This window comes from Camelus dromedarius, chromosome 5 (genome assembly GCF_036321535.1).
Source record: "Camelus dromedarius isolate mCamDro1 chromosome 5, mCamDro1.pat, whole genome shotgun sequence".
NCBI classification, from domain to species: Eukaryota; Metazoa; Chordata; class Mammalia; order Artiodactyla; family Camelidae; genus Camelus; species Camelus dromedarius.
This window is the reverse complement of record NC_087440.1, coordinates 35,652,652-35,724,740: the sequence shown is the minus strand read 5'-3', so window position 1 is coordinate 35,724,740 and position 72,089 is coordinate 35,652,652. Positions and strand designations below refer to the sequence as shown.

General features: G+C 38.7%; 1 protein-coding gene, 1 long non-coding RNA gene, 1 other non-coding gene and 1 pseudogene across 5 annotated transcripts; 1 reads left to right on the top strand and 3 right to left on the bottom strand.

The window, feature by feature from the left end:
• The first annotated feature begins 14,809 nt into the window (after nucleotides 1-14,809).
• Nucleotides 14,810-15,406, top strand: LOC105094206 (ubiquitin-conjugating enzyme E2 E3-like; annotated as a pseudogene).
• Nucleotides 15,407-31,657: 16,251 nt separating this feature from the next.
• LOC105094194 (uncharacterized) lies at nucleotides 31,658-49,778 on the bottom strand. 3 transcript variants are annotated; one of them, XR_010381135.1, is made up of 5 exons: nucleotides 49,571-49,778; nucleotides 49,004-49,075; nucleotides 41,329-41,475; nucleotides 36,250-36,312; nucleotides 31,658-31,988 (listed from the first exon to the last, which is right to left on the bottom strand). It is a non-coding gene; the product is annotated as an uncharacterized LOC105094194 (long non-coding RNA). The 3 variants fall into 3 exon arrangements; XR_010381134.1 differs by lacking the exon at nucleotides 36,250-36,312; XR_837630.3 differs by lacking the exons at nucleotides 31,658-31,988; nucleotides 36,250-36,312 and adding an exon at nucleotides 39,993-40,111.
• Nucleotides 32,530-32,602, bottom strand: TRNAV-CAC (transfer RNA valine (anticodon CAC)). Its single transcript has one exon. It is a non-coding gene; the product is annotated as a tRNA-Val (tRNA).
• A 3,018-nt stretch (nucleotides 49,779-52,796) lies between the features above and the next one.
• FOXG1 (forkhead box G1) lies at nucleotides 52,797-55,215 on the bottom strand. The gene has a single exon (XM_010986177.3). It carries the CDS (start codon nucleotides 55,187-55,189, stop codon nucleotides 53,729-53,731), a length of 1,461 nt encoding a protein of 486 aa, XP_010984479.3. The 5' UTR covers nucleotides 55,190-55,215; the 3' UTR covers nucleotides 52,797-53,728.
• Nucleotides 55,216-72,089: the final 16,874 nt, after the last annotated feature.

The window sequence follows — 72,089 nt, the reverse complement described above, 5'->3', positions numbered from 1 at the left end:
GCATCAGGGAAGTATGGTATTTAGAATTTCCCCTTTTCCAATAGATTTGAGCATCTATTATCCTCATAATGTAAAATGTAGAAACAGGTTCGGTCTGCTTCTCTGCAGAGAACTAGGCTGAAGGGAGTTGGAGGAGGGGGATGATGGGGCTGGCAGAAGGTCAGGATGGGAGGTGGGCAGCAGAGAAGATGGAAGAGGAAAAAGTGAAGGAGGAGGGGAAAGAGCAGGAAGAAAAAGCAAATAGGAAGAGGAGGAGGAGAGCAACAACAAGGAACAAGAAAAGTGAAAACGTAAAAGAAGAATGGACAGAAGAGGAGATAAGAAGTCGAAGATACGAACATTGCCTGCATATGCCCTAGGAAAAGCAGTACCTCATCACGTAAATGGCAACACAAAAAATGGCTTCAACGTAACTTGGTTAACCAAAAGGACAAAATAATTTATAGTACTTGCCCTAGAGTTTTGGAAGAAGAAAACAAAAAATTCATGAGGTGAGAGGGAAGGAAAGAAGGGATATTCTTAGAATAGATTTTGCCTAATTACATTTTTATATATCAACTATCGATATCTACTAAAATGACTTCTTTCTTTGGAAAAAAATTGAAGGGAACAGAAAATTATATGACCATATTTTCTAAGAGCGCTAAATAAAAGCACACCAAAGAAGAGAGAAAGAGAGAAAGAAAAAGAAAAATTACCTCAGTTGTTTTTGTTCAGCTCAGCACTTTCCTCTCGTGCTTCTTTTAGAGATTTTGGAAAGCTGATGGTTAGAGCATTTTTAAATAAAATTGAGTTGGGGAAGTAGGACATCAATTGCCAGCCTTGAGAAGGTGATGATCCAAGCAGGCAACAACTGTTCTGAATTGTCTTCAGCTAGTCAAGAACTTATACAAGCTTCCTTTGGAAAAGTTGTAAAAATGTTTATCGCTTTAAAAAGACAAAAAAAAGAGAAGGAGTAGTGTTGAGATTTTAGAATTGCACATGGTATGTACAATTAAGGTTTTTTTTGTGTTAAAAGATAACATTGTCCTGACTTTTGTGAACATATCATTGTACCAACAGACTGCGGCATCAGTTTTTTTTTTACTGCAAAAAAAAGGTACGATATGGAGTTATTCCTTCTCATTTTGAAGAAGTTGTGAGCAAAAGGCAAAGTGGTTAATGTGATGAATACCTACAAAATAATTAAGTGAATAGTTTAATTCTGAGTACTCATCAGGTGGACACATGCTCAGTGAATTGAATTTCCTTTTCTTTTTTCATATACTGTTGTTTAATTCATTCACCAGCATGATCAGTGTTCAAATTTCAACTTCTGCTGAAGTGAATGACATTGTATTTTTCTTGACTTTGTTCATCCCATACACTCATATTCTGAGTGCTATATATTATTACCCAATGAAAATTCATACATAACAGTTTCCACTCGTTCCTGAATCTAATACTGATAAGGCTGTAGACTTTTGACCCATAAAATAATATTACATTAATTTTATCAATGCTTTCTATATTAAGCCAAAAAATTTTTATTCCCCTAATTCAAGTTCCAAACTAGAAATCTGAAGCTTTCACAGCAACAGCCCCTATCAGAATTATTATTAAATAATAAATACTTATAATACCAAATATTATTAAATAATTATTTTACTTATGCTATAAGTTTTTTCCTCTGCATTCCTGACTCTGACACTAAAAACATACCAGATAATTAATTTCCAGTTTATTAATTCTATTAAAGTTTATTAATTTCAGTACCCTATTCAAATTCTCCCAATCTTCCAATAAATACACTTAACAGTAACATATTGAACTTTTTTAAAGTTTTAAAATGAAATCATACATATATGTATACCATCTTATATGAATCTAAGTATTCAAAACTTTTTATATATATTATATGCTGTGATATTATAACACACATTATTCACTCTACCATGAAGTGTGATTATATCTATGGAAATTTATTTAGATTACTAAAGTTCTGTTGCTCAAAGTAGAATATTCCAAATATCAGGGTCAGTTATTTTTCCCTACATTTCCATCCATTGCTCAAAATCATAATATATTTTATTTTGCTGCATATTTAGAAAATTACTTCTTGCAGAATGTTTTTCTTTCCTGGAATTTCCTGGAGGTACCAATTCATTTTCTTTATTTTTTATTTTCAAAAGAAACATATGTCTTTACATTTATTACTAAAATCATCCATAGCTTTGTAGTCATATTTGGTATAGTGCATTTTTTGAAGATATTCCTTATATATCAATCTGACTTCCATCATAGTTTGGACTGATTGTTTTATAGGCTTAATGCATAGTTGTCAAACTATTATTTTTTTTCACTGCATTTCTTGGATAAGCCAACTATTTCTTTAATTTTTATCTTTCTTTTTCTTGCATTCTTTTTTGTTTGTTTGTTTTTCTGTAGTAAATCCTCAAGAAATCCCCTCAACCCAAAGCCTATATAACATTGAGTTTTCTCATTCATCACCTGTTGGAAAATATCTTTATTTTGACGTTTCATTAGTAGTTTGGCTTTACTTCTTTGTCATATTCTTAGCAAAGAGGAAAAATATGGAAGTTCTGGAAACCAATAAACAGTTACAAAATAAGCATTGTCTTAGAGGTAAACTTGTAAGCAACTAAACCCACGTGACAGGCCAAATAATGGCACCCCAAAGATATTGATGCCCTAATCTCTACAATCTATGAATATGTTAAATTACATGCAAAAGGATTTTTTAGGTGTCATTAAGGTTACAGATCTCGAAATAAGGATATTATCCTAGATTACTCAAATGAACGCAGTTTAATCACATGAGTCCTTAAAGGTAGTGAATTTCTCTGGCTGACATCAGAGGAGATATGGCAGAAGTCAAACCATAAAGACTAATTGTGTCCTTGTTGCTTTGAGGATAGAGAAGGCAATGTGATGAAAAATGTAGGTGGAGTTAAGGAGAGGCTCCCAGTTCACAGCAAGCAGGGGAGCAAAACCTCAACCGTACAACCACAAAGAACTGCATTCTGTCAACAACCTAAATGAGCTTGGAAGTGGAGTATTCTCCAGAGCCACCAGATAAAAGCCAAGACATGCTAAAACCTTGATTTTGACCTTGTGTGATCTGAAGCAAAGAAAATTGTTGAGCTCGAACAGACTTCTGACCTATACAACTGTGACATAATAAATGTATCTTATTGTTAACACACTAATGGTAATGTGGTGTTTATGGCAGCAATCTAAAACTAATTGTTTGGAAACTTCAAGAATCTAGAGTAGCAACAAAGTATTTACAACTAAAAAAGAGGATACAAAAGCCAGGAAAATGGAAAACAGTTCACAGGGAGATATGCTAACTCTTCTGTCTAAAGGCTTGTTGCAAGTTGTTTCCCTGGAAAGAAATGGAGATGAGTTTTCAGAAGATTTATTAAGAGAGCTCTTGGTATCCACACTGCAGAAGGAAGAGAAGGAAGGATTGAGCCTTGGGAGAAACTGAGCTCCGATGCAGTCTAAGCGAAGGCCTCAGGCAAGCCTGCAGGGGATTCCGAAGCTGCATGGCCCTTCAGAATTATTCCGAGAAGGATGAATGGTTCCGGTCTTTATACCCATACTTCACATAGTCACTGGGTGAGGCAGCTCTAGTACAGGTTTTGACCTTGAACAAGAATACTCACTGCGTATGAAATAAAACCTCCATTTCGGTAGCTGACAGCTGAGAGCCTGATGCTAGCAGCACTCATAGCAGCAGGAGTAAGGCCTTCATTCCACAAGAGGGATCTTGGCATCACATCACAGCACCCACTACATGCTCACAACTACCAAATCACCTGCAGTTTATGTTGAAACACAACGAACATACTGTGTCTTGTGGTTAAGTGGTTATTAACTTAACTGAGATCCGTGATCTATTCATGCATAAATTAACTCAGTTAACAGATTTTTAAGTACCAAAATGTCCTAGGTACTATGCTTACTGACATAGTTATTTTGATACTCTGTAAGATTTTGATCCTTTTCAGTTTACTGAAACTTCTTTTATATCCCAGCAGTTGCCCTAACTTGGTGAACATATTCTATGCAGTGGTAAGAATGTGCGTTGTACTCTTGTTGAATATCAGCTAGGTCAAGGCAGTTGATAATATTGTTCAGATATTTTTTTCTGATTGTTCCATGCATTGCTGAGAGAGGGTTGTTAGTATCTCTAACTATAATTATGGAATTGTCTCTTTCTCTTTTTAATTCTGTCAGCTTTTGCTTGGAGTCTGCCCTGTGCATGGATCAGCCAAAGATTTAGGTAAATTTTAAACACAAATATTAGAGATAACCTTTCTCTGGTTGTCTTCTTTCCAGGATATTCTCCTTATTTCCTGGAAATAAGTGGCTGTGGTTGCCCTGAACTCTGTCCTCCAGTTCTTCAAACATTGACGCACATGAGTTTTCCTAAAGAATGTCTTCTAAAGGAATGCTGCTGGTCTAGTTGGAAAAGGCTTGCAGGAAGAATTAGAGTTTTTGCGTCCAGCAATAGTGCAAAGTCTTTCCTCAAAGGCATCTGGCTTCCCTTTCAATCAAAGGCCTTGGGTCTATGAACTGACTTCAAACCAGGTAAGAGACTGGCGACTCAATTTAGGTTTTTGGGTACCAGACTTAGAGTATTCGCATTATTTAAGATCAATAATCTACTTCATTCCTAGAGACTCTGATCAATTAACAACCTACAAAGCTCTCTCTGAGAAAATGCATTCTTATTTCTGCCTTTTTGGTGTGTGTGTGTGTGTGTGTGTATATATATATATGTATATATATATATAATGTATATATATAATGTATATATTATATATATAATGTATATATTATATATATAAAATGTATATATAATATATATATATTTTATTGAAGTATAATGAGTTTACAATGTGTCAATTTCTGGTGTACAACATAATGCTTCAGTCATACATGAACACACGTATATTTGTTTTCATATTCTTTTTCACTGTAAGTTACTATAAGATATTGAATGTAGTTCCTTGTGCTATACACTATGAGCTTACTGTTTATCTATTTTATATTTATTTGTTAGTGTCTGCATGCCTCGAACTCCCAGTTTATCTCTTCCCACCTCTTCCCCTCCTAGTTTGTTTTCTATGTCTGCGTTCTTATTTCTGATATTTGCTGACCTTCACTAGTTGGCTTGATCACCTTGTCTTTGACAATTAAGTGTGGCCCTTAGCCTCTGCTATTTTGGGGTCACATTATCCCCATTGAAATTAAGGAGCCCATCTCAAATTTGGCATTGTCTACTGTCATATCTGTCCTAAAAGGAGACCAAGCATAGAGTTTTTCAGGGATACAGATATTCCTTTCACTAATAGTGAAGGAAGTATTCTCTGGGATTTCTCATGGAACCTTTTAGCAGGTGGGTATATACATTGCACATGGTAAATTCAGTCCAACTTTCCTGTCTCTGTAAACCTTTGGATTCCCTTCTACACATGTCAGAGAGACCCTGGAATCTCAATATTATCAAATATAGGCCACTGTTAAAACCAAGTTTCAATCAACCCAGGTAAGCTGTTAGCTCCAGCTACATGAGCTAACATATTAAAATTTGAATATCTTGAAAATAATATCAATAAATTTGGTGTTATATTCTGCCTTCTTTGGTCTAACACCTTAGAATCCATTCTCATACATGTTCCCTAGGTTTTTGCTAATATATATTAACAAAGTCTTCCAATTCCTTTGGTAAGCTATTTCATCCTAGCTGTAGTGTGTAACTGTTTGCCCTGGAGCAGTGATTCTCAGCTGATGGGGATTTCCACCCTCAGAGACATTCAGCAACTGCTAGAGACATTTTTGGTTATATAACTGAAGGAGAGTATTGAGCGTATAGAGACCAGGGTGCTGCTAACCATCCTGCAGTACACAGGATGGCCCCTCACAGGAGAGAATTATCCAGTTCAAAATGTCAGTAGTGCTGGGAGTGAGAAAATCCACCCTGGAGAATGCTGAGACTTGACACTGGGGAACCACAGTTATTGGCAACAGGGAGGTTGTGGTATATCTTTAGGACAATAAGCATCCTTTTCCAAAACATCTTTTCAAGTGTGGTTATCACCAGTTTTTCAAGCAGGAAAGTCTATCCTCTTACAATACTGAGGAGGAAGCTACTTTCCCTGATGAGGGAGGCTTAGAATGGCATGCGGGTTCAAGATTGTCAGTTTCGTTTAGGTCCAACCAGATATCCCCATTGTAAGTTTCAGAATTCCATTCTTTTCCACTTTCACATGAGAAACTTAGGAAGAGTGTGGATTTACCTGTCATTGTAATTCAGCAACTCACACAAGTACGTTTTCCACTTGACTTTCAGCAGTATCAGTCCTGTGACTACAAGAATTTATATATGTATGTGTATATATATATGTTAGCTTTTAAAACAAAGAATTAGTTTATTTTGAGGAATATCATAGAAACTCTCTGATTATAAAGTTATAAGTTAAGTTTAGAAATAATGGAGTTAAGATTATAATTTTCTCTTTATAAATGCTCAGGTGCACGCAAAAATATTTCATCCCACATTCCAGTCATTATAGAATTCATTACTTCCATCTGGTTAAGTGAAACAACCACTTGACTTCCCCAAAAATGTGCTTTAGTTGGCACTTCATTACAATTAACACAGTTGGTAGCTTAATTAACTGTGATGCCTCTACAAGCCATGGGTTACTAGCATCTATTTCCCAAAGACAAGAAACTCAACACTGTTGAAGCTCAAGGGCATGACCAAACGATCTCAGAATTCCATCTCTAAGAGTCTACCTCCTGAAGTCCATCCCCCTTCTTGTACCAAGTCTGAGTCATTCTGGGTCCAGTCAGGAGCTAGAAACAATATAGAGATTTCAATAGGCGTAGTTTAATATAAATAATTATTAAGCTATGAGAAAAGAGTAACTATAAAATGTAAGAAATTTCTGTAAATCTCCCAAGGACTGAGAGAGCACCCAAAGGAAAAAAATACTTGGAATGGAGGCCCTTTCCACAGACTTCACTGGAGAGGGTACAGTTGTAGAGCAGGTGTTGAAGGGTGAATATTTGGAGCTGAGAAGCATAAATTGATATCAGGTACATCGCCTATCCTCCTCCTATCCACTGTCTTCTCTTTCCAATCAATTTATTCAGTCTTTCATTGGACCAATATTATGGAGCAATTATCATGTCTCAGGTACTCTTTCCAGTTCTGGAAATAACACACTAGACAAGACAAAGCCTCTGCCCTCATCTCATTCTATTAAAGGGGATGATAAACCAACAAACAAATCAAATGATATATTCTCAGATTATGATATAAAGGAAACCAAGTAAATAAAATAATCATATTTCTCAATGTTTTTAAAGAAAAGAAAGCAGACTAAGAAGGTGAGTAAGGATTGGGTTTGTGGAAAGATGGGGGAGTGAGGGCTTCTGTTTTTCACTTTGTACCTTTCCCTGCTGTTTGAAATATTTTGGGTAAAGATGCACCCTTTTTGCATTTTTGAAACAATTTCCGAAGGATGAAAGTGGTGGAAGTAAATTTGTACTGAATATGTGGAAGATGCTTTCAAGGAGATATGTATCTTCAGAGTTATAAATCTGAGTATATGACAATTTAAAATAGTTCTCTAAGAACAAAGCAAGGGATAGCCATTATACGATGTATTATACTTCTAGACCCTACAGTCCTACAAAAGAACCCGCTCCATAAAACCTGAGCTTTCAATTTGATTGGAGCGTTAGATTCACACCACACTGTGGAAATACCTGGAAGCTAATCGAAAATAACATGCCCTCATTAATGAAAGTCCAGCCTTCCCATCAATAGTAAGCATTAAGTCCATATACCCAGTTGTAGGTAGAGGCTAAGCAAGAGCTGAGAATCGAATTATATCTTCTTAGACACTAGAATTTCTGTATGTAGCCTGTGAGTAGTTCCTGTTAACAGGCATATTTCAACGGAAAAGAAAAATATAAGTGAGTGGGGAGATATTTTTCCCAAATTCCAAGGTTCAGGTTGATTTCAGCTGAAGAACATTTGTCTTATGCTAAATTTATTTCATTGGAAATATTATACTGAATGCTGAGCCATGTTTTAAAGGGAAATTTTCTTTTAATGCCACTCAAAAGAAATGACCTGGAGCTTTACAGAAGTAATTCCATTGGCCTTTCTTTTTTAAGAAATCTACATTCCACCCCAAGCATCTGTAGGCTACAGAATATTATCAGACAACTAATACATCCCAATCAGACTGAATTTATTTATAGACAACGTTCTTTTTGCAATGTTAGATGCCTCATTAACTTGATTCAGCTTGTGCATAGCAAAAATATTCCCTCCCTCTTCAGATTTTTGATAGAGTGAATTATAATTTCTTGTCTCACTCATTATAAACCTTTAGTTTGGAGGACATTTCAGAAATGTGTAGTGCCACTTATGTAAATCCTGGATTACTTGTCCTGGATTAATTATGTGCTTTATTTATTTTTATTTGGGAGAAATATCAAGTGGTATAGTAACCATTCTTATTTTTTACTTTACGTGGAAAGTAAGTTAAAATTTAATTTTGCTCTAAACCTCTTCCTGGGGAAAATGAAATATGTATTTGTGTTTGAGTAGACTCTGTTATACACATCATTGTCAAGTTAGTTTGGTGTGAGTGGAATAGTTGGGATTTTAAAACTCCTGGAGCCTTAATAATTCAACGTACTTTTTAGATATGTTCATCTGAGAAGAGAAATAAGGAGCTACTGTGAAAAATCAGCACACATAACACCCATATTATGTTACACATATTCAAATTGTGAAATTTCCTTTTGAATATCACTATGCAACTTTGGGTTGTATGCTCTTTTAATTTGGCTTGCGTTTCTGTAGCGTGGGGGGAAAAAAGGATTTTTCGTTCCAAATATTCCACTACAACTGTTTCAGACTCATCATTTTAAAACCAGATTTAACTGGTTAAATTGAGCTAGAGAAAAAGATGATAATTAAAAAGCTAACTTCTATTTCTCTTAAATTTAACATACCATGCTTTCAATGAATTTTCACACAAATAAATAAGAATATTTAATATTTGATGTAAAGTGTCCACAAGTTATACTGGGAAATAGTTCCACATTTTGTTTTCAAGAAATGGTAGTTTTGTGAAGAAGAAAGAAACATTTTTTTCTTAAATTACAGCCTACGATGTTTTAAATTTACCCTGTGATTTATTAACCTGTTCTACATACCGGAATATAACAAGTATGAAGTATCCAATATATGCTGTTTTCACCATCTACCAGATGATAGAAAACACACTTATTATAGTTCTGATGCTATTACTATTAATTTAGCCAAAGCTGATCATGTAACAACTACAAAGGTGGTTTCATACACTTGAAAACATGTAGCAGAAATGTGAGTACCTTAAGTAAGTTTCAGGACTTCTGTTTTTAGTGAAGGAAAATGTAGAAATTCTTTCCATTCTGCAAAGCAGATTTTTTTTTATCCCTTCTTGTGTGTATTCTAAGCTTCTATTCAGAGGAAAGAAATCTCTAACTATGAAATCCTCCATGTGATTGGAAAAGAAAACAACACCAAAAAAAAAGTTTTTAAAAGCACCTCTACCCAGTGTTTTGTCATCAAGACCATAACATGAACTAGAAAGTATTTTGCCTTGTAGACCACCAATAGTCCTGGATCCACACTGCTTGATTTTCACAAGAGACTGGGAATAGTGTGACCTACATTCATCAGATGGATTGCTTTCCTTTGTGATGGGAATAGGAACGGAGAATTGAAAGGGCTTAAAACTAAGATGGGTTTCCTAAACTTGTAAAATCAGTCCAGTATGCTGAATGTATGCTGAATAATGTGGAGCAGGGCTTAAGCATTTATGACTGGCCTATTGATGAGCTGGGTTTTTCAGAATACATAAATGAAACGTTATTTGTAAGCCAATTTTTTGTTCTTAAAGAAATTCCAAGTTTACCTGATAATCAGGTTTTGAGGCGTCAGGGTACATATGGTAAGCCCAAACTCATGGCCGTCCTCTATTCTAATCACAGTTAAAGTCAGCTGTGGGAGGCTGCCACCCTTGAATGGTTTATAATCAGCTTGAGACATGAAACTGACTCATTTCTGGAAGTGTGGGGGCTGTTCTTTCACTCTCTTCAGTACATGAATGCCACCATAAAATAAGATTAAAAGCTCTGGGGTTTCCCCCGCTGCTTCCCTTCCCTGTTTGTTAACTTTTCGTGGTATGTGGGCTCATACTGTATTTATGTTTTCTCTGCTTCAAATTATCTCACTCACAAGTTTGCATTGGACAGCTTGCTATGCCATACTTCTAAAATAGGACATATTTTCCTATTATGTTATATTTTTATCATGTTATTTTAAAAAGATGAACACCTTATATATAAATAGATATAATACTTTAATTAGACTTATAGTGTCTTTCTGGGTGCCCCACTCCATTCAATGTCATCTCTTGGGAGAAGATTACTTGTGAGCTTCTTTCACACTGTCTAAAGGTAGCTGTAAACTTGTCCTCTAAAATACTATTATTAGGGAATCACACTGCAATTACAGACTTTCCTCCTGAAGCTTCTAAACCTTAAGCTATAGTGTTTTATTTCCTACTTTTAAAAGTGTCTTATTCTCCTAAATTATGGACACATATCTTCCAGGATCTTACAGACATTCACCCTACTTAAGATATTGCTCCTATGTAGTTTGAAAAATCTCACTCAAATTTTTAAGGAGAAAAAGGCTTAATATCTCAACCAACTTTCAAATGGGTTAGAAAAATAAACTACACACTTACATACACACATATAAACTAGAGAGAGACAGACAGAGACAGAAACAGAGAGGTAGAGAGAGAGGTAATAAAGAAAATGTGGTAAAGTGTTATAAATTTAAAAATCAGTAAATCTTGGAATCTAGGAGTTTTCTGTGCTATTCTTGCAACATTTCTGTAAGTTTGAAGTTATTTCAAAGCAAAAAATGAAAACAATATTAGTTCAATATGGCATGTACAAGTATGTAGCAAATAATATAACAATTAACGTAGCAAATAATACTATGGTGACAACAATACAATAAAATTTAACAAATTATTGTATAAACTTTTATATCAAGACATAAAATGATAAAAACTTTGGTGAGGTTGAGATGAGAACGATCAGAACAAAATATTCAAAATTGGTAGAAGGAGGTATTACTGGTGGAAGAAAGGAAATTTATTTATTTATATACTTGTGATAGCATCAGTTTATAACATTATGTAAGTTTCATGTGTACATTAAATCTCTACTTCTGTATATACTACGTAGTGCTCACCACCAAAAATTTAGTTTGCATTCGTCACCCTTTACTCTCCCCTACCCCTTTACCTCTGGTTACCACTACTGTATTCTCTGTATCTTTGTGTTTGTTGTTGTTTGGTTTGATTTGTACATTTATTTTGGCTTTTCAATTGTTTATTTGGTTTTTATTTTCCACGTATGAGTGAAATCATACAGTATTTGTCTTTCTCCATCTGACTTATATCAGCATGATATCCTCAAAGTTACCATTCACGTTGCCGCAAATGGTAAGATTTTGTCTTTTTATGGCTAAGTAGGACTCCATTGTGCATATATATCCTTTATCCACCCATCTGTTGTGGGCATCAACATTGTTCCCTTATCTTGGCAGTTGTAAAAAAAAAAAAAAGTGCTTTGCTAAACACAGGGGTACATGTATCTTTTCAAATTAGTATTTTTGTGTTCTCTGGATAAATGCCTAGAAGTGGAACAGCTGGATAAAATGATAGTTCTATTTTTATTTTTTTGAGAAACCTCCATACTGTTTTCTATAGTGAATACCCAACCTATATTCCCACCAACAGTGTATGAGGGTTCTCTTTTGAAGGAGACTTACTTTAAATAAGGCATTGGCAATACACACACACAAGCAATGTTACTTAAATAGAAAGGGTTTAATCATATGGTTCACTCAAGGTCTATTAGTAGTCACTATCAGAACTTTGATTCAGATAATAATACATGATCAATGACAAGACAGTAACAAGCAATGAAAAGTTATAAAGCAACCAAGGGAAAAGAACAGAAGAGACAGGACTGATACACAGCACCAGAAATTTCTAAAAAGAAAACCTGAAGCAATTGACTCTGTCAGCTTAAGGTGCTTTCACATTCCTCTTACCCTGGGTGAGAGTTGATTCTGACTAAGCCAGACCAGCAGACAGAGAAGGTTCAATAGAAATAAAAATTGGAAAACTCAGCCTGGCTTGGTAGAATGCAAGAATGGGATCCAGTAGAGTGTTTAGTAAGAGTTTGTCTAAATAAACTTTTTATTTTGGAATAGTTTTAGATTTACTCAAAAATTTCAGAGATAGTACTGAGAATGTCCATATATCACATACCATTTCTTCCATTATAAATAGCTTACATTTGTATGATACATTATCACAATTAATGAACAAATAGTGATACATTATTACTAACTAGCATCCACATTTTATTCAGATTTCCTTAGTGCTTACCAAAAGCTGTTTTCTGTTCCAGAGTTCCATTCAAGATATCACATTAATTTAGTTGTCAGTTTTCCTTAAGCTCCTCTTGGCTGTGACAGTTACTCAGACTGTCCTTGTTTTTGATGACCCTGATAGACTATAGTAGAACTGGCCAGGTACTTTTTTAATGTCCTTCTATTGAGATTTGTCTGTTTTCTCATGATTACACTGGTGTTAGGTGTTTTGGAGAGAAATATCACAGAGGAAAAGTGCTATTCTCATCACTTCTTACCAAAAATACTATTATCAACATGATTCTTCACTGTTGATATTAATCTTGGTTACCTGGTTGAGGTAGTGTTTCAGATTTCTCCACTGAAAGTTACTCTTCTTTCTTCCTTTCCATACTATACCCTTTCAAAGGAAATACCTGTGTATAGCCCATACTTAAGAAGTGAGAAGTTATGCTCCATCTTCTTGAGGATATAGTATCGACATAAATTATTTAAAATTCTACTGCACAGGAAATGTGTCTGTTCTCTCTCATTTATTTATTTGCTCATTTATTTATCAGTATGGACTCATGGATATGTATATATCTTGTACTTTGGGTTATAGTTCAATACTCTATTATTTGGTTACTTAAACCATTCCAGCTCTGGCTATTGAAAGTTCTTTTAGTGGGCTTCTGTATCCCTTTGACATATTCTCATCATTATGTGTATGTGTGTGTTTTGAGCACTTCCTTACTTTCTGACGCTACAAGGTTCTCCCAGCTCATCTTGTATACTTCCTGCCCCAGGCCTAGAATCAGCCATTTCTCCAAGGATCCTTAGTTCCTTTCATTGGAGAATGGTTCTAGAAACCAAGATCTGGATGCTAAGTGTTATTTGTTGCTACTAGGTGTCCTTGCTTCTGGGCTCTCATAGCTAACTGAATACGAAAATACGTGGATGTACGTTAACCTTTGTATATAAATATGCAGACATACTTTGAAGACATTGCAAATTCAGTTCCAGAGCACTGCAATAAAGCAAATATCACAATACAGAAAATCACACAAACTTGGGGGCTTCCCAATGCACATAAAAGTTATGTTTATACTATGCTATGATCTAGTAAATGTGTAATAACATTATGTCTAAAGAAAACAGTATATATACCTTAATGAAAAAATACTTCATTGCTAAAATACGTTAACCATCATCTGAGCCTTCAGAAGGTTGTGGTAGTAGCATCAAGAGTTGCTGATCACAGATCACCATAACAAAGACACCAACAATGAACAAATTTGAAGGACTGTGAGAATTATCAAAATATGACACAGAGACATGAAGTGAGCAAGTTCTGTTGGGAAAATGGCACCGATAAACTTGCTCAGCACAGGGTTACCACAAACATTCAACTTGTAAAAAAGCAATATAAGTGAAGCACAATAAAACAAGGTGTGCCTTTGTCTATAAGTATTCTACCTGTGTCCTTCTGAATCTATAGTAAGCTAAAAATGAGTTTATGCTGATATCTCCAACTGATATTTCCAAATGGATCATTCTAGCCTTTTTTATTTGTATCCTCCAGCTCTAGCAATAAGAGACTTGGCTCTCACCATCTGCCTTCCATCTACCTCTCTGCTCAATTCTAGTATATAGGCATGGTGGCTTCAGCATTTTTATTCCATACCCCCATGGGAAACAAAATTAACTAAAGCACACAGTTTATGTGAGTTTCTTCCTTTGCCTTTAGTCTTGTATCTCTACTCATTTCCAAATTTAATTAAGCCAACAACTTTTCTCCCCATTCCTTTAGTGAGATTGTTTTGTACTTGTTTTATGATTAGATTGTTTTGTCACAGTATGCATTACATTCTGGGATCTGTCAACCTTCTAAATGATTTTTTATTTGCATACATTATAGTTCGTTTTTGTGCCACGGGTTTTGACAATGGCAGAGTGTCAACCATCCATAACTCCAGTATCCCTGCCTCAGCCCAAACCTACCTGCCCCCAAACACAGTCAGTGACCTTGCCCTTAAAAAATAATAACTCCTCTGGAAAAAAATCTTAAGGAGCACAATCCCCTTCTACTTTCAATGTTCCACAATCCCCCGCCCAAGCTTCCTTGGCTTTTTACCCCCTATTCCCTCACTCTCCCACCTTTAGCTGCCTCCACTATCCTAAGAAAGGCTTTTTTTTCCCCCTCTCTCCTGCCCTCACACTGTAAGAGTGCATTAGCAGGCCAGGTACACGGTCGATTTTTTCAAAAAGTAATGTCACAAGATGTCCAATAATAAGCAAAGATCCCATCATGACAGCACCAGCACCAGGAGTGTTAGTTCCGATGCAGACCAGAGAGACGCAGCTGCAGAGCTTAAGGAACAAGGAAAAAAGAAAACCTTCTACCATCCAGCAAAATAAAAACATTAAGCTCCACAGCAAAACCACCCCAAATGTTCCACTAGCGCAAAAAGAATTCAGAAGGACCTAGCTGAAATCAACTTTGATCCTTCTCCTAAAGGAAGTGCTAGATCTAAAAGAGTTAGCATCTACGAATGGAGACTGACCATACCTATTTGGTCCATCAGGTTCTGTGTATGAAGGTGGTGTGTTTTTTCTGGATAGCACATGTTCACCTGATTATCCATTTAAGCCACCAAATGTTACTTTTCACACCAGAATATATATCACAGCAACATCAGCAGTCAAGAAGTCATCTCTCTGGGCATCCTTAAAGACAACTAGAGTCCTGCTTTGACTATTTCAAAGATTTTCCCGTCCATTTGTTCCCTTTCAACAGACTGCAACTCTGTAGACCCTCCGGTTGGAAGCGTAGTTGCTTAGTATTTGACCAACAGAAAAGAACATGACAAGAGATAGGCAACACAATTCACATAATTTGTATGCAGTGTGAAGGATCAGAGGCATCTTCTCACTTTATATATCTTTATAGCCTTTACAATATGGACTTCTGTGTATGTGTTATGCTGCTGATTCTACTCTCTGCTTTTATCCTTTGGAAACTGGGAGACTCCCCTAAAAGGGCAAGTGCTATCAAGAATAGAACTTTGTAGCTGTAGAGTATGGTTAAAACACCTACTTGCAAGTCTTGCTTCTTTGGATATTAAAATCTGTTTTGTAATTATATAAGATACTTGTCTTAAAGTCTGCCAAATATTATAGTGCATTGTGGCTTAACTCATTATCTGCATGAAGTTATAAAAGTAGCCATAGATGACTAGGAATTAGATCATTTGTAGTAAACTCACATCTGTTTCTGAGTATGTGGTTCACACCGTTGTGAAAAATGTTACACCCTTTACTTTTGTCATTTAGTAATTAGAGGATTTTCTCTTATCCTTTGTAGCTCAGAAAGCACCTGTTGTATCATCTCAAATACAATAAATAAGATCCAGAAGGGGAAAAAAATTAAGGGTTTTTGCAAAAGCTTTATAAAATACAGAATTTAAAAAACTATCGTGTAATTGCTTCTTTACATGCTTATAATTTCGTGAGAGCTTACCTATCTTATCATGAATGCCCAGCACATGTCTAGCGCATAGTAGGAGTGCAGTGATCATTTCAGAATAAACATACTAGGCTCAGTTTATCTTAATTAAAATAACCAATACAGAGTTTTCATTTTGAATTTTTTTTCTGATTTTCAAGTTTTTTAATATAAAATATGGAAAGGTAACTAAAAGCTTGAGATTCAATTTATTTTCTATAGGCATATTTGTAATATAACACATTACTTAGCTCTATAGAGTCTTACTAACTCAGAGGGGATTCTGTATACACATAGTGAATATTTCATCATATCTTTGCATATACATTTAAAAATGTAAATAATTTTCAATATCTTAGATTTCCACTTTCGCAATGCTGCAAGAAATTTTGAATAAAGAAATTATATATTTTTATGCTGCAAATAAAAATATTCACAAACTTTATTTCCTACATTTGGAATATGTTGTTTCTACAGATAAACAAGGTCAAGCTTATAATTTTCATAAATGTGATTTTGCAAATTTTATAAAAGCTAAAACTCTTTTTACTGAAAGTAATGAACAGGTGATGGTTACATGCATAATGCAATTTTCACAAATGAAGGTAAATGTAAGTTCATATTTCTGTATTCAAGAAAAATATGAACTAACTCAATAAAGATGAGCAATATTAACCTTGAGGAGTTAACCATCAGAGTGAATGAGGGAAAATAGTATAATTAGCAATATATGAAGGTAGTCATTAAAGTGAACCAAGGCACATAATATAGTTTACAATATAATGTAAACAAAAGCCAAAGTTCCCATAGCAGCACAAACTTTTCTCCAATGTACACATACTGTATTTTGGATTACCAGTTAGAGTTCTAAATTTGTAGTTTCTTATACATGTGAGTAGTAAGGGTATGTCAGCATGGTTCTGAGACCAATAAGGCTTATATATTCAGGTTCAGTGTGTTTAAATTTGCAAGCTTCACACTTAGTTTCCTATATAGTTGACATCCCCTAAAATTATACTGGCATTTCAAGTTAATGCCATGGAATTACATTTATCTCACTTGTGGCAATGTTTGTAAGTACCTTTATTATTTAAGCTTGTATGTTTTAGGATGCATATATTATGTGGTGTGTGAAGTTCAGTTTTTAAAACTTTGATGATTAAATTTAGTAGTGTTAAAATATAAAGTTATATAAATATTAGGAAATCTAATAGTCCTAAATTATTTCACATAAGCAATAAAATAGTAGATATCATAAAATAGTCTTTGCTCATCATGGACAATTATATTGTTACTCTTTCTGCAGGGAAATTTTTTTTCTACAATTCTAGCTCAAATAATCCACTCCATTATAGCTATATCTTTACTTTGTTTATCTTCTTTATAAAATAAAATAGGGCTGTTTAAACTTACATTTACAAAGTTTTCACAATTATTTGCATACTAATTCTCATAAAATTTTTGTGAATGTGCCAGACAAGTGGTACTACAATTACTTGTATTTTACATATGGAAAAAGAGGCAAATACCCAAGGTCACACAAGTAGAACAGATTTGCAATACAATTGTTACTTAACATAATCAACTTCAATTTATATATTATTTATAGATAAATAAATGGAAAGTGGAAACAACTGGGGGAAAATCTTGTATTTTATTTTATACTTACATATTTTATTCATCTAGACATAAATCCTTATTCATTTTTATTAGGAGGCCATAATCAAATGCTTAGAATATTCTGGAGAGTCCTAGTGGCTCTTTATTTCAAAGAGAAATTGAACCTTTCAAGGTTTAACTTACTGAAAGCGTTTGTTCATTTTAAGATGGAAAGAGTTTAAAAGATGCTTTAATTTTACCAGTCTATCCACCCTCAATTTGAATGCCTTCAAATATTTATGTCTTTTGAATTACATTATGAAAGAGTTGGAAGGATTCATCTTTAAGTGAAGATTAGCATGAAGTCTCAAGTTAAATCATTTTGAAATTAGAAATCTCAGTGGCACACAATGAGGCACATAACAGAGCATCTGACATATGGGAGATAATTTTTTACACTTTTAATAGGTAGAATAAACATATAAAGTCTTACCAAACTTTCCAGAAAACATAGGTTTGTATTCCTCCATTAGTTAAAATATATTTATTTGATAAATAAGGGTATAAGACGTCAGAGATACAGGGGAGGATATGGCTTAAGTGGTAGAGTACATGCTTAGCATGCACAAGGTCCTGGGTTCAGTCCCCAGTTTGTCCTCTAAAAGAAATTCAAAATAAATAAATAAATCTAATTATCACCCCCCTCCCAAAAAAAATCAAGAAAAAAAAAAAGTCGGAGATGCCAAAAATAAGGATAAGGGTTAAAATTCCTCTTCAATTAAAAAAGTAACATATAGTAGTAAGAAGGCATATAGATGACATCAATATTTTAGCATTTTCTAGCCCCTAGAATTGTTCTAATTGTGGTACAAATATAAATTTCATGTGTCAGAATACAAATTTTAAAACTGATGTCCGATTTCAGGGGGAAAAATCACCACTTTTGAAGATAATGATAAATATTCAAGTTTTCCTCTATGAATGTAATATTTTTTGTCTAAGTCAACATACTTTACCATTTTTAAACTTTTCTCATCATATTCTTGACAGCAGGTTTTCCAATTTTGACAGCTCTTTAAAAGTAATTTTAACAGCCGAGTGATTTCTCTTCTAAGCAAAGTCAGATTATGTGAAATGTCAATGTAAAAACTATACACTCTGACACATAATCATTTTTAGTTGAATTTACTTATTAATTTTGCTTGCTATTACTAATAAAACATAAGTGCTTAGCTAATTGTATTGCTTTTTGAAATATTTTAAAGGTATTAAAACTGTATCCTTTTCACTACAAAGTGTCTCACTTTATCACAATTAGTTACTCTTCTGAAAATGGAGAGGAGGGAGGAGTAGCAATGCTGGGTAGGTAAGAGGCGATTGAGAGACTTGTTTAAACTGTAAAATGTAATTAATGTTCCTAAATTCTCAAAAGCAAGTCTACTCATTCAACATGAAGCTATTATAAATAAGGTTGCCATGAATATTTGTATACAAGTTTTTGAGTGAACGTATGTTTTTGTTTCTTTGGGGTTCATAGGAATAGAATTGCTGGGTCATCTGGTAACTCTGTGTTTAACATTTTGAGGAACTGACAAACTGTTATACAAGGTGGTTTAGCCATTTTACAATCCCACCAGCAAATGTATCAGTTTCAGTTTCTCCACATCCTTGTCAACACTAGTTATTGTCCATCTTTTCTACTTTAGCCATCCTCATGGGCAAAAAGTAGTATCTCATTGTGGTTTTGATTTGCATTTCCCTGATGACTAATTATGTTGGGAATTTTTTCACATGATAAGTGGCCAGCTTAAAGTTTTCTTTAGAAAAACATCTATTCATATCTTTTGCCCATTTTAAGATTGGGCTCCTTTTTCTTGTTGAGTTGTAAGAGTTCTTTATATGCTCCAAATACATGCCCTTTGTTAAATATGTGATTGACAGATATTTTCTCCCAATCTATGGGTCAGAATATTCTTTTAACCTTAAATTAATTATATTTTAAGATACAGCTATGTGAAATGATTTTGTGTGTGTGTATGAATGTGTGTGTGTTTGTGGGTTTGGGAAGGGATGTTAATTCACCTGACAATTACCTTGCACTTGAGAATAGAACAAGACAAACCCAGTTCCTACATTTGAGTAATATGCTTGTTTTCATATTATGCAAATTAAACAAAGTAGGTGGAAGGAATTTTGAGTGCCCTTAGTTTCTCCACATTCTCTATTTTGTCTTTTCCACTCTCTGCCCCTTAGTCTATGGATGCAAATAGGGAGCTGAAATAGAGAGAAATTGGGCATTTCTTAAAATGCTGTTATAATGACAAAATAAAAACATGTGTACTGACGTAAGTGTTAAAAGAAACAAACTTAACAAATCAGCTTTTTCAAATTGAGTTTGGGAATAAGATCTTCCTCAAAACATCCTAGAAGAATGCAGCTTTATCACAAGTTATTCCCAGGCTTTTAGAAGAGAACAAGAATCTAAAACAAATAATAAAGGTAAAGATTTTTGTGAAGAAAACTACCAAAAACCTAGGTCAGCACGATATGTTTGCTCTATGTTAACAGAATGCATTTTTCAGGTGATGGATCTCAAAGTCTTGAATCTTACCATTATAGACTGTAGGGAGCAATGATATGTATATACGTGCCCGTATTTATCCTTAATGTCACCGCACAGAACTTAATGCATTTAACAACCCTGTGTTAAATACTTGTTATGCACAGACACAAAATGCAACAAGGAACAAAGCAGACACAGCCCCTGTTTCATTCTCTCAAGAGACTCAGTTTAACTGATTAAGTCCTATCTCTGGAGAGCAGAAGTGCCTAGCATAATAGACCCTTATTAGATGTGTGTTCATTCGTGGCCACTGAATTATATAATACATACACAAAATAAAGTAAGACAAAAGCTCTGCCTTCAATAAGTTTAAAGTCTATTTATTATGACAGCCTGAAAAACAGATAGTATCACCAAAGTGTGATACATATCATGATAGAGGCAAATACAGCACTTCACCCAGTCTGCAAAGCAGGAGGTGGTTAAAATAAGATTTTTATCAAGAAAGTGACAGCTAAGCTGAAACTTCAAGGAGAGAGGTTGAAAAGTTGAAAAAGGAGTCGAAGTATTCTGGACCAAGGGAGAAGTAGGTACAAAGGTCCAGAGGGGAAAGAGATCATCAACACATTCCTTCTGATTGTAATTTTAAACATTTCAGAATAGGTAAATTTAAATTACTCTTATTCATCCAAATGAAGTTTATAAATAGCCACTGACTAGCATCCTTTTTCAATTGAGAAATCTAGAATCTGTAAGAAGATTAGATTATTACGTGCCTGATATCAGAATCTTTGAAATTAACTAGTACATGGCATTGTTGATAGGACAGACCAGAAGCATCAGAGAGGAAAAAGACATCATTAATTATTACTTCCCCAATCCATCAGACACCATACAATCTGTAAACAATTTTTAAAAATTAAAACTTAGTAAAATGTTGTCTTTAGGCAGCCCTCCCCAAATCTTTACTTATTCATCCATCTATTCATTAAACAACTTATATCAACCAGGGCCTTGTTATAAGCCCTGAGATTATCACAAACTAAGATAAAAGACAAAGCTCTGATACCATGGAGTTTCTAGTAGGAAAGACAAACAGCAAGTGACATAAATAATACATTTGTTAAAAGATTAGGAGAAAAATAAAGCAGGGAAGAGTCACAGGAAGCATGGCGGAAGGGTTGAATTTTGATCATATGGTCTATAAGGACTCATTGTCCTCTAGGTAAAGGAAGGGAGTGAGTCCTGTGTAGCTGCCTGCATGACTGAGGGAGGGGAAACTTTCACCACAGAGGGAAGAGGAAATGCAAAGGCCCTGTGACAGGAGCAGTCTGTGTATAACTGAGACAGTTGGGAAGCTAGAATGGCTAGAGAGAACAATGGAGGAAGAGGGTAAATGGTTATGATGAAATCAGAAGGGTAAGGAAGAGCACACAGGTCACACAGGGCCTTGTATATCTTTGTAAGGATTTTGGCTTTTAGCCTGAATGAAATAAGAAAACAGTAGGAGGCTGAGCAGAGAAATGAGATTATGTGAGTTCGATTTGAAAATATCCTTGCTACTGGCAGAATTAAAAAAAAAAAAAAGCTAAAGAGAGACACGGGCAGAAGCAGAGTCTGTTGTAATAACCCAAGTGAGATATGGGGAGTGGCTTGGACCTGAGTTATGGCAATGAGGATGGCAAGAAATGAGTGAATTTTGTATACATTTTGAAAAGAGCACCAACAGAAATTACTGACAAACTGGATGTTGTATGTGAAAGAGAGGTAACAGCCAAAGACAATTCTAAGGAATTTTGGTTTGTGCAAATGGAAGAATGGAGTTGCTTTTCCCTGAAAAGGAAGAGACTGGGTGAAGAGCAGCTTGAGGGAGAATCCCAGAAGGTTGCTTCTGGACACATTGAACTTAAGATGTAAATTTGCTGTCTGAGTGGAGATGTCTTGTGGGTGGCTGTAAATAATGGAATTCACAAAAGAAATCTGAACTGATCATTTATATTTATATTTTTATATATGTGTATCAGCTTATATATTATATTTTATATGTAAGTATATTTTACATAATTTATATTTTTATATTATTACTATATTAAACATATGCTTATATATTATATCAATGGAAATTGAAGCCTTGATAGTGAATTAAGTCCAACAAAGTAGTTATTAAGGATAGAAAAGAGAATTGATGTATTTACTGAACCTAAGGACACTGCAGCATTTGGAAGTCAGGAAAATTGGGAGGAAAAAAAATCTGAGATGGAACATTCAGAGGGAGGAAAACAAAACAAACATAAAACACAACCACACTGCAAGTTTGTTGTTCTGGAAGCCAAGTAAAGAAAAGGGGGAAAAAATGCTTTAAGGAGATGGTGATCAATTTGGTTATATGTTAACAAGAGTTCAAGTAAGATGAGGCCTGAGAACAGACCACTGGAGTTAGCAACAAGGAGTTCATGGTTGACCTTGATAAAAGTCATTTCAGTAGAATGCTGGTGCTAAAAAAAATCTGTTTGGAATGGATTAAAGAAAGAATAGGAGGGAGAAATTGGAAACCATGCTTAGAAACTTCTTTTTCAAGTTTTATTTTAAAAAGAATGAGAGAAAAGGAAAGGTTGTAAAGGGAATGAGCCAGAAGGGGAAGTAAAGTCAAAAGTGAGTTTCTTAGGCATGCAAGAAATAGCAGCATGTATATGTGTTGATGTGAACCATCCAGTGTCAGAGGAAACGTATATGGTGCAGGAAAGAGGAGAATTGCTAGACCCACCTCAGAGAGTCGGTGGCAACGGGACAGAATCTAGCACACTAGTTGAGGGCTGGCCTCCTTTTCTAGGAGTATGGTAATAAAAAGTCAAGTAAATTTGCACATGTAGAGTTACATCAATAGATGTAGAGGTAAGAGCTCATGAAATGTCTCTTCTGCTTGCTTCAATTTTCTTAGTGGAGTAGAAATCGCAGTCAACAGCTTAGATGATGATGAGGAAAGAAGTGTCAGAGATTTGAAGTGAGATATAGAATATTAATGAGCCAGGAAAGTGCAGTATGATCTCTAGACAGCATGAAGGAGCCGCTTGTGAAAAGTGATCCTAAATTTAAGGTGAGATCAGTCAGTGTTGTTTTGGGTTTTTTTTTCTCTAACTGCATTCAGTTGCCGGTGGGCAAATGTTGACTAGGTTAAGGGTTTGATTTAACAGAAGTGGTGCTTTATCCCACTAAGCATGATGAAGCAAGAGTAGGGCAAGGAGTGGATGGTGTTTGCTGGTGAGTGATTATCACTGATAGAAGGTCTTTAGAAAGTCATACCAGTTTAAAGTCAAGACATATTCTTAGCATTTTTAGATTTCATCATTCTAAATGTTATGGTACTCCTTGGCAGGACAGAACAAACACAAAGTTTTATATGAAACTTTTCATTTTATGGTTCTAGAAAAGATGCTTTTATTCTCTGCTAGTCTTTAAATTGCATCATTTGAAAACCAGAACCCTTCATTATCAGTACAAGTATTAGGATAAAGGTTTTTCTAGAATAGCAAAAAGTTTTTTTAAAAAAAATCAAAGAACTAGTAATGTTAAATTATCCCTGAGCGCACATTATTTAGTTCCTCGTTAACTTAATTGTTTTCCAGTGAAAGTGGAATGTGCAATATGCAAATTAAATAATATTACATGTCAGAGTTTGAAAGAAATATTCATTTAACATTGGAAGAGGGTTTTTTTTCTTTCCAAAGGAAATCTTGTTCATTTATTTTGCAAGAATTTTTGTTTGTCGCTATTTGTTTAAAACATAATACAATTGTGAGACCCAGTGCCTGCTGGCAAAGTTGGAATAGCTGTCAGCAGGAAATGGCAAACTAATAATAAGTGCTGGTAAAATATTTATATTATAGTTTACTGGGAAGCTGAATGTAGTTTTGTATTTCATTAGTGCTTGAGGCAATACATAGTAACATAGCTGTGCTTCAAAATAAGTGGATAGAATTCTAAATACTATAGTAACTTATCTTTCAACTATCTGCAGAGAAGAGAAAGAATTAATAATAATAAAGCCTTTTACAAGTTGAAATTTAAGAAATTTTAAACGCAGTCCATAGGGCAGTAATTAGCAGCATCTCACATTCAGTGTTATTGGACACTAGGCTGTTGGATCAACCACTTCTGTATGAGGCCTAGTAATTTAGCTCTGGTTCATAATTTTCAATAACAGAGCTATTCAAGAGGGAGGGGTGGTCCTAAACCACCAAAGAACTCAGAAGTATGGTGATGTTCAAGTACAACACTGTGTTTATGTACTCCCCAAAGTGTATCAAAGCTCAGATCCAGAGAAATAAAAGAAAAGTCAAACAAAACAAGCATTAGACTGCGTAAAATAAGGTATGGACAAGGCAAACAGGTGAGGCATTGTTTAGGTGGCTAAGGTAGATCAATATCTATTCTTCCAAGCCAGGAATCCTGCCTGCTTTCCTCTGGCGCTCTGCGGATCATCTTACGGCTTGCAGACAGACTGTCGCCTAAACCCAACTGACAGACAACCTATTTCACCCCTGTAAAAATCATACCCATCTTCTTTCTTTGTGGTTCACTGAGGAGAGAAAAAAATATAACTGCCAAAATAAAATGATTACCAGATTGGTTTTACCACATTTTAACATCCCTTTTCATGAACTATAATTATGCAAGACTGGCTCCTAATTTCTCTTTCATACATATTTTTAATTTATTCAATGAAATGTAAGTATATTGTGAGCATAATAATGTGTATACATGTGTGTACATGTGTGTGTATGCAGAGGTGGCCAAATTTATCGAAACAGTAAATAAACACATGTAAAGTATCTTGCACATAATAATCACTCAGTAAATATTAGTTAATATTAATATTCCTACCATAATTTTTAAAACACAACAGAGGGATTCATAAAGAATCAACTGAAAAATGAGAGAATAGATGTTTACAATTATAATTCATAGGCTAGAGGTAATATTTCAGTAATTTTGAAGACATTTAACAAGTTCATGATAGCTGAACTTTGAGTAAATGATAGAAAATTAGATTATGTTTTGTGACGTAGTACCATCAATTTGCTTTCTTCTGACAAACTACAAGTTCAGGCATAACCATTAGTTATCTTAGTTTTCCTATATAAAGTTTTAATTCTCGTGGGAAAATCAAAATCAGAAATGTTTTCTCAAAAATAAGTATTATACTTTGGTTATGTCAAAAATAACCAAAATACAAAACCTGTCTCCTACTTCCACAGGGCTTTAAAAAAATTATTCAAACTTCCTTGCAAATTGAGCATCACATAAAATTTTTTACTTTACATGTATAATTTTTATGGTGTTATTTTTTTCGCTTCATAAATTTAACCAGAAAGGAGATTGCCTTTACTATAGTAAAAGCAATGGTACTTGCTATAATAACAAAAGCTCTGTGTAAAGAAGAAATTATAACAAAGATTACTTAACAAAATCTAAACTATAAAAAATGGACACAATCCTCCTAATTCTGCTTTGGGAAGTGGGAGACGTTCGTATGTTTTACTTTTCAATACAGTATTTACTGAGACATAATTTTTCATACATGTACAATAATTTATAGGTTTCATTTTATCCAGATTTTTGTATCAAAATCCACCCTGCTTTTTTTACCCTCTAGGTTGACTAACAAAAGGAATGACAATTTTAATAAAATATTTAAAATACCAAAAAATCAAGACAAGTCCTTATTTTAGTAGTTATAGAGCTTTTGTCTTAATCATGGAAGTGGAAAAGGTCATATTTTGTAGACTAGTGCATATCATATCTCTGAGTAATAAGAATATGTCTTTTCATCACTGCTACAGTTTTCTGCTTACCTCTTTATGGTGGGAGAAATGTAATTCACTTGTCAGATTGAAATGTTTGATATAAATTCTTATCCTACCTTTTGAACTAGTATTTCTGAAACACTACATTGTAAACAAATGGCATGTTTAATTAAACAACTACTCAACTACTAACTGAATAAGAGAATATGATTGTATTAATTTAACAGCAAGTCATGTGACCAGAATTTAAAGAAACCATTAATTCAGCAAGAATGTATGATTATACTAATTTAAAATCAAGACATGTAGCTGGCATATAAACAAAATATTTTAAGTTCCTGTTCAGGATATCAAAAGAGTTTTCTTTTAAGAATTAAAACTAATATGATTTAGAAAATATTAGTTTACATGGAAATTTCTTCTGTAACTTACTAATCTATGTACAAAGCTGAATTTTAAAGTCAACTTACAGCTTACTCTAATGCTAAAAATTTGTTTTAAATATAAATATATAAATATAAATATAAATATAAATATAAAATTGTGATTTTCCAAGAGATTCACTTTACTTTCCTATAGGATTGATTTTTCACAGTTACAAGTTAGCAGTTCCAGAAGATACTAGCTCTGTTCTAACAAGAATGAAAATATGGTGATGTAAACTTAGCTGAATAATTAGGCAAACTTTATCATACATGATTACATATATGCATAAATGTTTATGTATATATGTATATAAATATACATATTTAGTATAAATATGATTTTTTAAAGTTAAGGATTAATTTTACCTTCAAATTTTAAAATATTAAATACCACATTTGCTGTAATCACTTAAAGGCATTTGATGCTGAAGGTCAATCCCTTTTTACTCATTTGTGGGAACAAAGAAAACTTTAAAAAATCATTTGGGTTCTGACCTAATCAAAACCATAAGTTGTTATTTTTAAAACATGCATTGTTAGGATCCTAATTATCTTATTTGTGTTTGTTTAGATAGATAAACAGATGAAACGTTTCTAATCCAGATGTAACAATCTCAGCACTGTCATTTACCTTTCAAGGATCATAGAATTTTTGCTTTTAACACATTCCCTTGAGTACCTACATGTTTTCATTATAAACCAGTAGTTGAGAAAACATGTCAGATGCTAAATTCAAAATCTACCATGCAGGAAACATGGAGAAATGTAACAACTGTTTTGGGAGAAAATGTCTTGAAGTCAACTTACATAAAATCTTTAAAGGTTTGCCAATGAATTATAATTAGCATTTACATTACAACTGCAAGTGCTAAATAATTTCTGCTTGACTACTATAGGGCTGAAATTATTTTTGTCAAATATTCACAAAAACTTAAGCTTAAATGTCTGTTGTGTAATATAAAAGTTTAGTGTTACAAACACAGAATTTATAATGTCAATTTAAGTTATGAAACAAAAGGAACACATTAGTTTAAACCTTTTAAATACTTAATATATTATATGAAGCTCATAAAGAACATGTAGCATTCAATGTAATTTCTGATATGAATGTCCAATAACTTGTATGTCCAAGTAGACTGAAAACTTAGAAATTCTCCTAGAGGTTCACATTTACTAGACTAAATAAAATGAATGTTTTAGGATGCCTGTGTAAAGGTCAAAATAACTCTAATCATTTGCTCTGTAAACACTTCCTCCTCTTCATCAATCATTATTTTAAAATATAAAGAAAATTATTTATATAATGCAAACAATATAATCAATGAACTGTTTTATGCAAATATAAATAATGCAAAACAACTGAGCTTTAGGTGCATAACACCTAAAATATTTAGTCATGGTTTTATATGACTACACACACTAATTTATTTCTACTTAATAAAATAATGAAAGTGTGATTTTACTTTCTAAAATGTATGTTTGCAAACATTTTCTCTCACAGAATTGTTCAGTTAAATAGCACGCATTTCCAATTAAAGAACGAGTGTATTTATGAATATTCATTTTTCTACACTTATTTATTTAATAAAGGCTAAAGTTGGTTAGGCTAGAATAGAAACAAAAATTATGTCATTTTGAACTCTATAACCTCTTTTAATTTGCAAACAGGTAATTATATGAAAACTTGTAGAATGCACTAAAAAAGCAATTGAAAAACAAACATTTCACAAAAGAATTATTAATTAGTGTTATAACCACTAAAAACAGAAGCTTGCACATGAATATATAACCATCTAAAGAATGTCGGTCTTTAACGTCACTTAATTACTAAAATGGTCATTTAAGAAATCTTAATGAGTATCACAAACATATCCTTTGATTAAACATTAATAATAAGGGGCAATTTAATTTCTAATAAAATAGCAAAATGTAAGACCAATTTCATATATGCATATTAATTATAAGAAAATAATTAAAATATTTATGCATACCAAAATATTATCAATATAATTAAAAATACCCTTAGTGTAAATGAACCCATTAATCTACACAGCCAGTGTAACACATTATTGGTATTATGAAAATGTGAGTGTTGAGTGCTGGTTGCTATCATTTGTGACTTGTTGGGTAAAGTGTAAAATAAGCAGTTTGAATCGATTCCTTTAACCATGATGAATAAATACCATCATGAAAACATTAAAAATCTGTCTTTTGGAGAGTGCCTAGGAATCCATGTGCAAAACAGATTTTAATATAAGGAACTCTTTCATAAGTAAAGTGGAACCTTAGGAAAAGTCGTATTTTGGAGTCATAGCAAAGCTTGCATTGTGTGTAGTTTACTGTCACAGCAACTCTTCATAAAAAAATTCTTAAATCTAAGGTTGTCAATCTGCTGTTTTCTGAGTACTGTAGTCACTTAGAAATAGCAGTTAGCAATGAAAAAACCTCTTAAGAGCATTGACTTTTATACTTTATTCTAACAAAACAATTCACTATTTACTTATTTTACAGTTAATCTCCATGCAAAATCTGAAAGTATGCTCTCAATAACAACTATAATAAAAGAATGTTGGGATAATGACAGAAGATGATAAAAGCTAGGAAAATGCTCATTTGAGGATATAATCTCTTTCATATATACAAGCTTCAAGTAGAAATAAAGTAAGATAAATGCTCCACAAAAAGTTACCCAGAGAATTCCTACAGAACAAAAATTTACCAAAAAGTGGCAGAAAGCCTTCCTAGACTCCAATCTCTGTTGATAAAGGCTTTCTAATATGAGATAGAGAGCTTTATACAATTATGTGCAAATACATTTTGTAGGCAAAAGTTCCTCACCATCTTTAACTAATTGATGAAATATTAGAGAATAGTCATAAGACAGTTTTGTTGGTGGAAGTGTTTGGTTAGTGAGGTAAATATAACACTATGTGTTCAGCAAACCCATTATTTTTACTCCTAAACACACAAGTAAATTATATTCGCAAACCTTCCCTGCAATTAGGTTGGGCCTAATGTGACTGACTTCAGGCCAGTAAAATAGGTATTATCTTTCATAATCCTCAACAAGATTTCTTCTGTCCCTACCCAATGCAGAGTATCCAGTGGAGGACTCCAGGGCTCTGGAAGATGGCAGAGCCATTCTTGGGTCCCTGAATGACTGAATGAAACTGTATGAAACAAAAAACCACCCACTCTCTACCTGACCCACACTGAAGTGTGACATAAATGAGTGATAAATCTTGATAGTATTAAGCCACTGAGACTTGAGAAAGTCTAGAATATTATTCATTTTTATCTAGTCCTCAAAATATTATGAATAATAGGAGTTATAGAGGATAAAAATAAAATTTTGTACTTCAGTGGAAAGCAAAAGTGGTAATTGTACAGGGTCTAAATACTGGAGTAGGAATTGTTCTTAAAAACTGTATGATCTTAAGTATTTTACAATTGGTCTGTGTCAAAGTCTTGCTTCCCCAGTCATGTGCTGAACCTGTGTCATCTTATTATAAGAATATTGTTATTACTCTTAGTGATATATGCTTAAAGCATTAGCTAATATTCATTTGTCACCATACTTTGGGCTGAGTGCTAAGCACTTTATATGAATTATCTCATTTAATTTCAAAGTGACCCTATGAGGGAGTTTTGACAATATACTAATTTTATGAAGGAAACTGCTGTCTGTAAAAGTTAAGATAATCTCACAGCTAATAAGTTGTGAATCCAGTACTCAGAGTCTTTTTAACTCCATGGCCATCCTGTTAATATATAATATTGCATTGAGGGTAATATTTGATCCTAACCAATTATTACTTGAGCAATTCTAATTTACTTCAATAACTATCCTACCCACAAACAGAATCATATGGTTGTATGTTCATTGCGTAGGTCATAGGAAAGGCTGACAGGAAGGGTGGACCTTAGTAAATACATTATAATCCTGGGCCTGCTCATCATGGTAGAAACCTTACACCTTGATTTTATCAACATGCCAAAATGTATTCATCTATCAAAGGCAGATGTACAGTAATCACCAAATCAAAACTGTAATGTTTTGACCCAGAAATCAAATTATTCATTTATGATGAATAACTTAAATGAAAGTAACTTCCCTGAAGGCCTGGGACATAATTACTCACCTAAAGGTAACTACTGTCATAAGTAAAATATTTGAAATTCATGTGATTAGTGTGTATTCTGGGAACAGATACTTTGGAAGCCAAATAATGATCTGAATATTGCTTGGAAAAAATAGATTCAAAATGAAGGTATTTTTGTGGATAGAATGTTTAACAGCATCAAGTTTAAATATCCTGATATCCATTCACAATAAGAATGGCCTTTCATTGGACTGAAGTCTAATGGAATTGAGTCCATTCCCTCATCTCTGAACCATATTTGGATAGACTCTGCCTACATTGCTTCTAACTTTCATCTGCTTTCATGGCTAAAATTCTTTCCATGGATATGTCAATACCTTCAATTAGTTTATGTCAAACCCTGCTGCACAGGAATTTATCTGTTCTTTTAAGGAAACTGTGTACACATCCTTGTGCTGGTTGTGTTGCTCTGGAAATTTAACAATCAAAAGGCAATCTCACCTGTGTCCTTTATTTCAAATTTCTTGCTAATACCTCTCTCATTATAATTTATAAGAACAAAAAACAGCGACAAGAATTAAAAGATAATGTTCTATGAAAAATCATGCCTATTTGTGAGAAATGAGTGAGGATGAATAACAGCAGCTCTTCTCTTTTTCTTTCACTTACGGTAGAAACAGTATATCCACAAAATTCAGTTAATCATCTTAACCATCTTGATTGCTGGGGTAGAACTCTCCAAACTCTTCCTACAACAGGCACCATGTTTTTCTTCATGATAGTACCAATCCCCATACTAAGCTAGAACTTTTGCTCTGGAAGGTGTGGCCCCGAATAAATCAATGCTGGCAGATGATGCTATGCCAGATGCACCCTGTGAATGAAAACTAAGCTTGTTCAAGCTTTATGCTGCCACAGTCCCGTGCATTTCAAGAGCGAAGTCCAGTGCCACCGTCCTAATGTTCTCTCATCCAACTAGGCAAGTGCCAAGAGGAGGACTTCTCCACAAACAAGTCTGTGGGAGATAGTAAATGCAATAACAAGGCTAATTAACCCACCAGGGTGCTTCAAACTGGAATGATTCAGTCAGACAGAAACAAACAATTTTTATTCCTTTATTATAATTTTTTCTTTATTTGTGGAGCCAGAGTGTGGGAAAATGACCAAAAATTCAGATGTGGGACAGATCTGGATGAACCTAGGAACCTATCTAGTAGTTGGAGTATACTGAGGAGAGGAGTGTTCCAGAAACAGAAATTAAAAAAGAATGCTGAAGCATCATGCACACTTTGGCAATTCGCAGACGCCTTTCTGCCTGGATCCAGATACTTTCCTTTGAATTGGAGAACTTGTATTTGGAAACTTCTGACTGATAACAGCACACCAATAAATAGATATCCTTTGATTCTAAGTGAACAATTGTGCCATCAACTTGCACTGCACCAGCCAATGAGAAGCCTCTGAAAATAGAAACATGGAAAGGACAAGAAAATAGATGATTAGTACAGAAGAGGCAAAACTTCTTAATAAGAGAGAAATAGTCAAAAATAAAAATTAACTTACAAAAGCAAAAACAATTTTAAACTATTAATACTATATTTGCAATTTTTAAAATTGTCGTGGTATTATAGTATATTGTATGCAAAATTTTATTTTTGTTATTAGAACTAATTTAATTCATAATGAAAGGAGGGAAATTCCATTAAAGTAAGCATTGTCTGTGGTGTCATTGTAAAACATTGATAAGATCTGAATATTCAAGCTATTTCAGTAAAGCAAAAAAGAACACATGTGAAAACTTGTTGCATTTCATTGAGCTTATGCAAAGTTACCCTCCCCAAAAAGGACGAGTAAGTAAATTAAAAGAATTTAAAAGAAAAAATGTTGAGTGACTTTTAAAAAATTATGTTACAGACCCTAAAAGTCAAATTATCTTACTCAATTCTTTTTTTGGGGTGGGGTTGGGTGGGGTAGTAATTAGATTTATTTATTTATTTTTACTGGAGGGACTGGGGATTGAACCCAGGACCTCCTGAATGTGAGACATGTACTCTACCCCTGAGCTATACCCTCCTCCCTCAACTCAATTTTTAGCCGCAGCAAAAGATGAGACACAGCGGACTAAACTTATCAACTATCATAAAGTTTCATTTAATTCTGCTTAATAACAGTTTCCTACAGTTAACAACAAGCTGAACCATATTAATGAATAGAAATCAGAAGAAACACAAAATTCTAAAAGGAAAAAAATATATTCTAAAGAAAAAACTTAAAGAAATATCCAATTAAACACCTGAAATATGAGCGAATTACTGTACTGTCTGGCAGAACTAATGAAAGGGGGAAAAAAATCAGAGCAGAATTAAAGTTTTACTACATCTTTACTACCACTGAATCATAAGCTTGAGGTGCTTGTCCAAAAGCTGTTTTTTTGGACAATGACTTCTGTGTTGTTGTTTTGTTTTTTTTTAAACACTACCGCTAAACAGTATGTGCATTAAAAAACAATGGGCCATTAAACTTTTCCTAAGACTCTTAAAGATTACTTTCAAGAAACCATCACAATTGTAATAGTGGAGGAAGTTTACACTGAGAGTAACATTAGCTCTATGTAGTTGTATTCTGAGAGGCAGGATTTGACTTTCAAGTCCTAAAAAGTCATCATCATGAAGCTCTACTTGAGTCATGTAACTGCATATTTGATCCATTTCCTTTTCTAAAAATGGAAAATCAAAAGGAATAAAATAATAGCCATATTTAATCTTTTCTTTAAATTTATGGGAAACATGGTGCCTACTGTTCATTATTTGAGTGGGACATTTGGTTTGTCTTGTCTACAACAATTTAGTGGGATAATACACAAACACGAAGGCCCTTTTAAGCTTTTACATTTTTCAGTCAGTAAAAAAAAGGCCCTCAGGTTTTGTGAATTACCTGTCCTGCTTCACAGGTAGCACCTGTATTACCACAGATCTGTGGAAGCACAATATCAGCCAACTGTTAATCAAGGATCACTTCCCTTCAAAGTGACTGATGATCCACTGTTAAAACAGCTTATAAAAATAACTTCTTCAAAAAGGTGCTTCAGGGTTTTCAGACACATCTCACTGTTCCTGCTAGCTTAATGCATGTTTGAAAGTTAATTTCTCATTAATATTTAAAGAAGAAATGGCTTCAGAACAAATTTTAAATGATCCATTACATTTTAGGAATAAAATATTATTGGCATTATTTTCATCTCAATTACAAGGAATAATAATGTCCAAGATTAAGATTAGCTTTTAAAACTGTTAATGAGCCATGGCAATGTGAAAAAAGATATGGATTAGGTAGATGTAATGAGATATGATTAAAGGGTGCGGGCACTGAAGGGTGTTGGAGAAATTCTTTTCAGAAAGAGTATAATTAGTGTCTGATAAAAGTACTTAGTAGATAAGATTTTTGAAGAAGAAAGGTTAAGATAAACACATGCTTTATGACAAACTTGCTGAATTTTTCCCCTTTGGTTCTCTTACATACTCAATATTGTGTTCAAGTTTCATACATAATGTTTGTCGAATACTTGATGCAATTCTACCAGACAATTAGAGTGTTTTAATTGCCAGACACAGAAAGCAGAAAATGTGTTGAAACATCTTATTCCATTTTCAGTGTACATTTCTTTGTTGATTTATGTAATGTAGCTAATAATATGCAACCTACCCTAGTTTTTAAACAAACAAATGAACTTCTAAAAAGCAAGCTTTCCATAAGTTGCTAAGCAACTCCAAAGGCACATTTTATTAATTTAATAAATAACATTTAGATGACAAATCCTTAAGGATGATTTCTAACTCTACTTTATAAAAAGTAGCAAATCCAAGCAAGTACTTTCTGATTTTCCTATTCCTAAGGCCTCAGGGCCAAGTAGAGACACTGCCATTTTCAGAGGTACATTAGACTCACTAAACAAATAGAGCATTTCTTCAATTGAAATTGTTACTATAATAGAAGTTAGGTTCTGGGACTTGTTGTGGAGCTCTCCAGACTTAGAGCTCATGCTTCATTCCCACAACTGAAGGTTTCTCAGCTTCAGCACTATTGACAATTTTGGACTGAATAGGATAATTCATTGTTGGTTGGGTGGTGGGGCAGGGTGCTCTCCTGTGAATTGTAAGATGCTTAGTAATATCTATCCCTGCCCTCTACTTACTAGATGCCAGTAGTGGCCCCATAGTTGTTACAAGTAAAAATGTCTCCAGACATTGCCAAATGTGCCTGGTGGAGGAGAGGGGAGGGTATCAAAAATCACACCCACCCAAGAACCACTACAACTGAATAATAGGTAAATAAGCTAAATGAAAAAGATATCTTGAGCTTAACTGGTGATGAAGATATCTCGTTCTATACCTAACATCATTCTATACCTAACATCCCCCAGCACTACCAACAATGAAGAATAAAATTGTAGTACTTACTCCATTAGTACTGTGGCTCTTGCTCTAATCAAGGCTCATTACTGATTTTATCATTTCAATGTAATTCCCATTGTATAAAAACTGGGAAGAAAGAGCCTAAGGATGGCTCTGTCTTTAGCCACTCTGTAGTAATATCCCATTTCAAACTGCACCAAAATCTTTTCTCCTACTCTTTCTCCCTCAATTTTCACTATGCTCAGTTGCTGGCTAGAATCATTTTAAATATAAATCTCACTCTCAATTTTAATCATGCTGTCTTCTGCTTACAGGGCCACCACAGGTCTCTATCACCTCTACTATCTAATACAAACTCCTCTGCATGGTCTTAAAACTTCCTACAAATTACCACCAAACTCCATCTCATCAAACATCTTTCTCATTCTTCTTTTATGCCTCCTTCACCCCCTCGAACACAAACAGCTTGCATATTCTAATCTTCCTCTGTTGCACATAAAGGACAAATACATTTTCTCCATGAAAGTTTCCCTAATTAATCCTCCCTGTATTTCTTATCAGTATCATATTTCTGTTAAAAGAATGACCTGACTGCAAATTAATTTGTGAGGCAATTGTTTACTGAGTGTTTTCAATATGCCACACACTGAATATTGCTTAGTAGTGGTTTCTATCAATTTACATTTACATTATTTATGCCCAACTAGATTGTAAGTGCCCAGAGGATAAGAACAGGTAGCCCTCTTATTGTAGCCCTCTCTGATGCCTCTTAATAATGATGCTAATAAATACACTTTAAACTTGTTTAACAATTAAAACCTTTCAGATTGGTTTCATGTTATCAGCTTATTGATTACATATTTTCACTATTTTACAGTCAGTGAAAGTGGGACAGTAAATGCCCTAGAGAGTAGTCTATAGGTTATAAACTGGTGCTCAGTAGAATATGAATTTATGATGTGCTGACTAACTGAATCCAGCCTCACAACTTCCCAACTGTAAAATTTCTCTCCTGTTATATAATGTTCTTACAGCATTTACAAATATATGTTATTGTAAAGAACAAGAACAGGTGAATGATACGCAGGACATAACACAGAAAAGAATTCAAGATTGGCAAGGATTAGACTATAACATAGAAGGAAAGCAAAAGAGGAATCAGTTTCTGCCTCAAACTGGCTACAAAAGATTAACTTCTCAAGGGCTTGACCTATTCCACAGAAAGTAAAATTTTAAACAGAAAGCAAAATAGGAAAAACTACAGAAGGGCTGATAAACCCCCAAATTCTAAAAAATCACATCAATTTACCTCATACATATGAAGAAGTTTCAATAACTCCAAGAGATTTCCTCCCACTGTTTTGGGGAGTCCCTAAAAAAAAATCAAAATGTCTGTAAAAATCATTTATTTATCACCCTCTCAACTGAATTCAACAAAACCCCGAAAGTCAAGTCAGTCGATTTCTCAGGATATCTACCAACCCTAAGCACTATGTGCCTAGCAGAGCAGCATCATTAATTCAGTAATTCATTCAACACTTATTGCATGCCTACTAAGTGCAGACACTGGCCTAAGCCCTGCTGGAAAACAGGCCTAAATCTCAGTTGCTGACGTGAGTTTGTGCAGGGAATTCACACAGGGAAATGGGGATCTGAAAAGACAAAAAAAAAAAAAAAAGTTTTCTCTTCAGTGGGCTTTTTCTCTCACCTTCTGGCCTTCCTCCATTCCACTCCCCACCCTCACTCTCACGTTTAAGGAAGTGAAGAAATTAAAGGAGAGTCAAAATAAAAAGAAATGAAGGGACAGGTAAAGTTCCCACCAGCTAGGGAGAGATCTCAGTGATATCCCTCAGCCCCTTGACTGGGCGGTAGGGCAGGAACCCACGGGCCGGAAGTGCTGGGGGAGGGGAGGGTCCGGGACCCCACGGGGACCGGAAGTGCGGGACCTGGAGTGCGCGGGAGAAATAGGTCTGGGCAGCGCTTGACTCCAGACCTTACGAGGCTTCTCAGGGGGTTCTCTGACCACACGGCCCCACCACACCATAGCAGACTTTCTGCAAACTAGGCATTTTGGAGCTTTTCCGAAGAGGTTCCTAGATGTGGCGGTCACCTTGACGTGAGGTCTGCAGCGAGGGCCCGCGCTCCTCTCCCAGCTTTTTCGCGGGCGAATCTGCGCCCCACACCGGTACGCGGAGGGGAACCGACGCCACGGCCTCGAGTCGCGCGGGCGGGGTAGGGGTGCGGCCCTGCCCGGCGTCGGCCGCGCGGCGCCTCTTCCCGAGGGAGGAAGACTGGAGTGGGAGGCGGGGCGGGGTCCCGGCGGACGGGGAGGTAAAAGGCAGGCCCTCCGGGGACGCTGAAAATGTGTGTGAGGCCGGGGCTCGTAGCGGGGACTTTGTCCTGGCCGCCCTCCTCTAAGGCCCCAGCCGCAGCGGCGGAGCGGGTGGCGGACCTGGCAGAGGACGGCTCCCGCCTCGTCCGATGCCCGGGGGGGGGGGGGGGGTCCTTGCGGCGCTCTGCGAGCGGCAGAGGGGCACCTCAGGGCCCTTTTCAGATTAAATTGTTAAGAATGAAGTTGGCTGCAGGGTTTTTATCTGGGGTGTAGAAAGGAGGATAGAAACTCGGAGTCTGTCTCAGTTTGTCTTCCCCCGGCCCCGAATTAATTGTGAAGCTCTCGCCTGGCCTGCAAACGCAGGAGCCGGACGAGGGGAGCGCCTCTCTTTTTCGTCTCTCAGTCTCTCTCCCACCAGGGACCTATTCGCCCCCGCCCCTACCTTCGCCCCAGACCCTTCATTGGACCGTCTTCGGAGACCCTTACATATTCCACAAGATAAAAAACATCCGTAGAGCTCCACTTCACTCGTTCTCAGCACTGGGCTACTTACTTACATCAGACTAGGAGAGCTAGAGGGCTTCTTACTGGTCTTAATAGAATTAAACTTCACCAGCCCCGTGTGTTCCCAAAGGCACGAGAGGGAAAGTGTTTGGACTGGGCGCTGATGGTCAGTGGATCTGCACAACATGGTTTATAACATCACTTTTAAACTTTCCCCAACCTAGTCGTCACTGAGAATTCGGGTGTGAGAGGAAATAGCTCTGGAGATGATTTTTCATCACATTAAGTGTATAACTCCTCCCTACTCTCTACTCTCTTTGAATGTCCAAAGATGGAGTGGAAACTCTAGGTTAATTTTCAAAGGTTAGCGACCCAGAGGGGCCCTAACTCAACTCCCTGCCTTTCCTGCACCCTATCATCCTGGGGATGGGGAGAAACACTGGTACCCGGTGGCTGCAGAACTGAGGACCCTAAAACTTCTGATTGTTGAAAGAGGGAGGAGGGATGGAGGAGAGAAAGGGAAAGGGAAAAAACACACACATTTGTGTTCATTTACACATTTCCTGTGCAGAACAAAAAAGTCCCACCATCAGCAAAAGAAGTCTCTTCCTCCAAAATAGCAGCCAAAGAGGGAAAATTAGAATATGCATAAATTTCTTCATTTTCATTCTCACAGAGCACGATTTCCGGCAGATTTGTATTTAAACTGCTCGATTAATCCCAATTTCTGAACAGCATTTTACTTAGCATATTCCCAAAACTCGCCTAAAGAGTATTGCTTTCCTCCCGCTACACTGTTTTGAAGCCTCTTTCCCAATTCTCCAACTGCCAATGAGAATTTTATTGATAAGACTTGTCACTTTATTTTTCCTGTCCATTGTCTTCTTTTCAAAGTTGGACTGGAGCATTAGATTGCACTTTAATACAAGCTGACTACTGTCTATGAAGCCATAACTGCAGATGAGAGCCTATCGGAAAGGATATGTTTTTGAATATGCACTTTAAAGAAAATAAACATGATAGGGCAAATAGTACTTGCAGCTCCTCTCTTGGCATGGGATTATGTCCTTTTCTACACTGGTCACATCCTTTCATCATTAGCAATAGTTAGGATGCTTGGACATGTCCACCCTCTCAAATCTCTCCCCCTCCCCCATTTTAAAGGCACATGATAGATAGTCACACAACCCTCTTCAAAGGAGTATTACTCTTCATAAATATTCAGATAGATTCAGTCCATTAAATCCCTCTACAGCCCATTTCTAGTATATTTGCTTTGCCACTTGTGCAACAGATCTGGTTATACCTGCCTTGAAAAATTCTTTGTTGGGAAAAAATGTTAGCATCGTTTGAAACCACTCCTTTTCTGAAATACCATAGTTTGACTTGGGCTTATTTTTCCTATCTTTGAAACTATATATTTCTTTTATTTAATAGTAGCATGTGAATGTTTAAAGAATGAAATTACTACATCTTGGTTTACTGCAAACATATATAAGACCTTAATTCCACTTACTCTTAAATCCCTCACTCTTGCACACCCCAAGACTGGAAGAAACCTATATTTGCTTCATAATACAATCTAAGCAGAATGCAGTGGTTCTGGCTTTCCTTCAGAGTTTACAGATCACAAATAAACAATTATTGGTAGTTAAAAAGCTAGAAATGCTAATTGTTTAGTTCTCAGATTCTATTAAAAATAAATACATATTTGAAATATATGCAGCATGGTGTATATAATATGTATGTGTAAGCATTTTTATATATTGGCTAAAATTTTTTTAAGATATTGGGATATTAATTTTGTTAAATAGGTACACAAACTGAGTGCAGGTGAATGTCTGCACAACTTTAACTACTTTGTGAGATACCTGCTTTTATTGTTTCTTTACTTTCTGTCAAGTATTCTCATTACAAAAGTGTTAACTTAGTTTCCTTTAGGTAAGCATGTCGCCAATAACTCAGAGGTTCTTAGTTACACACTATTAAAACCAAAGTGTTTGAAAATAAATTCTTAAAAACCATACTTTGGGGGTGTACATAACAGGACTGAGGGCTACTTTTACTGGTGATGTTGATTTCTTTTAATTTTCTTATCGGAACAATTGATAATTGTCTTTTAATCAAAGGAACAATCCAAACAAAAGACAGTAACAATATTTTCCACAAAATATTATTTTAATTAGTATTGGATTTTATACGGAAGGCTCTCGTTTGATTTCAAGTTGCATAGCTGTACTTACAGAAGAGTTGAAGTGAACTTAGTCATTATTAGTTGTTATTAGTGCACAGAGAAAGCCTGGGGGTACCATTGAAGAGCAGAGCAATATACGGTCTGTGAAAGGTGAAGAGATAGATGCATGGTATGACCAGCAAGGAAATTGCGTCCTTCTTTTCCCTCCCTTTCTTCCTTCAGCTACTGTTTGGTTTAGTTATGGATTGTGTGTATTCGGTAATATCCAAAGAAAAAAGTTTTCTAGAGGACAAGATGGCTCCTGATACTTCTGCCTTTCTTTTTGTAGTTTTTTTTTTTTAACAAGGTGTGCCAAGTTTTATTTTCTCACAAACTTTCAGGGAAATAGATTTGCAGGAATAATTTGCAGGAAAATAGAACAAAGCAAAAATATTTAACAGTCACCCTTCCTTGCTCTCAAACTGTCCTTCTATTGCGAAGGTCCGTTTGCGTTTGGTCCTAGTTGCTGGGCTGCGGAGAAATTTCTCTTTCTCTGCTCTCCTCTCCCATAACCGCCCTTCCTCTCCTAACCAGCTTTCTTTTTCCTCCAAAATGAAAGCAGTTACCAAACAACCTGCTTTAACCCCAACAATTGCCTGACAAACACCAAATCTAATTCCTTCCTCACCCACTTTTTATTTTCTTTCAAGTCCTCTTTCTTGGGGGTGGGGTGCACAGGGGACTCAGGAGATAGGGAGAACTTTGGGCTCAGAGGAGAGTTCGATTCCTGCAAGTACAGACTCACTGGCAGATCGTTCCCAGCCTAGTCTGAGGAACTGGTGCCTGTTCTTGCACCTAGAGGGATAAACCTTGGCAGGTTCACAATTAACAAAAACACCCCTCCCTCCTCCTAAGGAGATGGGTTAGCATTACCAGCTAGATCACCACCAGGTACAAACATCTTTCACCTGGTCTCTGTCCACTTCTTTTCCCTTCACTTTATTGTCCTTTTTCCATCCCTCCATCCCTGAAGGAATCAAGAGTTCATCCAGGGGTCCTAATAGAATTCTAAGTTTTGTGTCCTGCCCAATGACCTGAGTTCCTTAGGGCCAGTGTTCTCTTTGGATTCACAGGAACCTCAGTTACTTTGCACTTCTCAAATCAGATTTGTGAACATGATTCCCAAATAGGACACCTTGCCCATTCACCAGCTGAGCTCCAGCCAGAGGCACCAGATCCTTCTATCTAAGAATCCCTTCACATGTCTGCCAGTCTCTTTCCCAGGTTGATTTTTGGGGAAATGGTGTCCAAGAGGGACATGCCCATAGCATTGAAGAGGAGTGGTCACAAAAGTACTCAACAACATTAAAAAGACCTACCGTATTAGACCAAGGGAGTCTCTATTAGAACACTTGAGTTGGGCCAGAATGGATCATCCATCTAACCAGTGAAACAACAAATCACAAGAATGTCCAATTGCAGCTGTGAAACACACATTTCAGACTGAAATGGATTCCATCTTCATCCTGTCAGCCAGAGAAATTATTTTAAAATTGTTTCTGCTATTATTGTTTGCATTATTATTATTAACATTCTATTTTTGTCATTATTGCTGCATTTTCTGCTATTTTATTTTTGTTGTTGTTGCAGCTATTATACTACTCAACAGAAGTTTAGAAAGATTAGTCAGATTAATTAGTTTATTGGTAATTTAAAGCTGAAAACTAGTAATTAAGCCAAAAACTAAAAATGATCAGGGATGATTCATACCAATGTAGGATTTGGGAGGAAGAGAATCTAAATTTTGGATATAAAATTTGGCAGCTGTAAAATAAACAGGACTTGAGGATCAGAACTATGATAATTGGAATATACTTAGTCACTCAATCTCTCCCCCAACCCTGCTCCAAATTCAGCTAAGATCGTTCTGTGGTTTGTTTGATAGAGGAGAAACATTATATTTGTTTTTGTTGACAAGGAACAAAGACCCCATGCTTGTTCTTCATGTAATTTGAGTTTGCACATGAATTCCCTCTGCTTAGGACTATCCACATACCTAAGGTCTCTCCCGTCCAAGTTTGCCTCCTTCATCTGTTTGCTCTTGCTAGGCACCTCACTGAAGAGGGTGCATCATATAAGACAGGTATACAATTTCAGCCCTCTCCACAGACACATTCCATGGAATATAAATTCAATAATGCATTTCTCCCCACAGCAAGCTCTCTTTCAAATATAATTAATGTTTTGATAGTGTAGTTCTTTAACTGCATATATACACACAGAAACAGACGCACCCTCTAGCTTTGCTGTTTGTGAATCTAAAACAGAAATGGATGCAGCTCTTTCAGTGACTCCTAAAATTCCTCAACTCAGCCCACAGAGAAGAAAGCTGTTTAGGTAATAACTACAGTCTGTTGTGTGTCCAAAAATACTTAAAACAATAAAAAATGCAAGCCCCTAGTTTTTGATAGTCATTTTTGTCAAATTTCCTAGAAATTAAAGGATATTCTGAATTGATATTCTGATACAGACAAGTCACCAGATAACAGTCAAAATCAACAAAAACACTGTCCTAAACTACTGGCTGTCTTTTCCAAGTTTTGATGCTGGAAACTGAATTTCAATACCTTCCATTTTTTTCCATTGAGGCTAAATTGACAGAGATGTATGAAAACTAGCAACAATAATAAAACTCCAACGACTTTCATAAGAAATTGCTTACTCCATCAAATACCTCAATTATGTGTCTTAGGTGGGTTAATTCATTTAATTGCAATTGGTTGACATATTCATATGTGAAATAGATGGTCAGAAAGACAGACAGATATGTAGATGACAACATACCCAATAGGAGTTAAGTGAACAAATGCTGAGCTTCCATATTCAGGGGTATATCCCTAACATTTCTACAAGCTGACTACAATTATAAGGACAAGTGACCTTTCAGATTGTAGGACGTTATATGCTTTCAGTCTTTAAAGAACAATAATGCAATCTATAATACTTAGTTTTGAAAATGTAAACCTTAATATCCTCCTATTGTTATTGAGTTGAAGGAGCTAGTTATTTGGAACTGATACACTGATTTCCAAGCATCTTGGCCATTTTGTTTGATTTGTGAATGTATATGAGGTGCTGGTGAGGGAAACATTTTACATATTTCTCCTCTCCACAGAATTTTTAGAGACGATATGTAAAAGGGATTTTTTTTTTAATTTTGAGGTTATATTTTCTTACTCATCACGTGGTATTTGATGTTTGGAGTTGTAAAAGTAGGTAAAAGAATGAACGAGGAAAGGAGCACACGTGGCTGATTCCAAGTAAGTAGATCTTTTTTCTAGATGAGAAAGAAACAAAAATATTTCCCCAGTATAGTTGTGAAAAAAAGTGGGGAGGGGATAGTGATTCATGAAGAGTTCACTGTGCTCTTTGTTATTGTTTTAGATGATGGTGGCCCATCAGGGTTCCTTTAACATTACTTTCTTCCAAACTGTTTTCCTTGAAAGTATAAATGTGGGAACTACTTATCCCTTTATTCCTGCACAGGCTAATATAAACAGCAAATACTTCAGTTAAATTTTCATTAGAAAAAAGTATTTACAGGTTGGTTATTTTTGTCTTAGTACAGGACCACATCATCAATCCCAGTTGTTTAGATGCAGTTAACTTGATATTTGCCTCTAGTGAGCTTAGATAGCTAGCTAGCTATAGATATGATTTTTACAATATTGATCAGCAATGATACGTGAGCTATCAAAAAGATCCTCCATCAGACTTTTATTATTTGTTCTGATTTCTTCCTCATTTTCCCTTTCTTTCAATTTGTTTTCGAGGCAGTGACATGACTACTTCTCTGATTCTCAAATGAGGTTTTGTTTGGCTCAGATTAATATTAAAGAAGATCACATACACGGTTGGAAAATATTGTTATTTTTCTTTAATGGGGAAAATTGGACTCCCGCGTGTCAGATCTGTGGTTTTCTGAAGGGCAATGGAAATGGTACTGACATCACTTTGCACTTAAACAATCGGATTTGGTCAGGGTACAAGTTGTTTGTTTAACCCGACAGCTCGGTGCACCCCGTCGCACGCTTTGCACACTCATTAAAACGATTATTCACGACCTGTCGAGTGTTTTCGGGTTCATTCACAGGAAAGGCTTGGAGCGAGCAAGAGCAATTCAAGTCAACACTGTCCACTACCCCATGCACGTGAGGACGAGCTGGTGTGTGCGTAAAAAGAGGGAGGGAGGGAGGGATGGGTGAGCACGCCTCAGCTCTAAGTCCCGTTCATCTGATGCTCTGGAATCTCAATCTCGAAAAGATTCTGAGAGTGCTTGGTCTTACAGGGCCACATCGCTGTGTTAACTTCAGGGGCTTGGCAAAGGACAGAAAAACAAAATAAACCAAATACATAAACGCAAAGCTCTCTCTCTGCTCCTCCTCTCAACCTTCTTCAAACCTTAAGGTCCCAGGGCTCGCCCACCTTCTGCCTGCAGCCGCCTGACTGAGAGGCTCCACCTCTCACAGCGCTAATGCTGAGGATAAGTAGTTTCAGGAAAACTCTCGCTATGGTGAAGAGAGTAATTCCATCTCCCAAGGCCCTTTCGATCTTGAGAAAGAATTTAGTTATTTTCCCTCTCTGTATTCTTTGCAGGTACGGGGTGGGGAGGGCAAGAGCTGAAGAAAAGGACTGTTAACCGTATTTGGTAGATGTATTCCAAATTATTAACAAGGAAAAATTCATCCTCCAAATTGCAAGAAAAGACCTATGAAACAGAATAGCCCTCAATGAATTAGGCCACTTTTTTTTTCTATTTTCAACTCATCTTTCAACATTTTGTAATGACTGTAAGAGGACAGATACAAATGTATCTCAATCTCCCACTATTGCCTTGTACATATAAAAGACACACCCGTGGTCTTTAGTTGTATTTGTTCAAATGAACCCTGATTCACTTGTGAACTATTATTTTAAGGTGAATGTCTGTCTTCGTAAGGTATAATCGTATACACTAAATAGTAGATATATAATGTCTAGATCCATTTAATATGCACTGAAGAACCCTGGAATATCCTGTTCAGCATAAATACCACTGGCAAAACTTAGTGGTAATAGATGTTTTAAAACACTGCTATTTCTATATTCAGATCTCGTTGTTCCTTGATTTTTCATCTACAGCATTAGTAAACCCAATGGCCACCTTATTGTCATGAGGGTAAACTAGTCATGTCAATGGAAAAAGACTCTTTCATCAGTTTCACTCTATCACAGCCAACACCATAAAATCATCTGTTTTCCTATTTGATTAAAACACATCAATACTATGGAGGGAAGAATGGAAGCTTTCGAATAGCTTGAGGTTTTAATCAGAGACAGGATCCTAATTGCTAACAAGCAAGTACGAATAAGTAATTTCATAAACTCTTTGGGTTGCTATAATTCACTACCAAGTTTACTTAAAATTGATCTGTCAAATGTGTTCCCTATATAAGCTCTTTCATTAAAACCAACCTGTGATAATCAAGAGAGATGCTGAAATATGTAAGTAAATAACTGAAAGTCTCTGCATAAATACACACAAATCAATGCAGTAATAGACAACACTATCGATGCAGGAATGATCGATTTTAGTCTTCCCACCTGCAATCAGAGCTCCTGATGCATAATTAAAAGTGTATTTTTCAACTCCACTACTACTACTACCACTACTACTGGAAATAAATAAATAAACAAGACCTGCTGCCACTTCTACCTGATTCTACTTTATTCCTTCTAGAGTATTTTTGATGGGGTGGGTGGAGTACTCTACTTTTTCCAAGAAAGCTTTGCCGAACTTAAAACTACATTAATTATAAAAATTATAAAAGTATCAAATAATAAAATTACTACCTTATTCATGTTCTGAATTTTCAACCATCATAGCCACTAATTATTCATTCAGCATATTTTAATGGGAAAAACACGTGGAGTGCTCATTATTTTTAAAGATTTTTTTCAACTACTATAGTACCTTTGGCTTTAAAGATCCTTTGGGCCTTTTGTTAAAACAAATGAGGGGGAAAATGTCATTTCCTCAATATACCCTGGAAGCTCTCATGCCTATGCCTGCATATGCAAGCAGTCTGAAACAAGGAAGGGGGGAAAAGCATCTGCGTTCTTCCAAAATTGTTTCATATAGTGATTGCAAAAACAAACAAGTGTCTGACTCAAAGAAATAAATACACTTTGAATTTCTAGAAATTCACATCTACAACATTTCAGATTTTGCTTAAAGTTAAATTTCCTTTTTGAGAATATTTATCCCTGGAGGGCAGAATTAATTTAGATCAGCAAGCACCGGTGTATGATGAGTTTGGGTATTTAGGTTTTGTAGAGTATTGAGAATATGATGTTCATATTTTTTTCTTAATCAACAAAGATGCTTATTTACATTCATCTTTGAATTAGTGTGGTCCTTCTGAAGCACAGGCCTTTAAAAATGTCTTATTTATGAAATTCAGCTTCTTTGAAAATGATTTTTTTTCATACAGAATATCACCAGCACATAAATATCAATTTTGATTATCTTTATATTATTATGTGACCAATTTTGATATCTGTATATTATTATTTGATTCCCCTCCTTTCCATCCAAGGAAAAGAATTCAGGGGTGACGGAACCCGAAAGGAAAATACCATCAGTTATTGTTTAGGGCTAATTTAACAGATAATTTAACTTCAAACAACAATGATCAGGTCATTAAATTTCAGAGCAGTGAGAAAATGAAAGAACTGAGAGAGAATTCTCCCTAACCCCACTACAGTTTTTAGTCTTCCTGCTCAATCAACATAATCAACGCCTTGCCATACAGACGTGGAGCAAGATAGGTTTGCACCTAAACGCATTCTGATTCAAAGGATGGGACAGTAAGAAGAAAAGGGGGAAAAAACTGAAGACACCATCTCAATTCTGGGAGTGCTGGCCGCGGATGAAAATTCAACCTATATCGAAAATGAATACCCCAAACATGTCTAGCAACTGAACACTCTTTCATTCGGACACTAATCTACAAATCTTGCAATGTGCTATGTGCTTTCCTACTGCACAGATTTTCCGCAAGGCTCAAGACACGGGGACAGGCTTATAATTGTTCGACAACAGACCATGAAAAGGACATGGGACATCTTATCTCCCCTTCTACCCTCATAGGCATAATTCTGAGAGTTATTTGCTATCTTAAATGACTTTTTGATCAGGACAAATCTGGGATTTCTGCCTACCTCAAGTTTTGATAGAGGGCCAGGTCAGGATGGTGTTGAAGCATGGAAATTGGGTTTTATGGAGGACAGGGAGGGGGACATTCAGAAGTAGAAGAGCTGTATTCTGCGTGGTCCTTTACTTCCTGTCGTCTTTCCAAGGCTGAAGTTCACTGCCTGAGAATCCCCCACTCAGGCAGGATGCTCTGCCCACCTAACCCTCTGCCTCCGTCTCCCCAATCCAGGACTGTCTTTACTGCTAAGGGAATTACTACCCCAAGGCTACTTCTCTTCCCATAAGAATCCTTTGCTTTGGACCACAGGCTTGGGCAAAAAAGAAACAGGGGGATAAAAAGCGAAATAGAAGAGGAGTAGAGAGTGGAAAGGAGAAAAGATGTCTACCACAGAGAAAACAGTTTTATCAACCAGCAGATAAGTGCTGAGATCTGAAACTGCACCAGGTAAACAAAAAGAAACAACTTTCGGGGGGTGGGGGGAAGGGGCGTGTAGAACACAGAAGAATAAGAAGAAAGGAAAAAGGTGGCGAAGCGAGCCAGCCAGGGTTCTGGAGTCAATTTTCCTGGCATCAGCCAGTGTGAGCTACACAGCTCTAAGCTCGGCTTGTCCTGGACTAGAGCGCCCTCACCTTGCTGCTCCCTGCGCAGCGCCCGGCTTCCCCGCCGCCGCATCCCGGCAGCGCCTCCAGCCCGGCCACCGCACCGCCCGCACTGCCGCGACGCAGCAGCCTAAGCCACGTTTCTACGATTCCGAAATGCGAGAAAACAACGCTGCTGGGTCCCTGCAGCGATGACTTCAAGTCCCGCCATCGTGCCCCTCTCGGACTTAAGCCTGGAGTCCCTGAGGCGCCGGGAAGCCTAATGGGAAACTGCGGAGAGGGCCCAAACTCGCTTCGGGACGAGGCGACCTGAGTCTGGCGCGCTCGCCGCCACTCTCGGGACAGCCAGGCTCTCGAGCTTACACGGCCGTCTCCTAAGTGCGCATTAAGAATCAATTATTTGTCTGAGATTCCCAAAGCCGAGAACTGGGATATTCCCCGTAGGGACAAAGTCAAGCCAAGCACCGTGCTCATTTCCCTATTCCTTCGAATAGAGGAAAGAAAGCCTCCCATCCTCGATCCGTGCCGCACTCTACCCGGAGCAGTGCCGCTAAATCCGGGAGGGACCCTGGCCCAACCCTGGCCAAGGAGCTGGGGACGGAGGGCCAGCTCTGGGGGAAGTTGGCAACGTTCGTGTGAAAATAGGGGGTGGAGGGGCGTTTCATGAAAGAAAGGAAGAAAGAAAGAGAGAGAGAAAAAAGAAAGAAAAGAAAACTTTAGACTGAGGCAAGTCCTTGGCTCTGGAGCAAAAACCTTTGTGTCAAATAGGGGGAGCAAATACCTACGGGTTTGAACTTTTAAGTCCCGTTAGTGTATTCCCGCAGCTTCCGTAAGACTCGGAAATCATATTTCCACGAAATGAATTACTTTGCACTCTTGGACCTATTTCAGTCCACCACTAACCCTGCTCCATATAAATTCGTCTCCTTCTCCCCTCCATCTCCTTTTGCCATGTCTACATCCCCGTTATTTAGGGATCCACCATGACTTCTGCTGCCGTGGGGTGAAAATCACGCATTCTTTCAGCTACTTCTACTGATAGCGCGCCCTTTAAGAAAATTTTTCCAAAAAAAAAAAAAAAAAAGAGAGAGAGAGAGAGGAGTATTTTAGTCCTGACCTCAAAGTCGAGGTTTACACCTTAGTCAAAAGCAGTCTATCGGGCATAGACACCCTCCCCTCCGTAAAGCACTTTCACTTACCGATTTTGGGGTAAGAGCGCTCCCAGTCCTTAAATCTTTTTCCTCGGCATCCTTTGGACAACCTCAGGCAGTCTTGGATGGAGGGGAGAAACAAAAAGATAGAAATCGGAAGGCAGAAAGACTCAAAACGCAACACTACATCATATATTCCCCGATATTTCCCGGAGCCACCTTGGCCTACATCCTCAGGACAAGGTCCCGGGGAAGTGACCGCTAGAGTTGGGAAAAGGTCGGTATGGGGGCCGAAAACTAAGAGGTAGATTATTTTAACTGCTGGTAGCTGGGGGGAGGGGAGGCCCAAAAGGGAGGATAAGGAAGGGAGAATTGTTGGGATGAGAAAAGAAAGCCTTAAAAAAAAAAAAAAGCGCGCAAAAGAAAATCAAGAATGAAGTACTGTGAAAGATAGCGCCTTTGAACTCTTACAGGTTGCTAGCTCTTAGGAAGAATGCAGGCGTGTGTATGCGCAAAAGGAGAATCTAGATGACCCCTATTCTTTCCGTATCTCCAGGATCTGGCCTCAAGTAGAAAAAAGAAAGAGGGGAGAATTTTAATTCCAGTTTCACCTACCTGGCTTGTTGGAATGGCTGCGCAGATTTTCATGTTGGAGAGTTCCATCTGTCTGGCAGAAGCTGGAGTGGTGTTGGGGGCAGGTTATCTGGTGAAGTAGGAATGTACAGGAACCCCGCCCTCTAGGCACAGTTACACAACCCCAGCAACCCGTCTCAGCCAGCTCTAAAAACTCTAATGGTCTTCACCTTCACCCTTTGTTAGCCTATTTCCCAAACAGGCATTTAGTCCTAAACACAACCAGCCACTTTAGCTATTCATAAAATTAATTTCTCAAAAGCAAAATTATTTCCATGCATGCAAATTTCAACAATGTTGTAGAAAACACGCTTAAAAAACACATTTATATATTCAGAGTTCTAAATATCTTGGATTTATCCACCTATTTGGGTGAAATATCCACCAACTTATATATAATTAAATCAATACACTACAACTCTCATTTTTTTTTTGTCTCTCTACCCCTCGATTTTATGCAAGTCATAGAAACCACATGAAATCTTCCACGACCATAAATACATCTGTATTACATCTTATTAGCTCTGGGCTTCATGTTCATTTGATTTCCAATTTTAAAACAAGTTGAAGAAACATATTTGGAAGAATCCTTCCATTGCTCTAGTTTAACTAAATCATTTTCTCAGTGTTTTATATATTAATAATTTGTATTAACTTGTACCAGACAAATTCAAATAAAATATTTGAAATCAGGATATAAACTGTAATTTGGGATTTCAAGTTTTAAGTTGTGATCACTTTCATTTCCAAAAATCTCAGAAAGAGCAACCTTCATCTCAATAAAAACAATTTTAAGTATGAAAGAAGAAAAGCTTCAAAAAGTTTCAACGTGTTATTCTGGCATAAGTTAATTTTAACTAGCAAAGGTAGGGGACAACAGATATCAACACAACATTATAACCAATTCCTTGCAAAAAATCTATTAAATGCTAGATTGCTGTGTGATTTTGACGAAGGTAACTTGATGGATAACAGGACAGATTGAGATAAATGAAATGTTCACTTTGGGCTTCAGGAAATCTTCACAAAGTTCTTTCTCTGTGTATACCCTTCTTCGTATCTAGTATGTCTATTAAACAAGCCATTCTTGTAATCACATCCATTATATATGTAACTTGGACATGTGTCCCAGTAGAACTTTTCCTCTCAGTCCTTAGTTCCTAATGAATTCAAAGAAGTCAGTTTTACTCTTGACCTCAAAGTATTAACTTTGCCATTGAAATTCTACTTTTCCATCATGCAAATAAACAATCACAAATAAGTATAGTTATTTAATGTGGCCAGAAAAAATACTAATGGGGAAATTTTTCTTCTATAAATATGTCCCTTTACCTCAATATAAGTCCAACCCTCTTTTTAACTTTTGATATTTCTTCAGTCCCAGTACAATCTCATTCTACAAATAAAATCCATGGTAAAAGCAAACAATACATCATCACCTTTTTCAGTCTAAACACATGCTTTTCCTTGAGCTGTTTTGGTTCACAAATGTGTAATGGGGATTTCCTTTGCCTAACCTCATTTATTTGGACTCCTTTGCTATTTTAAATATCAGCCATATATTTGGCTTCTAAAACAATTTAATTATTTGTGGAATTTTCTTTCATGCTTCACCCTAAAGAACTGTTAAGTTTCAAGAAACTAGGACCTCTAGTGAAACTGCTCTGAGACTGAGAAGATAAAATCATGTCCAGTCTGCTTAAAGGACATAATTAAACTAGCTGTCTTGGTCTATTTTGGTCCATTTCCCATTTGTGTATATTTGGTTCCAGCTCTTTTAATTTTTCTGGCCTTTATCTTTCTTTCTTAGGCCTCTCTCTCTCTCTCATTCATTCATTCTTTCTTCTTGGTAGTGGGGATTTTTTTTTTCTTTTTTTAGCTTCAAGATTCTCTTTCCCTTTCCTCTCTCTAGCTCTTTCTTCCTCTATCTCTCCATTCCACAGCCCATCCATCCCCATGTTCCAATACTTCCAATATTAACTATTCTGTATTTCTATTTCAATTCTGTTTGAGTCAGCCTGTTTCTCTCCTAGGCCTTTTCTTTTTTCTTTTTTCTTTTCCCCTGCACAACTCTCTAAGTGTTTGCCGATAACATCTTGGGGACAGATTATTTTTCATTGGGCCCATTGTAAGAAGTAGCCAGCTTATTGCATTACTGCAGAACACATTTCAGACTATACAATTGTAACAAATGAACAACTTGTCCTCCACGGACTCACCACAGGATCCAATTAGTTACTAAACCTTTTAGTTAGGTTTTCTAATTATTTTCTGGAGTCATAGCAATTGGGTTGCTGAAACAATTCAAAAAATGTTTTCATTTTGTTTCAGATTTATATGTATGCATATGTATGCATGCATATGTATACTGCAAGTTGAAACAAAAGTATGACTGTAAGCAAAAGGACAATCTCTAGATATAATTAAACAGACATATTTAAAAGGGAATCAAATAAATACCTCTATGTTGTAAAAATGAAAGAAGGAGAGAGAGGCATTTCACTTCTTCTGAACATCTAGAATTTTAAGTTGTTATAATTTTAAAATAAAATATAAACATTGATCTGCAAGTCATTACAACAGGTGATCACTTCAGCAAAATCTATATTGCAACTTCAGCACATCTTTATTAGAACTCTTTCATTGTGGGTAAACAGCCACAAAAATAAATGCTGACTTAGAAAGTATAAATACAAATATTTAAACAAAAATATTTGCAGCATTCATAGCGCAAATTGTACCTGAACTGAAGGGCTCCGTGTGTCTATATATATTACATATGTGTGCATTATATTCACTTCTATCTAACCATATACATAGATTTATTTATAATTTGCCAAGTGCTATAAACAAGATACCTGAAACAAAATATATAAAAAGCATTCTATTAACTGATTTGAAAATAAACACAAGGTAAATAGCTATGCACATAAAATTAAATAATCTCTTTTCGCTGTTTATCTACAGAAACTTAAAGGTATCAGCTGAAAAGCCTATACTTTGTTTAAAGCTAGCGTTTATTACACAGTCTGCTCCTTGTAAAATTGGACTCCACAATGGAAAAAATACTATTTTCAAAGTCTTAGTTCAAATAAAAGGAGCAGTTTAAATTTTAGTTGGCTGAAAAAGCCTTTAAATTTCCTAGAACTTGAATGGTCTTTCAAAAATTAGCTCTACTTAATAAAAGAGACAAAAGTATCAAGATATATATGAATTTAGCCTATTTTTTTATTTCTGTGTGTTCATAGTAAACATTTTTGTAAGTGACAAACACGGGCATATGACCACAGTATCACAATCAAGAAATTTTAAGACAACATTAACAATCACTCAAATTTATGCGGCATTTGCGCAACACAGGTTACATATTTGCAAGGTTTACCTATAAGTACAATAGGTATTAACATTTCACTACATTTAGAAAAAATAAAAGTGACCTGTTAGTGACCACGTACATCAAAATATACACAACACAAACTGAAGGCAATCATTAATTTTGTCCCCTTCCGATTCATTTGAATGGGCAGTGCTGCCAACTGAAACAACTTTCCTTTTTTTTTTGTTTTTTGTTTTTTAATACTTATTATACCAAGTGCATTTTCTAGAACCCAATCTTTGGTCTAAAAGTAAACAAAAGAAAAAAACAGTTTTTTTTTTAAAGAAAAGGACAAAACAATAAATGGCCAAAATAATTTCTTGGGCACCTTTACTACGTGAATGCTTCTTAAATACAAATTACAGTTTAACATTTTAAAACTCTCCCCATAATTTAGGTTGTTCTCAAGGTCTGCGTCCACCATATAGATCCATGATAATTTATAATACTGCACACATGGAAATCTGGCGGCTCTTAAGGATAGACTTGTCAGGTTTGAATGAAATGGCAAAGCAGTCACTATTTAGATACACATTCTACGATAATTTTGACTTCCAAACCTTATATTCTACAATGTATTCTCCCCACATTGCACCTCGCTGACACTCCACACCTTGTTAGAATAATAAACAACCCTAAAGACTGAACAAACGTACAGAAATGGGGGCGGGGGCTTAATAAAAAATACCTGGACTTATTTTTTAATTATCATTTACAATGCAAATGTGTGTAAAACGTTCACTTACAGTCTGGTCCCAGGGATGTTAATGTATTAAAGGGTTGGAAGAAGACCCCTGATTTTGATGTGTGAAATAATCAGACAGTCCCCCGGACAGTCCCGTCGTGAAACTTGGCAAAGAGGGTCTTAAAGACTCACAGGGCAGGGTCGAGGGGGCCTGCGGCGACGTGGAGGACGACGCGGCCCGGGCGCTCATGGACGTGCTGCTCTGCGAAGTCATTGACGGGTGCGGGACGTGGGGGAAAAAGTAACTGGTCTGGCCCGCGAGCAGGTTGACCGAGCAGGGGTTGAGGGAGTAGGTCCCGGAGCAGGGCACCGACAGGCCGCAGGGCACCGAGGCGGCGAGCGCGGCGGCGGTGAGGTGGTGCGTGGCGTACGGGATCTCCCCGTTGACCAGCCGATCCACGCTGAGGCCGTTGGCCGTGGAGAAGGAGTGGTTGTTGCCCAACGAGTTCTGAGTCAACACGGAGCTGTAGGGCATGGGGTGGCTGGGGTAGGCCGACGTGGTGCCGTTGTAACTCAAAGTGCTGCTGGCGCGGGGGTGGTGCAGGGATAGGAAGGGCGACATGGGCCAGTAGAGGGAGCCGGCGCGGTCCATGAAGGTGAGGCCGGTGGAGGTGAGGCGCGCCCCGCGCTTGAAGGCCAGCTTGGCCCGCGACGTGGTGGAGCGGCGCCGTAGCTTGCCCGTGGTGCCGCCGATGAACACGTCGTCGCTCGACGGGTCCAGCATCCAGTAGTTGCCCTTGCCCGGGTCGTCGTAGTGGCGCGGCACCTTCACGAAGCACTTGTTGAGGGACAGGTTGTGGCGGATGGAGTTCTGCCAGCCCTGCTTGTTCTCGCGGTAGTAGGGGAAGTTCTTCATGATGAACTCGTAGATGCCATTGAGCGTGAGCCGCTTCTCCGGGCTCTGCCGGATGGCCATCATGATGAGCGCGTTGTAGCTGAACGGCGGCTTCTCGTACTTGCCGTTCTTTTTCTCGCCCTCCTTGCCCCCCTCCCCGTCCTTGCCGCCCTCGCCCGCCCCCTTCTTCTCCTCCCCCCCGGCGCCCTTCTCTTTCTCGTCCGGCCCGACGGGCGCCAGCTCCCCGGGCCCGCCGCCCGGCTCGCCCTTGCCGCTCAGCCCGTCCGCTTTGGCCCCGTCCAGAGCTGCGGCCGGGGGCGGCGGCGGCGGCGGCGGGAGCAGCAGCTGTTGGGGGCCCTTGTCGTCGTCGGCGGCCTGGGCGCCCCGCGCCTGGGGGGGCTGCGGTGCCTGGGGAGGCGGCGGAGGCGGCTGCTGCTGCGGTGGCGGCGGCGGTTGCGGAGCGGGTGGCGGCGGGTGGTGGTGATGGTGGTGGTGGTGGTGGTGGTGCTGGGGGTGGTGGCTGTTGTGGTGGCCGTGGCTCGCGTGGTGGTTGTCGTTCTGGACCGCCTCTGGCACCAGGCTGTTGATGCTGAACGAGGACTTGGGGATCATTTTCACCTCTTTCCTATCTCCCATGTCCAGCATCACCCAGTCGTCGGGGGGAAACGGCGGCGGCGGCGGCGGCGCGGGAGCTGGGCAGCGGCGCGGCGGGCGGCGGCGACCGGTGGGTGCCGAGCGGGGCGCGGGCGGCGCGGGCGGCGGCGGCGGCACTGAGCGCTCCGGCAGCAGCGCAGTTGGACCGCAGGCTCCTGCGCTGGCAAGTCATGTAGCAAAAGCAGCAACCACCCCTCAGGAATTAGAAGAAAAAAAAAGGAAAAGAAAAAAAGAAAGAAAGAGAAAAAAGAAACAACCACCGCCCCGGGGGTGAAGCTCCCTCGCTCCCAACTCTACTTCTTGGTCTCCCCCCCACCCCCCGCTCCCCCCCCCCCCGCTGCTTCCTCCTCCTCCTCCTCCTCCTCTCGCAGCAGCAGTCACAGCAGCAGCAGCAGCAGCCCAAAGGGGGGGAGAGCCGGGCGGCGGGCGGGCGCGTCCCGGAGCGGCCGCGGCGAGGCTGGGGAGACAGCGATCGAGGCGGCTATAGCCACAATTAATTTTCCGAGCTACAGGCGCACACTAGGGCTGTAAAAAAATTTTTGGTTTAACCTTTCCTACCGCTGGGCCAATCAGAGCCGGCGGCGTGCGGGAGCGTCTCTCCTGCCGTCGACCAATCGGCGGGTCTGGGCCCACCCACCCCCGCCCCGCCCCGCCCCGCCCGCCGGCTCCCGCCCCCTCGGGCGCTCGCCTCCCCCTCTCCGCGGGCCTCGGCCTTACGGCCGCGCGGAGCCGCGTAGGGATACGCCGGCGGGAGCACGCTGCGCCGCGGTCCTTCTCTGCGCCCCCTCTCTGCGCCCCTTCCACCCCCTCCACCCCTCGGGTCTGCTCAACCGAAATTCCCCTCTTACGGCAAATATCTCACGTTTCTGGCTTCTTTCTCACTATCTTGGGTCATTTTCGTTTGAGCGTCAATATTTGTCCTTATCGATTAAAGTTGGTATCCAATTTTATTTTTAAAAGTGGGGGCGGCGGCGGCGGCAGCGGTGGCGAGGAGAGTGGGAGTGCAGGGAGAGGATGCGAGGAGAGGGCAGGAAATGGAGGAGGAAGAGGCGAGGCACTACTTTCCCAAGTCGGCCTTGCAGGCCCGGTCCAGCATTGCTGAGCCCGTAGGAAAACTGTGCCCCTTGTAGGTAACACTCCAGCGAGGCTCTGGAGGCTGGGGAGGGAAGGCCCACCTCTGGCGTGGGGAGGAGGGGTGTCCTACACCTTAGGGGAGGAGGGCCAGGGAGCGGTTTGGAAACCGAGGAATGAGGAGGAGGAAGTGGGCTGGCGAGCACTGGGCCAGACAGGGGTTACTTACTCGGTTCCTGCGGTTCGGGCAGCGGCGAGCCCGGAGCTCAGGCGCCGCGAGGAAGCCGGGCCTGGGGCTCCCCGCGCTGTGGCGGCGGCGGCGGCAGCGGGCGAGGGCGGCTCAGTGGTGGGCGCCTATGATGGCCTTCCGAAAAGAGGGGTGCACAGAGAGAAAACAATACCAAACAGTCTCGAAATAAACCAGGTAACACATGCTCTATGCGTGTCTCTTCCTTCCCCTTTTCGCCGGCTCCACACCGTCGCTCACGCTCTGGGTGACTCGGTGCCGTTTTCTCTTCGCCTCTCTACTGTCTCCTCAGCTTCTAATCCGAACTGGAAGCGAGTAGCCGCGAGCGATCACCCTGGAAATGTTTTCATTTTGCTTGTTGACATTGGAAGGAAAATAAGGGTGGGCGTCTGTTTCTTTCCGGTTTTTAAAAGCCTTCCTATTTTCACTCCCTCTTTTTCTTTACGTTTCTCAAATGCTTTTAATTTGTGCGGGCCTTAATCCTGCAATAACCGCATGCTGCAGCCAGCCCTTTCCCATCCTGAATGCTGCTGGAAGGCGCCTAGGAGCCTTGGGTACGTGGGTCCCACAAGTCCAGCTCCTTGGGCTTTAGGACTGGGAAGGTTTGGTTGAGGTTTGAAGTGAGTGGGGAGATTGTGATTCGGGGGCTTTAAAGGGATCCCGTGGCCAGGGGCAGGGCTAAGGCCCAACATTTCCCAGGGATTGGAATTTGTTGTGGAGCACACTGATCAAAGGCTGTTTCATCCCACATGGGCACGAAACATAGAACATTTTACGGAGGATGTAGCCTGAGAGAAGAGGGAGGTGCAGGAGAAACACAAATGAAAAATACCTTTTCCTTCCTCTATAAGGTAAATAATCATAAAATGTGAACATTTCTTCACTTTGATAAACTCCCCATTAAATTATCTGACAGATTGGATATTCCAGAAAACGGAGGAAAGAAGTGGTGCCTATGGGTGATGTTAAAGTCCAATTCTAATATAAAGAATGCAGTTGATGAATACTCAGGTTCATAGGGAGTTATTCCACGTTCTCCACCCCCACCTTGAAATTCTGAGAGAGACAGAATAAATAGGCAATTACAGAAGAGAATAATAGGCAGTTACAAATAACTAATTTTTAAATACGTATCTGTTAGGAATGCCATAAATGAGCTCTGAACATTGGGCTAACCTCAACTATCCTTTCACTGTATTTATGTGTTTCCCCCCTATTTCTACAGAATTCCTTACTTTAAAACAAACTCTATTCACATGTGGGAAAATGCAAAGTTTCCAGCTATCAGCGTTGATGGCGAAATGGCCCCAGACTTTGACTTCTAAGCTCCGGATTTCTTACGGAGCCCGGTGAGCTGATGGGTTTTGCGGACCCGGCTGGAGGGAGATCTGTGGGCCTTCCTCTTTCTGCTCACTTTTCCTCCTCCCACTCTTCTCTCCTCCCCAGGCCTGTTATTCCTACTTTTCCTCAACTCACATTCCACCCTCCTCCCCTCTTCCCCCCTCCACCCCCCTCACTCCCCCCACCCTTCTCCTCCCTCTATTCCTCTCCCTCACTCCATTCCTTTACCTACTCCTCCCCATTTCTCCCCCCTCAGCCCCCCTTCTCATCACCACTTAGAATGGCACACAAGGGCTCCCTCTGAGGTGGACGGCCCGGTACGTTTTCGTAGTCGGTCTAGCGTGAAATGATTCGGTGTAACCGGATTCTTGGGAAAGGACAGGTTACGTAAACATTTACTGATGTGGAGTAACTATACTATTTGTACTCTGATATGCAGGAAGGAAAGTGTTGATTAACACAGAAGAAAAAAAAGCGAAATTAGCTGATTGCATGCTCATAAGTGCAAGCTGTCATTGAACTGCTTTTAAAATAGACACAGCTGGGTGTTTGTGTTGAAAAATTTCTTGTGTTTTTGCTAATACTGAAATAAGCATGATTTTGTATACCAAACATTTTCAGATCATTAAAATTTGTAATCTGTGCTGGTTTTAAACACAAAGAAAAGAAACAGAATCATTTCGATGTAAAATTTGCTGATATTATATTAACTCAATCAGGTCTGTACAAATTGTGCATTGTGCCTCCTAAAATCTGTTTGATCAATTTAATACACAAAGTGCCAAACGTGGGTATTGTTTGTTAACATTGGACATTTTATTCAAATCCGAGCTCAGCAGCAAACTGGAGGAGCATTCCTTGAATACAACACCAGCAATGACTGATGAATTTTTAATGTTTTAAGGTGTTTCTTAGGTCAAAGCTGAATGTTCATTGTTTTGTAATCCTGTGTAAAATTTTAGCAGGTGAAAATAAGTTTTTGTTCTGTTTACTTTCAAATGGCAAAAACTGGGGGTCTGCTAATGAGAGCTGGAATAATCTGAGTTTACGTGCCAGGAGCTTATATTGACTGGAAAATATTTTGCATGCAAATTAAAAATGTGTTATATTATTTTAAGGATTGCATGGATGCAAGGCTTAAAATAGGATATTTGTGTAGGAATAAATAGATTATAGTTTAATATAATCACATTCAAGATGTATTCTCCCTAATGACAAAAGTTATTTGCAGTTTGGGGGGAAGTGAGTTTGAATTCCTTTTACTAATTGTAATTATAATTTATAGTGAGATAGAGTGATATATATATATGTGTGTGTGTGTGTGTATGTATGTGTGTGTGTGTATATATATATATATATATATATATATATATATATATATATATATATATGGGCTTGTTCAACAAAACATGCACTGTTTACTCAGCAGCCCACGTTTGTCTCAGCAATGGCTCCTTTTTAGAACTGCTACTAGATGAAATGGAGGGGGAGGGGTTCTTGGACAGAGTATTGTGCAAGTTGAAAGTCCCTGGATGGAGCTTTGTATATCCTACCGGCCAATTTGGGTGCAAATTGGATTTGAAGGACTGCCCACATCCACCTCAGGCCTCTTTCCTAAACACATGAAGCCCTAACTCTCTGTTTCCACCTCATTCAGTCTCTGTGATTACCTTCAGAAGACAGAGGGCATCCACTAGTCTCAGATCTGAAAAAATTCTATATCCCTTTAATAGTTTCTCATCATCAGCTTAATCTTGATCTCTTATACGTATAGATCTATAAATGGACACTATTTGCCTAAGTCAGAGCAAAGTTAATTTTCTGGCATATATAGTGGTAAACTTCTCTTCTGTCTGCGCCCCACCCCCCATCCTTCCAAAAGAGGACAGGCCTTGAAAAGAGTGAGTAGTTTCAGCGGAAGAACTGCTTGGGAAATGAATTAGATTATTCTGTCTCTAGTTTTAATTAATAGCCAAAGCTCCACAGCAAATTGCAGGGAGCAGCATGTTTAGTTTTTCCATTTGGTGGTGTTACGGTTAAGTCTTCCTTAGGTCCTATTTCCCGCATTTGGTCGATGCCTTGCTTTTTTCCTTGTTACCTGCTGGTTAAAGGAGGGGAAGGCATTTTTGCCTAAAATCCACCCTGTTCTCCGCTGCCTGGATAGGGTGTCCTTGGAGCAGCACCGAGTGCCAAGCTCTGGATAAAGCTCTGTTCCTGCAGATACAGGGGGAGTCCCTGACCCTGTGACGTTTGGGAACTAGCGGAACCCATGCAGAGGCATCCAGGTATTTCCAGAGAACCTGTGACAAGCGAGTCTGCCCTCACTCAAGCCAACTCGTCCATAATCCCTTCCTAACAGCAGGTAATGGTGCTAGCATTTAGTGATTATAAGTTACTCTTTAGCGTGTTGTATCCTTGTTCTGTGGGTTTTGGTTACAGGTTATACGATTAGGTTTGCGAGAACAGTAGTGAACTAAACTTCTCAGTAAGAGGTCTTCACACCAGGGAAGTGTTACTTTTCTGCAGCAGCCCTGCCTCGTCACTCATTAGGGAGCTGCAGGTTGTCAAGCGGCTGCTCTTAGAGCGCGCCCGCACCCTCAATATCCCCGGGGGCGCGCACAAGCGCGCGCGTGCACACACACACACACACACACACACACACACACACACACCGCACTAAAACTAAATTAAGAAGCCGATGATTAAGACAAGCGTCTACTAGGCCTGTCATTTCAGCATCCTTCCATCATAACATTGTGGCACCGGCAATTTTGCTTGAGAACCTAGAGGAAAAAAAAGTCCATGGTGGAAGAGCTTCGTATTTGAAAGTCAAAATGTTTAACTTGTGTAAGCTAGAGAACCACTTCCGAAGGGGGAAAGTCCGAAGTTTAAAAAAAAAAAGAAAAGAAAAAGAAGAAGAAGCAGAAAGGAAGAGGAGGCTTGGATAGAGACCCTGGGACTCCCCAGGCAGGTTTCTGTGACTCTGCCAGAGGCTCCAAGCTCTCTGAAGGCAAGCACATACTCATCCAAAGGAATCGGCCTGAGACCTGCAGCAAAACACACTTCCGAGAAGCTTCTTCCCAATATTAGCCCTCAGAGAGCCAGGAGTGGAGAAATGCAAGAGGAAATATTACCACTCAGTGTCAAAGAACCTTTAAAAACTCTCTCTGAACAACCTCTCAGTCAGTCGAATACTCTGCACATCTCTTGTAAATATAAAATGCCCACTAGCCTTTTATTTGTTTCCTGTTATTTGCCATCGTGCTTGGGACCTCTGAGGGTGGACAATTTGCAGAGGAAGTTGAGTCCCTGATAGCATGAGGGCAGGCCTGTTCCGTTTCTTGACTTGGTCCAATTGAGAGAAATAGTCCCACACCTTTTGGGCAACCATGCCCTGAGAGGCCAATTTCTTTTTTCCTCTAGTTGCCCTAGGAAATGGCGCAGCCCATCCTTCAGAGGGGTCAGGAAATGCTAAAGAGAAAGACAAAGCGTCGGAGGGATGATGGTAAACGGGAATGACGGAGGCTAGTTCTCAGGTCCTTAGCTTTAACCCTTGAGTCTGTCTGAAAAGGGAGGAAGTGAAAATTGGCTAAAGTCAGCACACAAGACAATGCTACCTTGGATTTTCCATCAGTGGGACACCGAAAGAGGTAAAAAAAAATGACTTCATAAATATACATCAGCCTGAAAGAAAAGTTTACAGGCCTCAAGATGCTAAGCTCCGAAGAGTCCTAGCGCCTGACTATCCAGTCACTGTTCTCCTTAGTTGGAGCTTCAATTTGATTTCCCAGCGAAGCCTGAATAATCTACTTTGGGAAATGTTAACAGCGCTCTTTGGAGAATGTGGGGGCATCGAGTCTCCTCTACTCTGAAGCACCCTTCCAAAAGGTACCCTGAACTCCAGTCGTGGTGAGGAAACATGAACCGGTGCGGCTTGGTCACAATTATTAGGGCGGTCAGCTCTGAACCGGTCACCCTCTCAATACTTAAAAGTACACGAAGAGGGCTGAACAGCCCAAGGTCCGAGTAGGAGATTGATGAGTATGTTTTAGGAAATGCTCACACCCACTGATGGTCTGTGGAGGAACGGAAAGAAAAGTGCATGCGTTGGAGTAAGCAGGCCAGGAGGCACGCAGAGACCCCTCCATCCCAAAGTCCCCCTTCGCATGGGGAAAGTCACAGGAGGCAAAGTAAACTCCTTAGTAATCAAATACATTTGATTCCTTTCGAAAAACCCAGGTAGACAAACCAACGAGCCAGTTTTTACTTCGTGTCTATCTCATACCCACCTGCCTCCTCACTCTCGAACTGCGGTTCCTGTCGGTCTTCCCCTCCCCCTCCAACTCGAAGCAATGGAAAACACGTTGGAGCGGCGTTTCCCAGAAGGTCCTGATCTTCTCCCTCCCCGGCTGACCCCTTGAGGTTGTAACCGCGACGGTTCCCGGCGAGGAGCCTCGTGGAATCCTGGCTCCAGGGCCTGCGCGCCGCTCCTCCCTGCTCGCACCCGCGCGGTTGCCCCGCGCTCCTTTGTCGCCCGCGCCTGCCGGGCGCAATCCTGCCAGAGGACTTGCTTTTAGGTTTCATTTCCGGATTTTATCCCCTTCAAGTTACCTTTCCAGCCCAGATGTGTCGTGTTTGCACATCACGCCGGAAGCACGCATACAGATCAATATTTTTGAGCTAAGAGGTCTTCTACCACAGTGAACGCGGGGGAAAAAAATAAAGCCCAGTTAAAGGTTTTAAGCTTATTATTTGCATATAGCACAGCTCAGAGTTAAAAGACTGGTGGAGTTAATTCAGATATTCAATTACACGTAAAGGGTGTTGGACTCAGTGAGGGAGAGCAGTTATATCCCTATTGCTCTCCTGCCCTTTGGAAGGAGCCGAAGGCAGGGAGCAGAGGAGCGGCCAGGGTGAGCTGGATGCGGGATGGCTTCAGGAACAAGTTACCGTTATGATGTGCAAGCAAAACAACCTGACTTCAATTTCAGGATCTACAACAAAGGTCGTGGTGGTGTTAGGAGGATTTTTATTTTAAAAACAATCCTAGATAGATTCTTGTTTACCCATTTTGGTACCTTCCTTCCGGGATTGTCCTAAGGCATGCAGGAGAGAAAGTAACGTTCAAGAAGAATGCCGGGCCGGCAAGTTTGGCTCCCGAGTGTGTGAACTATGAATCACCACGGTGAAGATCTTTTCTTTTTTTTCTCACCCTTTTCTTTTCTCCTGGAGCGTGAACTTGTTAGATAAGATAGATGAGGCCACGAGGAAATGGAATCGCTGAGAAAGCCTGGCTCTTTGGAGAGCAGCCTGTGAGGCTGGCAGACGGCGGCTGAGCGCTGTCTCGGAGCTGAGGGGCGCGGGGCTCCTGCCGAGCTGTCCCAGCTCAAGTCTCCGCGGCAGCCCGCGGGCCGCACCCAGCGCTAGGATCGCTGCTCAGGCATCCGACCCTTTGGTCTTAGGAGAAACACCCCGGAAGACGACCAAACGGCCCCTAAGTGAGCTGAGTGTCTGCTTTCCGTCTTGGAACACTAAACGGCCCGCAGGTTTTCCTGGAAGAAGTTCGAAGTCCACACCACAAAGCAATCGGAGAGTGGGGGACACTAAATTTTAAAGAAGTCTGGAACCACGCGTGAAACACTGTTTTCCCCACTGATTAGAAGTAGTTCCCTTTCCCCATTTATGTGTGTGTATATATATATATATATATATATATATATATATGCACATGCTTGTGATCACACACCGAGATTTACTTGAGAAAATGCTTAGAGTATCTTTAGCACACAGTCCTCAGTCTTTGTCCCCTCGAACATTTTCAGTTGATAGTGTGGCTGGTTGGGATCAATTAGCACTGGATTTTGCCCCAGGATTGCTCCCCAGGGCGGACAAATGGAGCCAACTCATCTCCAGCGACTTTTTTTTTTTTTTTTTCGCCCACGTGCGTATCTATGCCAGGGCTTTAGAAGCAGTTCAAAATCCCCAGCCTTGGTTTCACTTGATTTTGTTGTTGTTGTTGTTGTTATTGATAAATATTGGGTCATACACAGCCACTTGTCAGAGCCTTTGGCTCCATTTCGCAGCTGCAGCTCTTAGCGGGGCGTTTGAGTTGTGTTCTAGGAACTGGAGGGATTTGTTGGGGAAAGAATTGCATATTTTCTCCTTCAGTTGCTGAAATGGTCTCTTAAAATCCTATGTCTTGTCTGTGTGCTGTTTATTTCTTTATTTGTTCAAATTTCTGAACACTGAGTAGATGTGTATCTTTTCCCCTTCCTTATCCTTTAATTAAAACTATCTTTAAAATAAGAAGGAATAAACTATTGATCCCAGTTCTCTTACATATATCTAAAACTAAAAAGAACATATGCGAGTAGACAGATAATTGTAATTGCTGAGGGATGGTTGAGATGGTAGGACGTTTGGGGGTTGTGTAATTGGAGTAATATATACAGTTTATCTTTCCACTATGCTGTATATATTCTTTCCCTTGATACGTATTGCATTCGAACTGAGCCCATAGTCGGCTTGTCTTGGCATGTTTGAAGCCCCAGACACCCAACAGTATCATTACAGGAAAGAGACAAAACCCCAAAGACTCAGGCAGGGAGGCGTCTGCCGTTGGGGTGAATGGGGAGTTTGTCTCATTGTCGGACTTTTCGGGTAAGCTCACCCACCGGCTCCGATTGCCTGGCAGCGCAGAGTTCAGGTCTTCCCCGCGCTGAAGCGCAGGGAAGGGGTGGGGAAAGAAACAGCTGATTTTCGACATTTCAAAGGGACTCTTTCTATTTATCAGTGTTACCGAAGTGTACGTTACTGAAGAAACAACAAAACAAGCATAGAGCTGCAATTTTCAAGAAAATAGGATCCCCAAATATAAAAATAAAAAGTAGCAGATAAGATGTATAATTCAATCAAATTACACAAAATTGCTTGAAAATCCAGAACAGTAGCGATCCATTATGCCTCTGTTTTATTAGTGACAAGTACAATTACTCTAAAATAAAGAACACTGGTGAATATATAATTGGCTGTAATCATGTTAGTGTTTGAATAAAAATGACGGGAACATTTAACACTTTGACAACAAAATGTTCAGAAATAACTTATTTATTCAAACAGTTTTTATTTTCCACCAAGTGAAGGAGAAACACAGTTTGCTTAGAAAAATCAATGACTTTTCCCTGCAATAAATAAATATCCAAAAGGGGAAAAAAACAGCCCCACACCTCTATATTATTACTATTATTATTTTTAACCAGCAAGAAGCTTAATCCTCTGTTTGGAGTCAGCACCGCCTAACGGTTGGCGGGTACCAACGTCCGCCACCTAGAGGAAGAGCTCTGCAGCTCACCCAATGCCAAGCCCGTTTTCCCGCGGTGACCTCGGGAATCGAAGTTAATATTCCTTGGCAAATTGCTCTCCAAACTAACTCCCCCCACCCCCACCCCTCACATCCCCTTCCGCCCTGCAACATCGTCACAACATTTTCTTAGTAATGGCTCTGTGCAATTGACAGAAGCGCCGAGTCTCCGGCAGCGCGGTCCTCTCCCAGCAAAGCGCCACAGCGCATTGGGGAAGCAGGTCAGGGAACATTTGGGTCTGGAGAGATAGTCCACTTTCGACCGAAATTCATCTAGAGCAGCCTGAATTCGGGCCTCATAAAGCAACAGCTGATGCCGGAACCCCACATTCCAGTGCCTTTTTTTTTTTTTTTTTAGGGCATTCTTAGACAAAACACAGCCCGAATCCCTCTGTCCGCCAGCTGCTTACCGCGGGGGCTTTCCCCGACTTCTCCCCGGTCTCCACAGCCATCTCCACCACAGACACGGAGATCTGAGGTCCTGGCTCTCTCTAATCAGTTCTTCGAGTCCCACAGGTCTTTTGATTTTCCTAAAAGGTTATTTAAAGTACTGAGGTAAAGGCATTAAGTGGGAGGCCGGAGTTTGGAGGGCTCACCCCCGAGGCCCGGGAGGCCGACCTAAGAGAAAACTCAGGTCTTTACACAGAATCCTAGAGTTTCGGGGAACTTCCATTATCTACGGGAGAATTTGAGGCTGGGCCCAAAGGGACTAGGGGCCTTTTCGCATTTTAGTTTAGGTGGGTCCAACAGTCTCCTCGCGCAGAAAAAGCAAACTTTACACCCCGATCTTGCCTGGCTGCTCTCAAGCAAATCTTGGGAAAAGGAGATGCTAAGCGAGGGTGAAGGGGCTGGGAAAAGAGAAGTCAGGAGGCTGCTCGGTGCGTTCAGTGGCTGCTTGATAGAGCAGCGGACTGTCCCCATCCCTATGCCAGCCCTTCAGGCGTCTCTCCCCACCCTACCGTCCAAAGTTTTGTTTTGCCTTACTGTACCTAGAACACTGTTGAAGCTGAAAGTTTGCTGGAAAGCCGAGGAAAGAACAAGCGAGCTGAATTCGTTTTTGTGGCGGCGGGGACCCTGATAAATAATGGGACTGCAATTGGATTTCATTCCTTAAGTGTTCCCACCCCTCTCTTCCTCTTTCCTTTCCTTTCCTTTCCTTTCTCTATTTCTCTACTTCCCACCCCCATACCCATCCCTACCTTTGATTTTTTACACCTATCCAAACCTCTCTCTCTCTTAAGTGTAAGAGAAAAGAAGCAGAGTGAGGTGGGCGAAAGTGACCATATTCCTGCTGACTTTCAGAACCTCCTTGTCAGTTCTCAGCCCTAACCCTGGAGTTTAAAGGAAACATCTCAGAGATGATTCTTTGTCTTGTGCTTCTCAGAGGCAACCTCAGAACCATAGACTAAGAACCTCTTTTCATACTGTAGAAATTATTTTTAATTTAGTTGAAGTGTGTGTGTGTGTGTGTGTGTGTGTGTATCCTCTAAAATGACTGTCCCAGAGCATGTCTCCCTTACAGAGTGAGGTGCCGCCCCAACACCCTACGACCTTAAGTCCTCAGAATTGTTTCTTTTTGTTTCATGTAAAACTAGCGCTTCTACTCTCACCCCCCAGGTCTATCATCCCTCTCCCGCGTTATATTAACAGGCAATGTGAGTCTTCCTCTACGTGTTTAGGCTGCTAATGTGGTCCACTTAACGCAACAAAAATGCTCATCTGTGGAGATTTTCCCAAGGCTGGCCGCGATGCTGGCTCCTTTTTCTTTTCTTTTCAGGGCATGTTCATTCCTCCCGCCCCCTTCTTTTCTTGAGGTGGGGGCTGAAAAGGGGGTCCAACAACCTTAAGCAAGTGTGTGAGAGCTCCCTCCTCTCTCTCCTGCCTGCCAATCCACCGAGGGGTAGTGAATTTTTGGTTTTCTCTTGGGATCAGAAATATCTGGAAGCTTCAGCCGTGGAACTTGGTTGCCTCTTTCAGTTAACTTGCCTTCACCTTTCCTTCAGTCATCCCTTTTCTTTATCCTCTCCCCAGTCTGTGAAAGCCATTCAGGATGGCTCTTATTCCCCTCTGTGCACCCTTCTTAGCTTCTGCCTTCTGAAGAAAACTCTGCTGCCTTTCTTTTCTGTTTTGGCAGGAAAGCTGGGTTGGAGATGCTCTCTGTATCAGATTGTTTGTGCCTTGTGTATGTTCGTCTAGTTTTTAATAACTTTATGGAGCAGAGTTTCCTGGGCTTGCTGGCACTTCCCCAAACCCTGTATGGAAGAGCTTCTCTGCAGGAAGGAACCACCTGAACTTAGCTGATGGCCTTTGTCAGGTTCTCTTACTCTTTAAAGTCTGGCCTGGGAAAATCATGTGTCATCATGAGTCATATACATATATATATCTAGTTTCCAAAGAGAGTATCATCAGGGAAAAAGCAAAATAAAACTAACTCTATATGTAATAAGTATTACTATATAGGTTTTGGTTGAAAACATGATTGCCTTCATTGCTCCCAAGTGGGACACTTTAGATTTCTTTAAAGCCTAGAAAGTGTAGACATGAGAACAGAGATTTCCAACTGACTCTACCACTGTCTCCTAATGGATCCTTAGGCAAGTTGCTTCACCTTTGCCATTCTTTCTTTTTCATCTGGAAAAATAAGTGATCTGCACTCACTAATATAAAAGATATCATCTACTAACTAAAATCCCAAAAGCACTAGAAAAAATAATTCCTCAAATCCTAAGAATCATTTTTTCTCTCTTTCTTTCTCTTTCTTTCTTTCTTTCTTTCTTTCTTTCTTTCTTTCTTTCTTTCTTTCTTTATTTATTTATTTATTTATTTATTTATTTTTCTCTTTATTTCTTTATTTTTCTCTTTCTCTCTTTCTTTTTCTCTTTCTCTCTTTTTCTCTTTCTCTCTTTCTCTCTCTCTTTCTTTCAGAAGCAGGAAGAAAAATCTCATCCAAACAGCAGCAGCGCCATCTAGTGACCATAGTGGTCAACAGTAACGATGGTGGTATGGGATAGTTTACTGCGGAATGGGTTTTCAGAGAGGCAGCTTGATTTTTCTAATCTTGATTGTCTGGCAAACACTTCTATTTTGCTACCAAAGAGTATTTTACTGAGTTTAGATTATGGTAATGAGATAAAGGAATGAAAAATGCACTTAACAACTTCAAGTTTGCATACAGTGCAGATAAAATTTGTAAGAATATTCTAATATTTTAAATTCCATGTCAGGAGACTAGTTCTAAAAAACAATTTTGTGAGTTGTGTTTTATTTAACCCATTTTACAAATTAAAATCCATTGTATTGCTGCACAAATACTTACAAAAATTGGAAAAGGTAGACATTTCTGAGATTTCCTTTCATCAGGACTAACCATTTAGTTGAGTTGAGATTGCTGTCTACTCAATATCAGGGAACATGCTAAAAATAACTCCCTCATTTAAGTCACCACATATATGCTCTGTCCAAATCGCCTATGCTCAAAATATTTTGAAATTCAAAGAAATGGGATTCTCATTCTCTTCTTGTAGCAAAGGTTATCAGGGCACAGGTAAAGGCTTAGCAATCAATGGCAGAGAGACCATGTAGCCCAAGTCTTTTCAGAAAGACAGTGTTAGCATTTTCTTGGCATTGAACACTTTGGACAGAGGTGAAGGAGAACTTACCTTCTTCTCTGTGACTTTGTAAGCTGGCTGTGTGCGTGGGCGTAGTTTGTTCATGCACTTGGTGAAGCATAAGTGTAAGTGTGTTTCAGTTCCTATTAGCAAAGCAGGTGATGACTACTGGAATATATGGCTTCATATTTTATAACTTTAAAGGAAGGAATATTTATTGTATTTTATTTTTCACCAGTACTTTCTGTGCTTTTACTATGGGATCTGGCTGCCGATTGCCTTACTAGCTAGGTTAGCCAGGTAGTGTTCTCCTGTAGTAAGATAACTAGACTCCTTGTTAACCCCTGGGAGAATCTGAGTTTGTCATGACACTTCTCTTGGCCTTAGTTTCCTTCAATGCAGAATGAGGAGGTTGAATGCTCCACTGTCCTTTATTGCTCAAAACATCTATAAATCAATAAATCGCCTACCCTCATTTGTGAAGACCCTCTTCTGGTGGCTCTGTTGGCATCTGTGATTCTTCAGTGTCAGTTCTAAATTCTCCAGTTAGGCACTTCATCAGGAACAAGAACTGAAAGAATTGACAAACCCTATGTCTCCATGTCCTGCCCCTCTTTCCCTTTGTCTGTTTTGTTTTTTTTTTTTAAATAACAAAAATCTTAGACTTTCCAGCCAACATTTCCCAATTCACTGGCATGCACTCAGCTCTCTTGCTGGCCATCCAGAAAAAATACCACAGTGTGGGAATGGGACTAAAGTGAACACAAAACTGAGGAAGCTGTATTTGAGTTTCTCCAACATGTTCCCACATACTCATAGTACTGATTATTTATTATTATTATTATTAACCAGAGCTGAAGTATTCTGCCTGCAAACAGCCTCCCTGCTTCTTTGGCCCTATGAAGAAATGTCTTCAGGAAGTGGCGGTAAAACGTCTCCCACTTCTCTCTGACTTGAAACATCATGACATACATTTAGCAAGGGGAAGACTGTTCCCAGGAGGCAAATATTACTCTGTGATGCAAAAGTGCTCAGCATTTGCTATAGACCCCAGTGAGGCTGGAAACATATATGAGGGGAATCCGAATTATAATGACCTGGATTAATAGAAAGAATATGGTTCATTATAAAGAAAATTCTGAATCTATCAAGGTTTTTAGATGCTTTTCTCTTGTTCCCGAGATGTCTTCCTGTTCTTCATACTACTCAAGACTGGTAATAAAGATTCCCTATATTTGTGTAAAAATAACAAGCCAGATGTCCTTCTCTGAATTCCTCTGAGATCCAACAGAGACAAGTATTATTTTATTTTAGAAATGAGGAAGTTGACCTAGCGAGGTGAAATTACTCTTGTAAGCTCGCTCCTACCACTAGGAAGACACAGAGCAGGAGCACGAATCCTGGCCTGGGATAGGCTGCATCTCTCTTCTGGTCGTCCTCAGGGTTGAAGCCCTGGGAACCAGAGTTACTGACTGGTCTGCTGCTGCTGGTTAGGCCTCCCCAAGATTCCACTGCATGTATTTGAGAAGTCTCTACTTTTAGAGGATTCTTGGGACTCTTGCAACATGGTAGAGTCTGTGCTTGCTACTCTTCATTCATGTATGATTTTCTCCTCTTTCCATTATTAATATGTTGTATTATTTGTATTTTTTACAGGAGGGAGAATCTTTGTAAAAATGATTATAAAAATAATATAAAAATATATTATTTATATTTTCTACCAGAGGGATAATCTTTGCAAAACTATTGTACTCAAAGCATGTTCGTTAATGATCTTAGGATCCAAGATTTTGAAATTGGAACGAATGTAAGGCATCATCTGATTCAACAGCTCCGGAGAGACATCACTCTCTGAATCAGTGACTCCTGGGCGCCGTGCTGAGTCTGAGTCCGGGTTATCCTGAGTATCCTGGCATTCTTTCCTGCCTATCTCCTTGCTTCTTGGCTTCATACATTAATGTATTTGGAAACTCCATTCTTTCTGGCTACCCTGTGGGTTGGGTTTCCAAATGGGCTGCCTCTTCAGTAGCTCACTGTAGATCTGGCGAAGGACCCTACTCTCAGCTGGGAGCTGTTAGGTCTTCCTCTTGAATGTTGTTTTCTCTGAAGTAGCTCTTTGCTGCCCTCCACTGGCGTTCAGCCACTAGAGCTAGCTAGCCTTCATCAGCGCTAACACACTGCATCCCTGGCTCCAAAGGAGATCTGGGTGCATTATTAATCACACTATGCATGGTTTTTAAAGCACAAAAAGCAGAACCCCGACCCCTTCGTGTCCAGTTATACCCTATGTTTTCACTTATTTCCTGTGAGTTAGCTGATCGGCCATGAACGAGTGTATCTGACTTTCAGTATTTTCAAGTACTTGTGCCAGCATATTTGGAAAGGATTACTTGAAAGTGTAAAACTTCTATTTAATTATCAAATTGAAATGCACTTCAGCTGACATGATTCTGGACCACAAATTTCTGAACTTGTTGTAGTTAGTCTTAAGGAATATTAAGCATTTTATTTTGTTTTGTTTAATTTAAAGTTCATTCTTCTATTTATTATTATTTAAATTAAAAAATTTTTAATTAAAACATTCTGGGGAGAGATAATTAGGTTTATTGTTTATTTATTCATTTATTAATTATTATTATTATTTTTAGTGGAGGTACCAGGGATTGAAGCCAGGGCCTCATGCATGCTAAGCATGCACTCCACCACTGCACTATACCCTCCCCACTGAACATTTTACCTTTAATGTTATCAAGATATAGAGAATTATATGAGGTCCCTAAATGCTATGCACATTTTTCATTTATTCAGTAAATATGTATTAGGCACATGCTATATGCCAGGCACTCTTCTTGGTGCTGAAAATGCGGCATTGGATAAAGGAGACACAAAAAAACAAAAACACCGTCTGCCTTTATTGAGCTCATTTCCTAGTTGGGGAAGATAAACCTTAAACAAATTTATAAGTAAAATGCACTTTGAGGGAAAATGGCAGTACCATATCTATTTCCTACTGGAAATACAATGTAGTGATTCCGTGTTTTTAAGAATGTTGAAAGAGGCATAACCAGAGGTTAGATAGGGACTATGCATGCTACAAATATTCAATGTGTTATTCATTCATATATTTATTGTGAATACAGTGTGAGCCTATAGAAGCAATTGAAGCAGGTGAGTGTGTGAATCCCTCAGCTGCAAAGATGTTCCATCTTTTGGTTCTGTCACAGTCTTCTCTCCTGTTAGGGTGTCTGGTGATTGCCACCTTGT

Coding starts and splice junctions, on each gene's coding strand:
- FOXG1 (XM_010986177.3), bottom strand. CDS start 55,189: ATGCTGGACATGGGAGATAGGAAAGAGGTGAAAATGATCCCCAAGTCC.